This window comes from Buteo buteo, chromosome 30, assembly GCF_964188355.1.
Source record: "Buteo buteo chromosome 30, bButBut1.hap1.1, whole genome shotgun sequence".
Taxonomy (NCBI): domain Eukaryota; kingdom Metazoa; phylum Chordata; class Aves; order Accipitriformes; family Accipitridae; genus Buteo; species Buteo buteo.
This window is the reverse complement of record NC_134200.1, coordinates 3,196,933-3,268,468: the sequence shown is the minus strand read 5'-3', so window position 1 is coordinate 3,268,468 and position 71,536 is coordinate 3,196,933. Positions and strand designations below refer to the sequence as shown.

The window sequence follows — 71,536 nt, the reverse complement described above, 5'->3', positions numbered from 1 at the left end:
GTGGGAAGTGGACTTCAGTGGAGGTAACATGGACTCAATATACACCTGAGGCATGTATTTTGTTTTTTGTTGAACTATTCCCATTTGGTTTTGCTTGTTGGCAATTAAGAAGCATCCTCCTGTGTCTGGGTGCAGCTCCTTCTCCAAGAAAAGCAGGTGGGAATTGGTGCCAAGGGGTTAAGACATGCAGCTGTGGATGTGAGTGGAGAAAGCTCTGATTTCATAGAATCCTTGAATGGTTTGGGTCGGAAGGGACCTTTCAAGGTCATCGAGTCCAACCCCCCTGCAATGAGCAGGGACACCTTCAACTACATCAGGTTGCTCAGAGCCCCATCCAACCTGACCTTGAATGTTTCCAAGCATGGGGCATCGACCACCTCTCTGGGCAACCTGTTTTGGTGTTTCATCACCCTCGTCATAAAAAATTTCTTATATATCCACTCTAAATCTACCCTCTGTTGTGTCCCAAAGTTGGAGCGACTCAGGTTTGTGGATTTCCTTTGTCAGAATTAAGGCGAAACGACACCAGGGGAGTTCAAACAACAATCAACGTTTATTCAGCCTAGCTAACTTTGTCCAAGTACACGTGAACTTGTTAATATGAACCTTGCAACACGTCATTAAGCCGCTGTTTGAGAAGAGGAGGGAAGTATAGAAAAATGAAATGGAAAAAGGAACATGAAAGTGTGTCAGAAGGAGAGCCCTCCCGTTGAGTCACGAGGTTCAGAGCAGACCCCCTTGCTTTCTGGACTCCTTCTCAAAGAGGAGCTCAGGGGCGGCTGGATCCACTCCTGGTCTCAGACTTGGTCAACGGTTTATGTTTCAAAGGATGAGGTGTAGGGACTGTGGAAAAGAGAGAAGGAAAAGAGGGAGAGAGAGAATGAGAGAAAGAAAGAAAGAGAGAAGAGAAGAGAAGGGTTTTACCAGTCCTGGGTCCAGCGTTGGTCCAGCCAGCGTAGAGATCCAGTTCCAGAGGGCACGCACTGAGGACTTGTTCTCTCTTCTTTCATAGTGTGTTGGTTGATGATCTCAACATGCGCAGTTCCCACACCTGGGGTTCACTGGAATCGGTCAGTGAGTTTTTTTTTATTTGGGGGGGGGGGGGTGTGTCATTGTGGAGTTGCCTCTCTTTTCCTGCTGGCGTGACCACTTAACATAGAAGCACAGTCCCAACTTCCGTGGGGCCTTCTTCCTCCAGGAAGGCATAAATTGTGTTCCTTCTCCTGGTCACTTAAGATAAGGAGTTGGGGCTTTGGAGAAGTGCGTTCCTACCCTCCGTGGGGCCCTCTCCTCCGGCCACATTGTCCTGTTTGCAAAACTCCAGCATTTTTACAGAGGCCGTTTTCTCCAGCAAAGCTCTTTAGCAGATGTTTGAGACATTGAATTTGTCAGACCGTCACACCACCCCGTGGCTCAAACAGTCGCTGGACTTTGATTCTCGTTCATATCATCTTTGTCTGTGGTGATTTTGATATAGCGGACAGTAGGAGAAGAGGGAGAGACATCTGAGGATAGTAAGTGGCTAATCATACATCTTACTATGGCAAGGCCTTTTATTAAACATATAAATCCAATTAATATCGTAGGTCCAATATTTACAAGCCATTTTCCCCATCCTGTCAGTCCCAAGGACCCTAAAATGGAATGTAGCCATGAGTTTGGATTCCAGCCATCAAACCAGTCAGCTGGTTGCATTGCGTGGAAGAGTTATCTCTTCTGGTCGGCAATCTCCTCCTTCTTTGCCCGGGCTTCTTCAATGGAGGTCGTGGCATTATGAATGGTAATACAACATTCAGATTCAGTCAAGTTCGACATACCACACACACCTTGTTCTTTTAACAATAACATTTCTAAGGCTAAACGATTCTGTAATGTCATTTTTGATACCTGTTGCACTTGGAGATTTCGTTCCCCAAAGGCATATCAAGTCCAATTACTTAACACATGTACTTGCCAAGTTAGGTTTTCTAGCACCCATTGGTGCTGAACAAAATACCCAGATGGTGCAAAGAATGCTTCTAGCTCTAACGATACCTTCTGTCCCCAAGTATAATAATTGGGTTTTAAAATGCCTTGAATCCACTTCTGGGTGCTACTTGGGTCATCAAGTTCTCATTTTTTCCTGTGAATAGGTGGTGTGGTATATTCAAAGATTTGCCTGGGACACATAGTAGGAATTCCCAAACCACACCGCAATCCAGCCTGTTTGATAACATTCAAGTGCGAGTACATTTTCCCATCTGAGCACCCCCAGGTGGTCCCCTCAGGGGCAGCATACAAAGCCTTTTGACAAGTAGCTGCGTCTCCCCGGGGTATTTGATATCCTCCCCCACCTTCTGTCTTGGTTAATGGGAATTCCACATTTTAGCCAGATATTAACATTATTGGTGATCTGATTACATTGGTTATCCTGGTTTCGGTATCCAAAATTAGGATATCCCCAACAGGTGCACATATCTCGAATTAAGGTTCTAACTTCCAAACTGATCCACGTTTCGCTGGGATTGCCAGCACCTCTGGTACAATCTATAATGTGGGTACAGTTTAACAAATGGGCATCATTGGGGTTGGGTGTGCCCACAAATTCTTTCTTTAGTAAGTGAAGAGGTTGGTTTTTTAACATGTGTTTCACTGACCATCCCCAAGCAGTGTGGGCGCTATTCGTTGAAGGATATTGTCCCTTCCTGTCAGGTATGTGAACACACCAAGCTGAATCCTATCTCACATTATATTGTAATTCAAAAGGGGTAGTTTCCGGGGAAGCAGGCCAAGAGGGCACTAGATTACCAGATATATTGTGATAGGAAGGGCAGCCTGTTATTCTCCACCAGGATGGAGAAGGTGGGAATCGTCTGGAATAGGCTTCCTCGAATCCTGGAGGACATGGCGGGCTATGACTAATACCAATTTCGCGACTGACCTCCAAGCTCCATCGCTTACAAGTTCTGTTTATTAAGTCAGGCCACCCCGTGTCCCAAGGGATCTCATAGAAGGCTGCTTCATCTCACCACCATCTGCCAGAGGAGGTATAATCACTTTGATATTGATACTCAAAAGGAGCATCTACTAACCCTATAATGCCATTGCTCATATTATGTTTTCCAATATTGAGCTTCATGGGTATCAAACTGAATCTAATCCCCTGCTCAGCAGAAGTAGGAATCTGAATACAGATCCCCTGATCCGTTCTATTCCAGACACATATGAATCCTTTTATCACTTCCCAAGCTAAATTGGAGGTGCTTTCTCCTTGTCCAGATGCACCAAAGCTAAGAAAGGCAAGGAGGAAGGAGTTCCAAACCATCTTTCCCTGTTATACCATATGAATATCACAACCAAAATCAAACAAACAATACAGGGAATGGCCCACTCATCAAGTGAAAACATAAGTCCTAGCCATGGGCTTCTGATAACCTGCAAAATATATAAAAAAATAAACAATCATTAGAGAGATAGGATTGGAGGAGATGTCAAGCAGTGCTGCTAGTGGTTGGGATCCATCTGAGAGGCTGAGGTGCACTCTCCAAGGCGCTCATGCAGCTTCTGTAAAGCAACCTCATACAGGCCATGTGTAGGATGTGTTACTTATTATAGATGCATATAAACTAGCCTTAAACTTCAAGCTCTCTTGACTGGAATTGCTCTGATTAAAGCATCCGTAGATCAGCAGAATGTGCTCATTGTGTGTAAAAAGGCTAATAAGTTCATAGTGACCTCTTGCTCTTACGTGGCGTAGGGGCCGCTGAAAGAACTCCAATGCGATCTGTTGTCAAGCTCTCTGTGTCCTCCCCCCAACTCAGGAATTCTGAGAAGTCAACACAGCATCACTAGTCAGAGTAACAAAAACATAAGCAAGCAATCAAGCAGCTATGGTTTTAGTACTATAACAGAGGGTTACGTTTATATTGTGCATCTTAACTGATACGCTTATTAGAATCCAGTTAGTGGGATACAGGAAAAACATATTCTTATCAGCCATTTAACATCGGAGCAACTTTAATTCAGAACATGAAGGTCCACTTAGAAGGATGGGACGATCCATCGGGTATTGATACGATGCTCTTTCCCATGAGCATCTGTTGCCACCCAGTAATAGAGGTTAAGAGGTGTCTTTAGGGTTAAGGGCACTTGCCCCACAGTGGGTAGTTCCACTAATACTGGTTGTCCAGCATAGTGGAGCAAGTGTGCAGGGTCTTTGCCACCTTTTGCCCCTGGAACAATAGAAGGAGGCGTGGGACAGAACGCTAGGAGTTGGGGGCAGCCATTTGCCCCCCACCAGCTATTAATTCGGTATACTGCTTCTGGTACTCACGAGGCCCACCCTGGGTCGTGGGGCCTCAGAGCTCGTTTTAGAAGTCCGTTCGTTCTCTCCACCATACCATTAGCTTGAGGGTAGTAAGGGGTGTGAAAAACCCACTGGATTTCCTCACCCTTAGCCCATTCTTGCACCACTCCAGCAGTGAAATGGCTCCCATTATCAGATTGAATTGATTGAGGCTTAGGTAAAGCAGCTAAACCATACTTTAAGACTTTTCACTGTATTTTCTCCTGTTGCTCTGGATACAGCTTCAGCTTGTGTTAGTCCTGACACCACCTCTACTCCTACTAACACATATCGTTTTCCTTCTGATACCTGAAAGGGGCCAATATAGTCAATTTGCCATGTTTGCCATAAACCTTTGTTTGTCCTTAAATGTAGGGGTTGCTCTTTTAAAGGGTTATATTTTTCCAAATGAACTCGACATTGACCGCATGCAGAAATAACAAACAGAGTTACATAATTCTCGTGTAATGGCCCATCCTCTGCTAGCAGCCTCTTTGTACTGGTCTTTACTCCCTGAATGGCCACGCTTCACGTGCAGCCACTCCAGAAGGTGTTCCCATTTCTCTGCTTCACTATCGATGGCAAGACTGGCCAGACGTGTTAAGGAATCTACTTGGTTATTTAGGAGGTGAGCCGGGTTATCTCCTGTCTGGTGTGCAGCAACCCAGCCTACCAAGAAAGATCTCTGCTTGGTGATATTCAGTATTTCTTCCCATTTGTCGTGTTGCCACACTGGCACTTGGTTTACTTTCCACTGGTTTTGTTCCCCAAATGGTAACCATTCAGTGCATCCTTTAAACACTGCATAGGAGTCAGTATAAATGTGTACTGGTTCTGTTGTCTCAGCTTCCTTAACGACTACGCTCCACACAGCAACTAACTCCCCTACTTGGGCGCTACCCTCTCCCTCAGTTATCATACGCTCCCCTAAATCAATATGTAATGCTACTGCTCGATACTTCCACATCTTTCCTTCCCTTTTTGCGGAAGCATCAGTGAACCATACGTTTTTTAAATGGGGTTTGAAATCAGGAGCCACTTTGATGTACGATGGAGGGGGTTCTGTATCTGGGTGATCAGAAGGGGGATCCTGTATTTGGAGCGTTTTGGGTGTTCCCTCCTCTATCTGTCTAGTGTGACAGTAGTGGTCTAACTGGGCATACCACTTCCTTACTGTTTCTCGTTGAGCTACTCCTGCGGGGGGAGGAGTTCCAGCCAATATTGGTTTCAGGATCTTAAAAGGTCCTCACAAGATAATGGGCTGCTGCCATATAATTCTCTCAGCTTCCTGTAAGGCTAGGTTAACCACAAAGAGACTCCTTTCTCCCAAACTGAATACCATTTTTCAGCATCCTTAAAGCTACGCGAGAAAAATCCTATAGGACGAGTACGACCTTCAGGTCCATGCTGCCATGTACGTATAGATAACCCATGAATTGCAAAACCCCATTCTATGTGGAGTGGGTCTGTTGGATGTATCGGCCCTAAGGCCTGGTAAATCTCTGCTTCAAGAATTAATAATTTCAGAGCCTCTTCATGGACAGGTGTCCAACTGTCCCAAGCAGTTCTTTTACGGGTTAAATCATATAAAGGGCGAGCTATGATAGAAAAATTGGCAATGTGTTTTCTCCAAAACACTAGCAAGCCTAGGGCATGCTGTAATTCTTTCTTATTTTCAGGCATTTGCACTTGTTTGAGGGTGGACAAGGTTTCGGGAGGTATACACACAGTCCCTCCTTTCCACCAGATACCTAAAAATTTTACTTCAGGTGATGGGAGTTGCACTGTTTCAGCAGGCATTTGGAGCCCTAAATTCTCTAAGTGGCTAGCGATTTCTCTCTGGGTTTGCCCCACCGCAGTGGTGTCTGGTCCTCCAATTAGCACATCATCAATATATTGATATACTTTTACTCCATCTTTAGGAGTGATCTGATTGAGTTCCTGGGCCAATACATAGTGAGCAATGGTTGGCGAGTGGCAATAGCCTTGGGGAAGCCGTGTAAATGTATATTGTACACCTTCCCAGGTAAAGGCAAAGCGGTCCCTATCTGCTTCTTGCAAGGGAACCATAAAGAACATGTCTTTCACATCAATGGTTGCTAAAATCTGGTGACCCTGTTCTTATATGGTTGCAATTAATTCTGCTATATTGGGAACTGCAGCTGTTAATGGGCCAGTATTGGTGTTCAGGTGTCGATAGTCAACTGTCAATCGCCACTTCCCATTTGCCTTGCGGACTGGCCATACTGGGGAATTATAGGGTGAGTGCATAGGAATAACTATCCCCTGTTCCCATAACTCAGTTATCACTGAAGTGATCCCTTCCCTTGCTCCCAAAGGCAAAGCATAAGGTTTGACATTGACTATCTTTGAAGGGGGAAGAGTTGGTGCAGACTGCAAAAGCCTCACAGAGATTGCGGGACACCCAAATTCCATTCTCCTCCCTTAGAGTCTACCCATGACGGGTACTTTAAGAGGTCGAGTCCTAGAATATTGGTGGGTAGAGGACCTAGTATCATAGTAACCTTGACAGGGGACAAATGCCCTGGCAGCCAGCATTTAACTTTAGCTGTCGGCTGTGGTTGGGAGCTTCCGAAAACGTCTGTGACCCATATCTGCTTCTTATCTGCAATTATTCCATTGCGGTTAGCAACATCCACCCGGAGTGCTGACATCTGAGCACCCGTATCAACTAAAAAAGTTACTGGGGTCTTAAAGGGACCAAGGGGAAAAGTAATCAACAGGTCTCCTGTCTTATTTTCAGTGAGCCTCCTTAAATAAAACCACTGGCCGTCCCCCGGCTCACTTACTGGGGACGGTGTGTCTAGTTTCCCATCCTGCGGACAGTCATACCTTCCTCTGGGGCAGTAGGTGTTTGGGGAGTGGGAGCTGCCAGCAGCTGCGGATTCACCCCCTTATAGTCTCGAATGTTTAACTCAGTATGTGGAGGCTCCTTGTTCTTGTCTTTCTACCCTAGGACCAACTTTTCCAGGAGAGAGGTGGGCAAGCCGTTTGTACATTCTAATCCATCACATCCCAGGGAATTCCCTTTTCTATCCCTTCTGCCCACAACAAGTTCCACTGACCCCCATACAGCTTTTTGGTGTTTACGGTCTTAGATGGGGGAGGTCGGCCAGGTCCTTCTATTCGGCGGAGAGCAGGCTGAGCCCTGCTTTCTTCCCTTGTGAGACCCATTCTCCGGCCGTAGTTAATCAATTCCTGTGCCACTTCTCCCCAGGTCAGAGCCCCTCCTGCATTCTGCCTGCCTCCTCTAGGTGCTATCACATCACATAATCTATCCTGCAGCTGGACAGCATATAATTTCAAAGAATCTGGTAAACCTCGGATTAGAAGAGTCATTCTATCGGGATTGGCATTTAACAACATCGGAGAAGGCTGTTGTGGCACTAATCGCCTATCATGCATTAATTGGAGACAAGCAGTTTTCTGTAAGCTCTCGGTTAACTGACTTATAGAAGGGGTGTCTATCCGTGTTGGTTCTCCCCGTTCCATTTGGTCTATTCCCCCTGCCCAGTAAGCTGCCCGCTGCATCAGAGACCATGGTTCCCTAGGATCATCGGTAGTTAGGAACACTCCAGGCCCCCAATATCCTTGGGCTTCATCTTCTGACAATAAAATCTGGTCGCCACCGGTTAATGACACCCTCCACACATATTCTGTTTCGGTCTCCTTTGCTAGTTGGCTATACTTTTCCTGAATTTCAGATAATTCAGTGGCGGAATATGGTATCATCTTAATGGTCACATGTGGTGCTCTGCCAATTTGGCCATTGTCTATGGTTTCTGTTTTAATTAATGGCCTCATTGCTATCCCTTCATCCTCAGGGTAAAAAACTTTTCTGGTACATTCTAACTCTTGATTTGGGTATAAAGATTTTTGCTGTTTCACCTGAACTACCTCTAGACCTTCCAGGTTTAAGTCCAGGTCGGATTGTTCGACCGCCTCGGTTTGCAATATTCTTTCCCGATCTAATGCATCAGACAAGGCGGCATGAAGCTGCTGCGTTGTATTAGGCTCAGCAGTTAACTGCTCTTGCAGGACTTTAACTAAATCCTGCAGGGACTGAATCTTCTCCTTATCTGCCTGCTCAGCTCTCATTGTTTCCTGTCTGTCTTCCTGAGCTGCTACGAGTGCGGCCCCTAACATGGCACACCCCACAGCCTTCCCTTTTCCCGGGTGAAAACTGCCTTCTTTTGCTAGCTTCTCAATTCTGCCTACAATGGCTTCTGGGTCATGCCAGTGGTCTCGTGCCCAGGCTGCTCCTTGTGGGGAAGGGTGAGCTTCATAGGCAATTAGCTTCTCTAAAACAGGGGAAAAGTCAGACACAGATATTTCCTGGGTCACCATGCCTGCCACTGCTCGGATTCCTCCTGACTTATTGTTGAGAGATCCTTCCCAGTTCCTCCCTGCCTGTTCTCCGGGTGGAGGTCTGGTATTCCATTAGAAACTCCCTGTCCTGGTTTCAGCTGGGATAGAGTTGACTGTCTTCCTAGTAGCTGGTACAGTGCTGTGTTTTGAGTTCAGTATGCGAAGAATGTTGATAACACTGATGGTTTCAGTTGTTGCTAAGTAGTGTTTAGTCTAAAGTCAAGGATTTTTCAGCTTCTCATCCCCAGCCAGTGAGAAAGCGGGAGGGGCACAAGAAGTTGGGAGGGGACGGAGCCAGGGCAGCTGACCCAAACTGGCCAACAGGGTATCCCATACCATGTGAAGTCACATCTAGTATAGGAACTGGGGGGAGCAGGGGCGGGGGATCGCCGCTCGGGGACTAGCTGGGTGTCGATCGATCGGCGGGGTGGTGGGCGATTGCACTGCGCATCATTTGTACATCCCAATCCTTTCATTATTGCTGTTGTCATTTTATTAGTGTTATCATTATCGTTATTAGTTCCTTCTTTTCTGTTCTATCAAACCACTCCTATCTCAACTCATGAGTTTTACTTCTTTTCCCGATTTTCTCCCCCATCCCACTGGGTGGAGGGGAGTGAGTGAGCGGCTGCGTGGTGCTTAAGTTGCTGGCTGGGGTTAAACCACGACACTCCCTTCGAACAAGGGAAATCCTGTCCGTGACGCCAATTAAGATGTCGCACCCCAAAGTTGGAGCGACTCAGGTTTGTGGATTTCCTTTGTCAGAATTAAGGCGAAACGACACCAGGGGAGTTCAAACAACAATCAACGTTTATTCAGCCTAGCTAACTTTGTCCAAGTACACGTGAACTTGTTAATATGAACCTTGCAACACGTCATTAAGCCGCTGTTTGAGAAGAGGAGGGAAGTATAGAAAAATGAAATGGAAAAAGGAACATGAAAGTGTGTCAGAAGGAGAGCCCTCCCGTTGAGTCACGAGGTTCAGAGCAGACCCCCTTGCTTTCTGGACTCCTTCTCAAAGAGGAGCTCAGGGGCGGCTGGATCCACTCCTGGTCTCAGACTTGGTCAACGGTTTATGTTTCAAAGGATGAGGTGTAGGGACTGTGGAAAAGAGAGAAGGAAAAGAGGGAGAGAGAGAATGAGAGAAAGAAAGAAAGAAAGAGAGAAGAGGAGAGAAGAGGAGAGGAGAGAAGAGGAGAGAAGAGGAGAGAAGAGGAGAGAAGAGAAGAGAAGAGAAGAGAAGAGAAGAGAAGAGAAGAGAAGAGAAGAGAAGAGAAGAGAAGAGAAGAGAAGAGAAGAGAAGAGAAGAGAAAAGAGAAGAGAAGGGTTTCACCAGTCCTGGGTCCAGCGTTGGTCCAGCCAGCGTAGAGATCCAGTTCCAGAGGGCACGCACTGAGGACTCGTTCTCTCTTCTTTCATAGTGTGTTGGTTGATGATCTCAACATGCGCAGTTCCCACACCTGGGGTTCACTGGAATCGGTCAGTGAGCTTTTTTTTATTTGGGGGGGGTGTGTGTCATTGTGGAGTTGCCTCTCTTTTCCTGCTGGCATGATCGCTTAAGATAGAAGCACAGTCCCACCTTCCATGGGAACTTCTTCCTCCAGGAAGGCATAAATTGTGTTCCTTCTCCTGGTCACTTAAGATAAGGAGTTGGGGCTTTGGAGAAGTGCGTTCCCACCCTCCGTGGGGCCCTCTCCTCCGGCCACATTGTCCTGTTTGCAAAACTCCAGCATTTTTACAGAGGCCGTTTTCTCCAGCAAAGCTCTTTAGCAGATGTTTGAGACATTGAATTTGTCAGACCGTCACACCCTCTTTTAGTTTAAAACCATTCCCCCTCGTCCTATCGCAAGAGGCCCTCCTAAAAATTCTGTCCCCATGCAAGGCTGCTGTAAATCCCAGGTGGCTGATGAGAGAAGTGGGGGGGTTGGGGGGGGGGGTAGGACAAAGCTTGCCCATAGAGTGGCCTCTGTAAAGGGTCTTGACTTCCCTCTATGTTCATACTCAACTAGGAGATGCTCAGGATCAATAGCAATCACAGATTGCTGGTATCACTGAATCTGGAAGCAGAAAAATACGGAAAAGTGGAAAAAGAAGAAATCCTTTCTTACTGTTACTTACTGTAGAAACCTTTTTGCTTTGACTACACTCCTGAAATCTCTCTGATGAACCACATAAGAATTGCGGAATGAAGGAAAATTACGCAGAGAGACGTGGCTCGTGAGGGAGTTTTGCATGTCAATGAGCCCTCTGGTGCCGAGTTCCCGAACTGCAGCTCTCGGCAGAAGATGGAACAAGGCTGCTGAAACCCAAAAGTCAGCAGCAAGCCTCCAAGTTTCCGAGGGTGTTTGCGAGCCCCATTGAGGACCACCAGTGGAGAGACCGTGGAGGGGATGAGCAGACGAGGTGACCATCCCTGTGGGCGGGTGAAGGAGAGCTCAGAAGCACTGGATCCAGGTAGAAAAATGAAGGTGGCAGTGGCTGTGAAAGCCCTTGGTGTGTTTTATCAAGCAGGACAGCCAAGGCCTGACCCCCATCCCCTAGGAATAGGGGCCTTTCATCATGGGTGTCTCAGGGCTCTTCCTGCGGGCAGTGAGATGTGAGGGTTTGCGATGCCGAGTGCGGGTCAGTGGTAGGACACCTCCCAGGCTCTACCAAGGGTGAGGAGGCAACAAAAGGCCGGGGCTTTAAGGAACTGGTGTCCCCTCATGGGCCTCAGTGGAAGAGACAGCTGCCGTTGCTCATGGGACATGGACCTCAGTTCTGCTGGGGGTCCCAGCCCCACCAAAGCCCTTGGCCATCCTGACCACAGGCTGTCCTACACTGTCCTATGCCTGTGCCTGTTTTCCCTGAAGATTTTAACCACCACCCCTCCTTCCGACCACACTCTGACCCCATGATGTCCCAGGCTTTACTGATGACTCTCTGTGCTCACGGAAGGAGGAAAAGAGAGCAAGATCAGCTCATGGGGCATGACTGAGCACAGCCACCCTCAGCAGCGGGCGTTCACCACCTACCGAGGCGTGCACACAACATGGAAATGTCTCTTTCGTCCCTGACTTGCACAAGAAGGGTCTTCCTTCCTGCCGTCTTCCCAGGACAAACCTCCTGCTTCTCCTCCTCAACCCATAGACAACCACTCCTTTCCATTTCTGGCCTCAGATATGGTTTAAGGATTTGCTAAAGCCATCCACCTTCCCTTTGTTTCTCACTGAAATCCCTTGACACTCTCTCCCAACCCTACACACGGCCAACCACACACATGGCCAACCACTGCTGCTCAGGGCAGAGCTTAGAACCACAGAAGCATAGAATCGTTTAGGTTGGAAAAGACCTTCAAGATCATTGAGTCCAACCATCATCCATGCCCACTAAACCATGTTCTGGAGTACCTTGTCTCCGCACTTTTTGAATACCTCCGGTGATGGCGACTCAACCACTTCCCAGGGCAGCCTATTCCAATGTCTGACAACCCTCTCAGTAAAGAAGTTTTTCCTAATAGCCAGCCTAAATCTCCCTTGCCACAGCTTGAGGCCATTTCCTCTCGTCCTATCCCCAGCCACCTGACAGAAGAGACCAGCACCCACCTCACTACAACCCCCCTCCAGGTAGCTGTAGAGAGCGATACGGTCTCCCCTCAGCCTCCTTTTCTCCAGACTAAACAGCCCCAGTTCCCTCAGCTGCTCCTCATAAGACTTGTGCTCCAGGCCCCTCACCAGCTCCGTTGCCCTTCTCTGGACACGCTCCAGCAACTCAGTGTCTTTCCTGTAGTGAGGGGCCCAAAACTGAACACGGGACTCGAGGTGCAGCCTCACCAGTGCCGAATACAGGGGAACCATCACCTCCCTGCTCCTGCTGGCCACACTATTGCTGATACAGGCCAGGATGCCGTTGGCCTTCTTGGCCACCTGGGCACACTGCTGGCTCATATTCAGCCGGCTGTCGACCAGCACGCCCAGGTCTTTCTCTGCCGCGCAGTTTTCCAGCCACTCTTCCCCAAGCCTGTAGCGCTGCATGGGATTGCTGTGAGCGAAGTGCAGGACCTGGCACTTGGCCTTGTTGAACTTCATACAATTGGGCTCAGCCCATCGATCCAGCCTGCCCACATCCCTCTGTAGAGCCTTCCTACCCTCGGGCAGATCGACCCTGCCTCCCAACTTGGTGTCATCTGCAAACTTGCTGAGGGTGCACTCGATCCCCTCGTCCAGATCATTGGTAAAGATATTAAACAGAACAGGGCCCAACACCGAGCCCTGGGGAACACCGCTTGTGACCCGCCGCCAACTGGATTTCACGCCGTTCACCACAGCCCTCTGGGCTCGTCCGTCCAGCCAGTTTTCCACCCAGCAAAGAGTACACTCGTCCAAGCCATGAGACGCCAGCTTCTCAAGGAGTATGCCATGAGAGACAGTGTCAAAGGCCTTGCTGAAGTCGAGGTAGATAACACCCACAGCCTTTCCCTCATGCACTAGGTGGGTCACCTGCTCATGGAAGGAGATCGGGTTGGTCAAGCAGGACCTGCCTTTCGTAAACCCATCAGGCTGGATCAGGCTGGGCCTGATCCCCTGCTTGTCCTGGACTTGCCATGTGAGTGCTCTCAAGACAAACCGTTCCATAATCTTCCCCGGTAGCAAGGTCAGGCTGACAGGCCTGTAGTTCCCCGGATCCTCCCTCCGACCCTTCTTGTAAATGGGCGTCAGACTGGCAAGCCTCCAGTCCTCTGGGCCCTCCCCTGTTGACCAGGATTGCTGAAGGATGATGGAGAGTGGCTTGGCAAGCACCTCCGCCAGTTCCCTCAGTACTCTTGGATGGAACTTCAGGTGGGCTTTGGCTTTCCAAGCCCATTCTCTGCGTTCTCGGAAAGTTATCAGTGATGCTCTCCAGAAACCGCCTGGATCGCATGTATCCTGCTGTGTTGTCCTTCCAGCAGATATCCGGGTGGTTCGTGTCCTCACGAGGACCAGGGCCTGTGAACACCAGGTTTCTGCCTGTTGCCTGAAGAAGGGCTCACCTGGTGCTTCCTGACCAGGTGCTCTGCAGCAGGCACCCTCTACAACATCAACAGTGCTGGCCTGCCTGCTAATCCTGACCCAGAAGCTCCTCGCTGGCTCATCACCCATCCCAAGGCAGAGCTCCATGCATTCCTGCTGACCTGCCCGATAAAGGACCACTGCCCCTCCTTGCCTTCCCAGCCGGTCCTTCTAAAGAGCTTTCATCCTGCCTGCGTCTGCTTGAGTCTTTCTCCCCTTGGCCACAGCAGCTGTCTGTGCCGCTGAGGTCTACGAGGAGACAGGTTGTTCTCATGGCACTGGGGCCTTATTGTCTCCTCGCAGCCCCTGGGAAGTCTGGGCACTGTCATAGCGTTGTCCTTCACTTGGCATTGCACATCCCACACCAAACTGCCTCCAGGAAGAGCCCTGAGCTCTGTGAGGGACAGGATCTCCCTTCCCAGAGGCTGCGGCTTTCCACTCATGACAAAATCTACATTCAGGGCTTGATTCCTTTGGCCACGTAGAGAGGCTGTTGCTGTCTGAGATGTCCTGGGGTAGCTTGGAAACATGACACGGGAACTTCAGGAGCCCTTCTGGAGCATTAGCTAGTCACCACCAGAAAAGTACCCCTGCATACCTCCTTTGAGGCAACTTCTCTCTCTCCGTTAGCTAGAGGGAAGACTAGACAACTCAGTCAGTCGTAGACATCTGCACTGAGCCTAATGTTGGGTGAGACCAGTCTCATCTATTGCTTCACCTAAACCAGTGTCACACGTCACATACTCTGGAGGGGATGAAAAGGGAACGTGGTTCGATGATCTCGGCACTCCTTTAGGAAGACACTGTAACAGATAGGTAAGATTTGGTCATCCAGACCCAAGGTGTTTCAATGACACTGGTCACTCTGCTGCCCTGTATCAGGGGAGAAAACTCGACAGCAGAAACCTCAGCGTGTGACTCTCTGTGTGCCAAGAGTGAGGAGGGGCATGGACAGTCCTGGGCAGGGAGGGTTCTGAGGGGGGCACTGGGCTTTTGGCAAGACAGAAGATGATCTTTTTTAAGGGATTGGCCTTTCTGCTTCATAAAACAAAGGGTTTTCTCAGCATCAGAGCCACCTGCACAGTGCCTTTGCCTACCTGTAATCACAGCTTCCCATTATCTGCTCTAACGAGTCCCTGGGGAGGCTGCATCAGGAATGGCCCTCAGTGGGACCCATTAATGCCTTGGGTGTTTCTTCTGACTTTGACTTCTTGAGAGATTTCTTCTATCTCCTCTCAGGATCTCAAGTTCATGGACTCAGAGGACCAAATACACGTCACGGCTCATTAAAATTAACAAAGCCCTCAGGAGTCATGTCTCTTCCGTCATCTTCATCAAGTCTTTGAGACTTGTACTGCTAATTAAAGAGGTTTCAGGAGCGGAGTGAAAGGGAAAGATTTCAGTGACCACTTTGAAGATGTGATAGCAGCCTTCCCCAGTTGATCCTCATCCAGGGTCTCCTAAGGAGGTCTCGACCAGTAAGGAAAGCAGTCCCTTGAGGTCCGACACTGTAGGGGCAACCGAGCTCCTCACCTCCCCAGCCTTGCCATTTCTCTCACTGGCCACCTGCGTCTTACCTCACTTTTCCTGACATCAGACTTCTCCACTGAAGTCTGCAACTGGAGGTGACAGCTCCTTTGTGCCAACTTCCCCCTGCTCTCCTTAGAGAACTGGCTGCACACAGTTTTCTGATAATTATAACAAACTCCAAAAACCCCCAAAGTAAAACAGGATATATGACAAAACACAACACACTTCTCAACTGTATGGTAAGTCCAAGCTGCCTCCAATGAGGTTCATCTTCCTTAGGGGATAACCGTACAAGAGTTATTTTAGATCAACAGACAGGACATGATAAATATAAACATAATTAAAGAGACAATTAGGCAGGCTACTGAAAGACGGGAAAGTTTTTTCCCTCTCCAAAGCTCAGAGCAGCAACTGGATGGGTGAGAGGCATACGAATGGTCACAAAGTAAGAGGAAGGGAAACCTCAAGAATAATGGAAAGGGCCTATGTCCAGTTAGTCTGCTGGAAAGGTGACTTCGGACATGGTCAATTTAGACAGGACAGGTGGAAATACCAGACAGATTACTGAGATTAAATGTACAGTGTAATACACAGAGTACTGCCAAGGCAAGTACAGGAGACAATCAATGTATCTTCCCCCATGGTTAATGCACATCCTGTAAATTCACATTTTTGGCATGATGGAAATCCCACTGACACTTTATGGAAACTTCTGAACATTTCAGCTGATGAAAAGGTGCTCCTTTTTTAAAAATTAAAAAGGTTTCCTAGGTTTTCAGGCAGAGTTCCTCTGTCTGACCATAAGCCCCCAGTGCCGCCTCTAGAGCTTTACCTGAGGTACGTGCCTGGGACTGCCAGCTGTCAGAGAGGACCTGCAGGAGACCAGAGCCCTTCAGGTGCTGCAGATGGAGCCTGAGCAGAGGGTCCCAGGGCATCTAAACTGCCATCTGGTGTCTGTGTCCCTATGACGGCATCCCACCCCAGCACATGAAATCCCCCCAAAGTCGAGTATATTAGTACAAACCAAAACACAACCAGGAGGACAAGAACGTCTGTGACATCCCTGCCCTGAATGGGAATTGCTTCTCCGCAGGTGGTGTGTGGTCCCTGCCAGCCCTGGCATCTCGTGTAGCTCTGTGGGCCTGGATGTGAACATTCCATAGAGTACCTGCCCTGGATTCTGTAAGGCAACGTGCGGCTGAACATGAGACAGCTGCCAATGTAATCAGTGGAGAGGTAGGAAATACAGCTGATGGAGAAGAGAGAGACTGAGCTCTCCCTATGGCCCAGGGGACAGTTGTTCAGCTGAATCACTCTGTGAGCTGCCCTGAACACCATGAGTTCAGCTGCCCTTAATTTGGGCATCAGCTGTCACTTCAGATGGCCAAAGGAACTTCCCAACAGCCTCCACGAGGATGCCCCCAGATGTTGCCCTGTCTCTATGAACTGCTCCACTGGCATTTGCAGTTAGGACCACCTCTGGCACCTCAGATGTCACCAGGTATTTGCGTCTCCCTCCCAGCCTCCCTCTCCATTGATTAGCATGGGAGCAGAGACAAGGAGCTCACATGCCGCTGCCTATTTTGTGCACACCTGAAGTGAGGCAAGAGGAGAGGAATCCCAGCTCCTGTGGGTTTGTGGCAGTCGTCACAGGAGGGAGCGGAGTCCCCTTCCAGCACCAGGACTGCACACCCTGAAGGAGATGCCTCGATTGACTCAGCTGTATCTGTTCCCGCAGAGGGGTAAAGGGGATCCCTCCCTGTCCCTGTCCAGGTGTCCTGCCTCATGGTGGAACAAAGGAAGGTGATTCTCATGGCCAACTCTTTTTCTGATAGAAGAAAGGACAGTGCTGGCAATAAGTGTCTCTCCCCAGCTGAGGGAGAGAACAGCAGTGATTTGTTCCGTCTCTTTCACAGCAGCTTCCCCTGGAGCCCCAGGGACCCCAGGAGGGAGCCCAGAGGGGGCAGAGAAAGTGCTGCCTTGGGCTGGTCCTGTGCTGCTGAGCTGTGCCGGGCTCCTGGGGCGGAGGGAGCTCATGGTAAGTGGGCAGTGGTGCAGAGAGACAGCTCTGCCCAGGAGCGGCTCCTCTGCAAAGCGCAGCAGGGCTGAGGGCACTGCCTGCAAGGTGCCAAGAGGAGAGGAGTGAGGCAGAGAGAGGTTAAGGAGTCCGGGGTGGGAGGATGCTAGGAGCTCACTGACGGCAAAATCTTCACAGCCCTCTACATGGTAAGTCTCTGAGCTGCAGCACAATGATAGTGAGTATCCTGGAGGGAGCTCCGAAGGCTGGTTCATCCCACTGCCTGCAGAATCTTTCAGGAGGACTCTGCAGTTTCCCTAGTAGAAAGGAGAAGGATGTGCTCCAGAGCAGGGCTTCCCTGCTGCACTCTCAGTAGGACAGGGCATGGCAGCTGCCTCCTCCTGGGGATGATTGCAGGGGTGAGAAGCCAGGTGTGCAGTGAGGGGTGCCCAGGGCTGTCCTTCCGAGCAGGGTCCCTGCGCTCCTGGGGGCTGTGTGCCGGGACAGGGACTCTGCTGCCTGCCAGGGTCAGCACTCAGCCTGCCCGGGGAGCTCCTCACAGCGCTGCAAAGAGAATCTGTGGGTGGAAGCAGCAACCCCAGGCAGGGCAGGGTCCTCCTGCTGTCAGGAGGGTGCTGCGTGGGTCAGGACTGCTCAGAGCTCCAGGTCGCTCCCAGGATATCTCTAGAGCTGATTTTTAAGAGGAGGGTCAAGACAGGGGCTAGCTGAAAAGGAAGGCACTTTCCAGTCTCTGCTGTTTCCTGCCCTGGTGGGTTGGGGACACAGTGGGTTGGTAATCGAGTTTGTACAGTGTTTGACGGAGACTCCTAGAGCATTAACCTGAAAGAGATCAGACAGTTTGCGAGACACCTCACAAATTCCCTTCCCACCTTTCTGCCTACAGACAGCACCAAAATCACCTTTGTGGTTTCTTCAGGGATGATTTGACCTGCTCGTCAGGACCTGCTAATAGATAACTTCCCTTGGCCAGTGGCCATCTGATCAGTCCCGGTTTCTGTTTACCTATTCCCCTATTACCCATTACTTTCTCCTCCTAAGCCGACAGCAGAGGCAACTGTTCCCAGTGGCACCCTCAGTGGTCACCAACCAGAGCTCAAGGGACATGCCAAAAGTCTTCCCGAAAAGGAGAGAGGTAGTTTGAGGGGTTTCTAAAAGAATGAAGTAGGTGTTGCTCACAGAAGGTGACTAAATTCCCACTTTTTTACCTCCTTGAACAGATCCCCGTGCCCAGAGGGAACAAATGTCCAACAGCAGCTCCATCACCCAGTTCCTCCTCCTGGCATTCGCAGACACATGGCAGCTGCAGCTCTTGCACTTTGGGCTCTTCCTGGGCATCTACCTGGCTGCCCTCATGGGCAACGGCCTCATCATCACCACCATAGCCTGCGACCACCACCTTCACACCCCCATGTACTTCTTCCTTCTCAACCTCTCCCTCCTCGACCTTGGCTGCATTTCCACCACTCTCCCCAAAGTCATGGCCAACTCTCTCTGGGACACCAGGGCCATCTCCTACTTGGGATGTGCTGCCCAGGCCTTTCTGCTTCTCTTTTTCATTTCAGCAGAGTATTTTCTTCTCACCATCATGGCCTATGACCGCTACATTGCCATCTGCAAACCCCTGCACTACGGGACTCTCCTGGGCAGCAGAGTTTGTGTCCACATGGCAGCAGCTGCCTGGGGCAGTGGTTGTTTCTATGCTTTGCTGCACACTGCCAATACATTTTCAGTCCCTCTCTGCCAGAGTCATGCTGTAGACCAGTTCTTCTGTGAAATCCCCCAGATCCTCAAGCTCGCCTGCTCAGATGCCTACCTCAGGGAATTTCAACTTCTCGCGTTTAGTGCTTTTGTCTTTTTGGGCTGTTTTGTCTTCATCGTGCTGTCCTATGTGCAGATCTTCAGGGCGGTGCTGATGATCCCCTCTGAGCAGGGACGGCACAAAGCCTTTTCCACCTGCCTCCCTCACCTGGCCGTGGTCTCCCTGTTCCTCAGCACTGCCATATTTGCCTGCCTGAAACCCCCCTCCCTCTCCTCCCCATCCCTGAATCTCTTGGTGGCAGTGCTGTACTCAGTCGTGCCGCCAGCGGTGAACCCCCTCATCTACAGCATGAGGAACCAGGACCTCAAGGATGCAGTGTGGAAGTGGATGATGGAATTTTTCCAGAAGCTGTAGTGTCCGTCTTCCTCAGCATATGACTCATAATGTAACTTATTACAGGCCCAGCCTTTCTTTATTAGTTTTAGTTGTTGTCATTGTTATTGGATGAGGTTTTTTCTTCTCTCGCTTTTCGTTCTTGGGATAATGTTGTCCACAAAGACATGTGGACACCACACTTTTACTTCATCATCTACCTCCCTTGTGTGACCCAGCGACTGTGAGAACAAGGAGCTATACTCCTTCTTTAATTAAACAAAATAAATGTACTTGCGGTGACTCTAGCGACTCTCTAGTTAGAGAAGAGGTTATAGCAGCATTCTCCAAGTGATAATGATCCCGAGTGTCTCCTCAGGAGGTCTGGACAGGTAGAAGAAGCAGTCCCTTGAGGTCTGACTGTGTATGGACAACCTTGCACCTCACCTCCCCAACGCCACCATTTTTCTCATCAGCCCTCTGGGACTTACCTCACTTTTCCTTGCGTCAGAACTCTCCACTGAAGTCTGCAGCTGGATGTTACAGGTGCTTTGCACCATCTTCCATCTGCTCTCCTTACAGAACTTGCTGCCCACAGGCACAGAAGGATTTTTTTTGCAGGGGTACTAGCTAATGCTCCAGAAGGGCTCCTGAAGTTCCCGTGTCATGTTTCCAAGCTACCCCAGGACATCTCAGACAGCAACAGCCTCTCTACGTGGCCAAAGGAATCAAGCCCTGAATGTAGATTTTGTCATGAGTGGAAAGCCGCAGCCTCTGGGAAGGGAGATCCTGTCCCTCACAGAGCTCAGGGCTCTTCCTGGAGGCAGTTTGGTGTGGGATGTGCAATGCCAAGTGAAGGACAACGCTATGACAGTGCCCAGACTTCCCAGGGGCTGCGAGGAGACAATAAGGCCCCAGTGCCATGAGAACAACCTGTCTCCTCGTAGACCTCAGCGGCACAGACAGCTGCTGCGGCCAAGGGGAGAAAGACTCAAGCAGACGCAGGCAGGATGAAAGCTCTTTAGAAGGACCGGCTGGGAAGGCAAGGAGGGGCAGTGGTCCTTTATCGGGCAGGTCAGCAGGAATGCATGGAGCTCTGCCTTGGGATGGGTGATGAGCCAGCGAGGAGCTTCTGGGTCAGGATTAGCAGGCAGGCCAGCACTGTTGATGTTGTAGAGGGTGCCTGCTGCAGAGCACCTGGTCAGGAAGCACCAGGTGAGCCCTTCTTCAGGCAACAGGCAGAAACCTGGTGTTCACAGGCCCTGGTCCTCGTGAGGACACGAACCACCCGGATATCTGCTGGAAGGACAACACAGCAGGATACATGCGATCCAGGCGGTTTCTGGAGAGCATCACTGATAACTTTCCGAGAACGCAGAGAATGGGCTTGGAAAGCCAAAGCCCACCTGAAGTTCCATCCAAGAGTACTGAGGGAACTGGCGGAGGTGCTTGCCAAGCCACTCTCCATCATCCTTCAGCAATCCTGGTCAACAGGGGAGGGCCCAGAGGACTGGAGGCTTGCCAGTCTGACGCCCATTTACAAGAAGGGTCGGAGGGAGGATCCGGGGAACTACAGGCCTGTCAGCCTGACCTTGCTACCGGGGAAGATTATGGAACGGTTTGTCTTGAGAGCACTCACATGGCAAGTCCAGGACAAGCAGGGGATCAGGCCCAGCCTGATCCAGCCTGATGGGTTTACGAAAGGCAGGTCCTGCTTGACCAACCCGATCTCCTTCCATGAGCAGGTGACCCACCTAGTGCATGAGGGAAAGGCTGTGGGTGTTATCTACCTCGACTTCAGCAAGGCCTTTGACACTGTCTCTCATGGCATACTCCTTGAGAAGCTGGCGTCTCATGGCTTGGACGAGTGTACTCTTTGCTGGGTGGAAAACTGGCTGGACGGACGAGCCCAGAGGGCTGTGGTGAACGGCGTGAAATCCAGTTGGCGGCGGGTCACAAGCGGTGTTCCCCAGGGCTCGGTGTTGGGCCCTGTTCTGTTTAATATCTTTACCAATGATCTGGACGAGGGGATCGAGTGCACCCTCAGCAAGTTTGCAGATGACACCAAGTTGGGAGGCAGGGTCGATCTGCCCGAGGGTAGGAAGGCTCTACAGAGGGATGTGGGCAGGCTGGATCGATGGGCTGAGCCCAATTGTATGAAGTTCAACAAGGCCAAGTGCCAGGTCCTGCACTTCGCTCACAGCAATCCCATGCAGCGCTACAGGCTTGGGGAAGAGTGGCTGGAAAACTGCGCGGCAGAGAAAGACCTGGGCGTGCTGGTCGACAGCCGGCTGAATATGAGCCAGCAGTGTGCCCAGGTGGCCAAGAAGGCCAACGGCATCCTGGCCTGTATCAGCAATAGTGTGGCCAGCAGGAGCAGGGAGGTGATGGTTCCCCTGTATTCGGCACTGGTGAGGCTGCACCTCGAGTCCCGTGTTCAGTTTTGGGCCCCTCACTACAGGAAAGACACTGAGGTGCTGGAGCGTGTCCAGAGAAGGGCAACGGAGCTGGTGAGGGGCCTGGAGCACAAGTCTTATGAGGAGCAGCTGAGGGAACTGGGGCTGTTTAGTCTGGAGAAAAGGAGGCTGAGGGGAGACCGTATCGCTCTCTACAGCTACCTGGAGGGGGGTTGTAGTGAGGTGGGTGCTGGTCTCTTCTGTCAGGTGGCTGGGGATAGGACGAGAGGAAATGGCCTCAAGCTGTGGCAAGGGAGATTTAGGTTGGCTATTAGGAAAAACTTCTTTACTGAGAGGGTTGTCAGACATTGGAATAGGCTGCCCTGGGAAGTGGTTGAGTCGCCATCACCGGAGGTATTCAAAAAGTGCGGAGACAAGGTACTCCAGAACATGGTTTAGTGGGCATGGATGATGGTTGGACTCAATGATCTTGAAGGTCTTTTCCAACCTAAACGATTCTATGCTTCTATGGTTCTAAGCTCTGCCCTGAGCAGCAGTGGTTGGCCATGTGTGTGGTTGGCCGTGTGTAGGGTTGGGAGAGAGTGTCAAGGGATTTCAGTGAGAAACAAAGGGAAGGTGGATGGCTTTAGCAAATCCTTAAACCATATCTGAGGCCAGAAATGGAAAGGAGTGGTTGTCTATGGGTTGAGGAGGAGAAGCAGGAGGTTTGTCCTGGGAAGACGGCAGGAAGGAAGACCCTTCTTGTGCAAGTCAGGGACGAAAGAGACATTTCCATGTTGTGTGCACGCCTCGGTAGGTGGTGAACGCCCGCTGCTGAGGGTGGCTGTGCTCAGTCATGCCCCATGAGCTGATCTTGCTCTCTTTTCCTCCTTCCGTGAGCACAGAGAGTCATCAGTAAAGCCTGGGACATCATGGGGTCAGAGTGTGGTCGGAAGGAGGGGTGGTGGTTAAAATCTTCAGGGAAAACAGGCACAGGCATAGGACAGTGTAGGACAGCCTGTGGTCAGGATGGCCAAGGGCTTTGGTGGGGCTGGGACCCCCAGCAGAACTGAGGTCCATGTCCTCTGAGCAACGGCAGCTGTCTCTTCCACTGAGGCCCATGAGGGGACACCAGTTCCTTAAAGCCCCGGCCTTTTGTTGCCTCCTCACCCTTGGTAGAGCCTGGGAGGTGTCCTACCACTGACCCGCACTCGGCATCGCAAACCCTCACATCTCACTGCCCGCAGGAAGAGCCCTGAGACACCCATGATGAAAGGCCCCTATTCCTAGGGGATGGGGGTCAGGCCTTGGCTGTCCTGCTTGATAAAACACACCAAGGGCTTTCACAGCCACTGCCACCTTCATTTTTCTACCTGGATCCAGTGCTTCTGAGCTCTCCTTCACCCGCCCACAGGGATGGTCACCTCGTCTGCTCATCCCCTCCACGGTCTCTCCACTGGTGGTCCTCAATGGGGCTCGCAAACACCCTCGGAAACTTGGAGGCTTGCTGCTGACTTTTGGGTTTCAGCAGCCTTGTTCCATCTTCTGCCGAGAGCTGCAGTTCGGGAACTCGGCACCAGAGGGCTCATTGACATGCAAAACTCCCTCACGAGCCACGTCTCTCTGCGTAATTTTCCTTCATTCCGCAATTCTTATGTGGTTCATCAGAGAGATTTCAGGAGTGTAGTCAAAGCAAAAAGGTTTCTACAGTAAGTAACAGTAAGAAAGGATTTCTTCTTTTTCCACTTTTCCGTATTTTTCTGCTTCCAGATTCAGTGATACCAGCAATCTGTGATTGCTATTGATCCTGAGCATCTCCTAGTTGAGTATGAACATAGAGGGAAGTCAAGACCCTTTACAGAGGCCACTCTATGGGCAAGCTTTGTCCTACCCCCCCCCCCAACCCCACCACTTCTCTCATCAGCCACCTGGGATTTACAGCAGCCTTGCATGGGGACAGAATTTTTAGGAGGGCCTCTTGCGATAGGACGAGGGGGAATGGTTTTAAACTAAAAGAGGGTGTGACGGTCTGACAAATTCAATGTCTCAAACATCTGCTAAAGAGCTTTGCTGGAGAAAACGGCCTCTGTAAAAATGCTGGAGTTTTGCAAACAGGACAATGTGGCCGGAGGAGAGGGCCCCACGGAGGGTGGGAACGCACTTCTCCAAAGCCCCAACTCCTTATCTTAAGTGACCAGGAGAAGGAACACAATTTATGCCTTCCTGGAGGAAGAAGTTCCCATGGAAGGTGGGACTGTGCTTCTATCTTAAGCGATCATGCCAGCAGGAAAAGAGAGGCAACTCCACAATGACACACACCCCCCCCAAAAAAAAACCTCACTGACCGATTCCAGTGAACCCCAGGTGTGGGAACTGCGCATGTTGAGATCATCAACCAACACACTATGAAAGAAGAGAGAACGAGTCCTCAGTGCGTGCCCTCTGGAACTGGATCTCTACGCTGGCTGGACCAACGCTGGACCCAGGACTGGTGAAACCCTTCTCTTCTCTTTTCTCTTCTCTTCTCTTCTCTTTTCTCTTCTCTTCTCTTCTCTTCTCTTCTCTTCTCTTCTCTTCTCTTCTCTTCTCTCCTCTTCTCTCCTCTTCTCTCCTCTTCTCTCCTCTTCTCTCCTCTCCTCTTCTCTCCTCTTCTCTCTTTCTTTCTTTCTTTCTCTCATTCTCTCTCTCCCTCTTTTCCTTCTCTCTTTTCCACAGTCCCTACACCTCATCCTTTGAAACATAAACCGTTGACCAAGTCTGAGACCAGGAGTGGATCCAGCCGCCCCTGAGCTCCTCTTTGAGAAGGAGTCCAGAAAGCAAGGGGGTCTGCTCTGAACCTCGTGACTCAACGGGAGGGCTCTCCTTCTGACACACTTTCATGTTCCTTTTTCCATTTCATTTTTCTATACTTCCCTCCTCTTCTCAAACAGCGGCTTAATGACGTGTTGCAAGGTTCATATTAACAAGTTCACGTGTACTTGGACAAAGTTAGCTAGGCTGAATAAATGTTGATTGTTGTTTGAACTCCCCTGGTGTCGTTTTGCCTTAATTCTGACAAAGGAAATCCACAAACCTGAGTCGCTCCAACTTTGGGGTGCGACATCTTAATTGGCGTCACGGACAGGATTTCCCTTGTTCGAAGGGAGTGTCGTGGTTTAACCCCAGCCAGCAACTTAAGCACCATGCAGCCGCTCACTCACTCCCCTCCACCCAGTGGGATGGGGGAGAAAATCGGGAAAAGAAGTAAAACTCATGAGTTGAGATAGGAGTGGTTTGATAGAACAGAAAAGAAGGAACTAATAACGATAATGATAACACTAATAAAATGACAACAGCAATAATGAAAGGATTGGGATGTACAAATGATGCGCAGTGCAATCGCCCACCACCCCGCCGATCGATCGACACCCAGCTAGTCCCCGAGCGGCGATCCCCCGCCCCTGCTCCCCCCAGTTCCTATACTAGATGTGACTTCACATGGTATGGGATACCCTGTTGGCCAGTTTGGGTCAGCTGCCCTGGCTCCGTCCCCTCCCAACTTCTTGTGCCCCTCCCGCTTTCTCACTGGCTGGGGATGAGAAGCTGAAAAATCCTTGACTTTAGACTAAACACTACTTAGCAACAACTGAAACCATCAGTGTTATCAACATTCTTCGCATACTGAACTCAAAACACAGCACTGTACCAGCTACTAGGAAGACAGTCAACTCTATCCCAGCTGAAACCAGGACAGGGAGTTTCTAATGGAATACCAGACCTCCACCCGGAGAACAGGCAGGGAGGAACTGGGAAGGATCTCTCAACAATAAGTCAGGAGGAATCCGAGCAGTGGCAGGCATGGTGACCCAGGAAATATCTGTGTCTGACTTTTCCCCTGTTTTAGAGAAGCTAATTGCCTATGAAGCTCACCCTTCCCCACAAGGAGCAGCCTGGGCACGAGACCACTGGCATGACCCAGAAGCCATTGTAGGCAGAATTGAGAAGCTAGCAAAAGAAGGCAGGTTTCACCCGGGAAAAGGGAAGGCTGTGGGGTGTGCCATGTTAGGGGCCGCACTCGTAGCAGCTCAGGAAGACAGACAGGAAACAATGAGAGCTGAGCAGGCAGATAAGGAGAAGATTCAGTCCCTGCAGGATTTAGTTAAAGTCCTGCAAGAGCAGTTAACTGCTGAGCCTAATACAACGCAGCAGCTTCATGCCGCCTTGTCTGATGCATTAGATCGGGAAAGAATATTGCAAACCGAGGCGGTCGAACAATCCGACCTGGACTTAAACCTGGAAGGTCTAGAGGGAGTTCAGGTGAAACAGCAAAAATCTTTATACCCAAATCAAGAGTTAGAATGTACCAGAAAAGTTTTTTACCCTGAGGATGAAGGGATAGCAATGAGGCCATTAATTAAAACAGAAACCATAGACAATGGCCAAATTGGCAGAGCACCACATGTGACCATTAAGATGATACCATATTCCGCCACTGAATTATCTGAAATTCAGGAAAAGTATAGCCAACTAGCAAAGGAGACCGAAACAGAATATGTGTGGAGGGTGTCATTAACCGGTGGTGACCAGATTTTATTGTCAGAAGATGAAGCCCAAGGATATTGGGGGCCTGGAGTGTTCCTAACTACCGATGATCCTAGGGAACCATGGTCTCTGATGCAGCGGGCAGCTTACTGGGCAGGGGGAATAGACCAAATGGAACGGGGAGAACCAACACGGATAGACACCCCTTCTATAAGTCAGTTAACCGAGAGCTTACAGAAAACTGCTTGTCTCCAATTAATGCATGATAGGCGATTAGTGCCACAACAGCCTTCTCCGATGTTGTTAAATGCCAATCCCGATAGAATGACTCTTCTAATCCGAGGTTTACCAGATTCTTTGAAATTATATGCTGTCCAGCTGCAGGACAGATTATGTGATGTGATAGCACCTAGAGGAGGCAGGCAGAATGCAGGAGGGGCTCTGACCTGGGGAGAAGTGGCACAGGAATTGATTAACTACGGCCGGAGAATGGGTCTCACAAGGGAAGAAAGCAGGGCTCAGCCTGCTCTCCGCCGAATAGAAGGACCTGGCCGACCTCCCCCATCTAAGACCGTAAACACCAAAAAGCTGTATGGGGGTCAGTGGAACTTGTTGTGGGCAGAAGGGATAGAAAAGGGAATTCCCTGGGATGTGATGGATTAGAATGTACAAACGGCTTGCCCACCTCTCTCCTGGAAAAGTTGGTCCTAGGGTAGAAAGACAAGAACAAGGAGCCTCCACATACTGAGTTAAACATTCGAGACTATAAGGGGGTGAATCCGCAGCTGCTGGCAGCTCCCACTCCCCAAACACCTACTGCCCCAGAGGAAGGTATGACTGTCCGCAGGATGGGAAACTAGACACACCGTCCCCAGTAAGTGAGCCGGGGGACGGCCAGTGGTTTTATTTAAGGAGGCTCACTGAAAATAAGACAGGAGACCTGTTGATTACTTTTCCCCTTGGTCCCTTTAAGACCCCAGTAACTTTTTTAGTTGATACGGGTGCTCAGATGTCAGCACTCCGGGTGGATGTTGCTAACCGCAATGGAATAATTGCAGATAAGAAGCAGATATGGGTCACAGACGTTTTCGGAAGCTCCCAACCACAGCCGACAGCTAAAGTTAAATGCTGGCTGCCAGGGCATTTGTCCCCTGTCAAGGTTACTATGATACTAGGTCCTCTACCCACCAATATTCTAGGACTCGACCTCTTAAAGTACCCGTCATGGGTAGACTCTAAGGGAGGAGAATGGAATTTGGGTGTCCCGCAATCTCTGTGAGGCTTTTGCAGTCTGCACCAACTCTTCCCCCTTCAAAGATAGTCAATGTCAAACCTTATGCTTTGCCTTTGGGAGCAAGGGAAGGGATCACTTCAGTGATAACTGAGTTATGGGAACAGGGGATAGTTATTCCTATGCACTCACCCTATAATTCCCCAGTATGGCCAGTCCGCAAGGCAAATGGGAAGTGGCGATTGACAGTTGACTATCGACACCTGAACACCAATACTGGCCCTTTAACAGCTGCAGTTCCCAATATAGCAGAATTAATTGCAACCATATAAGAACAGGGTCACCAGATTTTAGCAACCATTGACGTGAAAGACATGTTCTTTATGGTTCCCTTGCAAGAAGCAGATAGGGACCGCTTTGCCTTTACCTGGGAAGGTGTACAATATACATTTACATGGCTTCCCCAAGGCTATTGCCACTCGCCAACCATTGCTCACTATGTATTGGCCCAGGAACTCAATCAGATCACTCCTAAAGATGGAGTAAAAGTATATCAATATATTGATGATGTGCTAATTGGAGGACCAGACACCACTGCGGTGGGGCAAACCCAGAGAGAAATCGCTAGCCACTTAGAGAATTTAGGGCTCCAAATGCCTGCTGAAACAGTGCAACTCCCATCACCTGAAGTAAAATTTTTAGGTATCTGGTGGAAAGGAGGGACTGTGTGTATACCTCCCGAAACCTTGTCCACCCTCAAACAAGTGCAAATGCCTGAAAATAAGAAAGAATTACAGCATGCCCTAGGCTTGCTAGTGTTTTGGAGAAAACACATTGCCAATTTTTCTATCATAGCTCGCCCTTTATATGATTTAACCCGTAAAAGAACTGCTTGGGACAGTTGGACACCTGTCCATGAAGAGGCTCTGAAATTATTAATTCTTGAAGCAGAGATTTACCAGGCCTTAGGGCCGATACATCCAACAGACCCACTCCACATAGAATGGGGTTTTGCAATTCATGGGTTATCTATACGTACATGGCAGCATGGACCTGAAGGTCGTACTCGTCCTATAGGATTTTTCTCGCGTAGCTTTAAGGATGCTGAAAAATGGTATTCAGTTTGGGAGAAAGGAGTCTCTTTGTGGTTAACCTAGCCTTACAGGAAGCTGAGAGAATTATATGGCAGCAGCCCATTATCTTGTGAGGACCTTTTAAGATCCTGAAACCAATATTGGCTGGAACTCCTCCCCCCGCAGGAGTAGCTCAACGAGAAACAGTAAGGAAGTGGTATGCCCAGTTAGACCACTACTGTCACACTAGACAGATAGAGGAGGGAACACCCAAAACGCTCCAAATACAGGATCCCCCTTCTGATCACCCAGATACAGAACCCCCTCCATCGTACATCAAAGTGGCTCCTGATTTCAAACCCCATTTAAAAAACGTATGGTTCACTGATGCTTCCGCAAAAAGGGAAGGAAAGATGTGGAAGTATCGAGCAGTAGCATTACATATTGATTTAGGGGAGCGTATGATAACTGAGGGAGAGGGTAGCGCCCAAGTAGGGGAGTTAGTTGCTGTGTGGAGCGTAGTCGTTAAGGAAGCTGAGACAACAGAACCAGTACACATTTATACTGACTCCTATGCAGTGTTTAAAGGATGCACTGAATGGTTACCATTTGGGGAACAAAACCAGTGGAAAGTAAACCAAGTGCCAGTGTGGCAACACGACAAATGGGAAGAAATACTGAATATCACCAAGCAGAGATCTTTCTTGGTAGGCTGGGTTGCTGCACACCAGACAGGAGATAACCCGGCTCACCTCCTAAATAACCAAGTAGATTCCTTAACACGTCTGGCCAGTCTTGCCATCGATAGTGAAGCAGAGAAATGGGAACACCTTCTGGAGTGGCTGCACGTGAAGCGTGGCCATTCAGGGAGTAAAGACCAGTACAAAGAGGCTGTTAGCAGAGGATGGGCCATTACACGAGAATTATGTAACTCTGTTTGTTATTTCTGCATGCGGTCAATGTCGAGTTCATTTGGAAAAATATAACCCTTTAAAAGAGCAACCCCTACATTTAAGGACAAACAAAGGTTTATGGCAAACATGGCAAATTGACTATATTGGCCCCTTTCAGGTATCAGAAGGAAAACGATATGTGTTAGTAGGAGTAGAGGTGGTGTCAGGACTAACACAAGCTGAAGCTGTATCCAGAGCAACAGGAGAAAATACAGTGAAAAGTCTTAAAGTATGGTTTAGCTGCTTACCTAAGCCTCAATCAATTCAATCTGATAATGGGAGCCATTTCACTGCTGGAGTGGTGCAAGAATGGGCTAAGGGTGAGGAAATCCAGTGGGTTTTTCACACCCCTTACTACCCTCAAGCTAATGGTATGGTGGAGAGAACGAACGGACTTCTAAAACGAGCTCTGAGGCCCCACGACCCAGGGTGGGCCTCGTGAGTACCAGAAGCAGTATACCGAATTAATAGCTGGTGGGGGGCAAATGGCTGCCCCCAACTCCTAGCGTTCTGTCCCACGCCTCCTTCTATTGTTCCAGGGGCAAAAGGTGGCAAAGACCCTGCACACTTGCTCCACTATGCTGGACAACCAGTATTAGTGGAACTACCCACTGTGGGGCAAGTGCCCTTAACCCTAAAGACACCTCTTAACCTCTATTACTGGGTGGCAACAGATGCTCATGGGAAAGAGCATCGTATCAATACCCGATGGATCGTCCCATCCTTCTAAGTGGACCTTCATGTTCTGAATTAAAGTTGCTCCGATGTTAAATGGCTGATAAGAATATGTTTTTCCTGTATCCCACTAACTGGATTCTAATAAGCGTATCAGTTAAGATGCACAATATAAACGTAACCCTCTGTTATAGTACTAAAACCATAGCTGCTTGATTGCTTGCTTATGTTTTTGTTACTCTGACTAGTGATGCTGTGTTGACTTCTCAGAATTCCTGAGTTGGGGGGAGGACACAGAGAGCTTGACAACAGATCGCATTGGAGTTCTTTCAGCGGCCCCTACGCCACGTAAGAGCAAGAGCTCACTATGAACTTATTAGCCTTTTTACACACAATGAGCACATTCTGCTGATCTACGGATGCTTTAATCAGAGCAATTCCAGTCAAGAGAGCTTGAAGTTTAAGGCTAGTTTATATGCATCTATAATAAGTAACACATCCTACACATGGCCTGTATGAGGTTGCTTTACAGAAGCTGCATGAGCGCCTTGGAGAGTGCACCTCAGCCTCTCAGATGGATCCCAACCACTAGCAGCACTGCTTGACATCTCCTCCAATCCTATCTCTCTAATGATTGTTTATTTTTTTATATATTTTGCAGGTTATCAGAAGCCCATGGCAGGACTTATGTTTTCACTTGATGAGTGGGCCATTCCCTGTATTGTTTGTTTGATTTTGGTTGTGATATTCATATGGTATAACAGGGAAAGATGGTTTGGAACTCCTTCCTCCTTGCCTTTCTTAGCTTTGGTGCATCTGGACAAGGAGAAAGCACCTCCAATTTAGCTTGGGAAGTGATACAAGGATTCATATGTGTCTGGAATAGAACGGATCAGGGGATCTGTATTCAGATTCCTACTTCTGCTGAGCAGGGGATTAGATTCAGTTTGATACCCATGAAGCTCAATATTGGAAAACATAATATGAGCAATGGCATTATAGGGTTAGTAGATGCTCCTTTTGAGTATCAATATCAAAGTGATTATACCTCCTCTGGCAGATGGTGGTGAGATGAAGCAGCCTTCTATGAGATCCCTTGGGACACGGGGTGGCCTGACTTAATAAACAGAACTTGTAAGCGATGGAGCTTGGAGGTCAGTCGCGAAATTGGTATTAGTCATAGCCCGCCATGTCCTCCAGGATTCGAGGAAGCCTATTCCAGACGATTCCCACCTTCTCCATCCTGGTGGAGAATAACAGGCTGCCCTTCCTATCACAATATATCTGGTAATCTAGTGCCCTCTTGGCCTGCTTCCCCGGAAACTACCCCTTTTGAATTACAATATAATGTGAGATGGGATTCAGCTTGGTGTGTTCACATACCTGACAGGAAGGGACAATATCCTTCAACGAATAGCGCCCACACTGCTTGGGGATGGTCAGTGAAACACATGTTAAAAAACCAACCTCTTCACTTACTAAAGAAAGAATTTGTGGGCACACCCAACCCCAATGATGCCCATTTGTTAAACTGTACCCACATTATAGATTGTACCAGAGGTGCTGGCAATCCCAGCGAAACGTGGATCAGTTTGGAAGTTAGAACCTTAATTCGAGATATGTGCACCTGTTGGGGATATCCTAATTTTGGATACCGAAACCAGGATAACCAATGTAATCAGATCACCAATAATGTTAATATCTGGCTAAAATGTGGAATTCCCATTAACCAAGACAGAAGGTGGGGGAGGATATCAAATACCCCGGGGAGACGCAGCTACTTGTCAAAAGGCTTTGTATGCTGCCCCTGAGGGGACCACCTGGGGGTGCTCAGATGGGAAAATGTACTCGCACTTGAATGTTATCAAACAGGCTGGATTGCGGTGTGGTTTGGGAATTCCTACTATGTGTCCCAGGCAAATCTTTGAATATACCACACCACCTATTCACAGGAAAAAATGAGAACTTGATGACCCAAGTAGCACCCAGAAGTGGATTCAAGGCATTTTAAAACCCAATTATTATACTTGGGGACAGAAGGTATCGTTAGAGCTAGAAGCATTCTTTGCACCATCTGGGTATTTTGTTCAGCACCAATGGGTGCTAGAAAACCTAACTTGGCAAGTACATGTGTTAAGTAATTGGACTTGATATGCCTTTGGGGAACGAAATCTCCAAGTGCAACAGGTATCAAAAATGACATTACAGAATCGTTTAGCCTTAGAAATGTTATTGTTAAAAGAACAAGGTGTGTGTGGTATGTCGAACTTGACTGAATCTGAATGTTGTATTACCATTCATAATGCCACTACCTCCATTGAAGAAGCCCAGGCAAAGAAGAAGGAGATTGCCGACCAGAAGAGATAACTCTTCCACGCAATGCAACCAGCTGACTGGTTTGATGGCTGGAATCCAAACTCATGGCTACATTCCATTTTAGGGTCCTTGGGACTGACAGGATGGGGAAAATGGCTTGTAAATATTGGACCTACGATATTAATTGGATTTATATGTTTAATAAAAGGCCTTGCCATAGTAAGATGTATGATTAGCCACTTACTATCCTCAGATGTCTCTCCCTCTTCTCCTACTGTCCGCTATATCAAAATCACCACAGACAAAGATGATATGAACGAGAATCAAAGTCCAGCGACTGTTTGAGCCACAGGGTGGTGTGACGGTCTGACAAATTCAATGTCTCAAACATCTGCTAAAGAGCTTTGCTGGAGAAAACGGCCTCTGTAAAAATGCTGGAGTTTTGCAAACAGGACAATGTGGCCGGAGGAGAGGGCCCCACGGAGGGTAGGAACGCACTTCTCCAAAGCCCCAACTCCTTATCTTAAGTGACCAGGAGAAGGAACACAATTTATGCCTTCCTGGAGGAAGAAGGCCCCACGGAAGTTGGGACTGTGCTTCTATGTTAAGTGGTCACGCCAGCAGGAAAAGAGAGGCAACTCCACAATGACACCCCCCCCCCCCCCCAAATAAAAAAAAGCTCACTGACCGATTCCAGTGAACCCCAGGTGTGGGAACTGCGCATGTTGAGATCATCAACCAACACACTATGAAAGAAGAGAGAACAAGTCCTCAGTGCGCGCCCTCTGGAACTGGATCTCTACGCTGGCTGGACCAACGCTGGACCCAGGACTGGTAAAACCCTTCTCTTCTCTCTTTCTTTCTTTCTTTCTCTCATTCTCTCTCTCCCTCTTTTCCTTCTCTCTTTTCCACAGTCCCTACACCTCATCCTTTGAAACATAAACCGTTGACCAAGTCTGAGACCAGGAGTGGATCCAGCCGCCCCTGAGCTCCTCTTTGAGAAGGAGTCCAGAAAGCAAGGGGGTCTGCTCTGAACCTCGTGACTCAACGGGAGGGCTCTCCTTCTGACACACTTTCATGTTCCTTTTTCCATTTCATTTTTCTATACTTCCCTCCTCTTCTCAAACAGCGGCTTAATGACGTGTTGCAAGGTTCATATTAACAAGTTCACGTGTACTTGGACAAAGTTAGCTAGGCTGAATAAATGTTGATTGTTGTTTGAACTCCCCTGGTGTCGTTTTGCCTTAATTCTGACAAAGGAAATCCACAAACCTGAGTCGCTCCAACTTTGGGACACAACAGAGGGTAGATTTAGAGTGGATATATAAGAAATTTTTTATGACGAGGGTGATGAAACACCAAAACAGGTTGCCCAGAGAGGTGGTCGATGCCCCATGCTTGGAAACATTCAAGGTCAGGTTGGATGGGGCTCTGAGCAACCTGATGTAGTTGAAGGTGTCCCTGCTCATTGCAGGGGGGTTGGACTCGATGACCTTGAAAGGTCCCTTCCGACCCAAACCATTCAAGGATTCTATGAAATCAGAGCTTTCTCCACTCACATCCACAGCTGCATGTCTTAACCCCTTGGCACCAATTCCCACCTGCTTTTCTTGGAGAAGGAGCTGCACCCAGACACAGGAGGATGCTTCTTAATTGCCAACAAGCAAAACCAAATGGGAATAGTTCAACAAAAAACAAAATACATGCCTCAGGTGTATATTGAGTCCATGTTACCTCCACTGAAGTCCACTTCCCACAGTGGATGACCATGCACCAGTGGAATACACGTTACTGGGTCAAGCACAGATGCCAAGACCCACCCAGACACCTCCTTGCTTGGACTCTCTTTGTCCACATTCACTCTTTATACGCACAAAAAGTCACACGCTGAAGCAGCGAACTCCCTCGGTTCACAGAGAGAAGCAAAAGTGAATGAAATGCTCTCTTTTGGATAGCCCAAACTGCACTAAATCCCAGCCAACAGTGATTACAGGAGCACCTTCAAGCAGACTCTGCATCACCTAGACCCACTGTGGTGGGTTGACCCTGGCAGGTGCCCACCAAAGCCGCTCTATCACTCCACAACTCAGCTGGACAGGGGAGGGAAAATACAATGAAAGGCTCGTGGGTCGAGATAAGGACAGGGAGAGATCACTCACATAGTTACCATCACGGGCAAAACAGACTCGACTTGGGGAAATTTGATTTCTTACCAATCAAATCAGAGTAGGATAATGAGAAATAAGAACAAATCTTGAATCACCTTCGCCCCACCCTCCCTTCTTCCCGGGCACAGCTTCACTCCCAAATTCTCTAACTACACCCCTACAGCAGCGCAGGGGGATGGGGAATGGGGGTTGGTGTCAGTTCACCACACGTTGTCTCTGCCGTTCCGTCCTCCTCAGGGGCAGGACTTCTCACACTCTTCCCCTGCTCCAGCGCGGGGTCTCTCCCACAGGAGACAGTTCTCCATGAACTTCCTTGTCCTGGTTTCAGCTGGGATAGCGTTGTATTGGGTTTGTGTGGCAAGGTTTTGGTAGCAGGAGGGTTACAGGGGTGGCTTCTGGAGAAGCTGCTGGAAGCTTCCCCTGTGTCCGACACAGCCAATACCAGCCGGCTCTAAGAGGGACCCGCCGTTGGCCAAGGCCGAACCCATCAGCGATAGTGGTAGCACCTCGAGGATAACATATTTAAGAAGGAAAAAGAGTTGCAGGGCAGACAGAAATGGCAGCTGGAGAGCAGAGTGAGACCATGTAAGAGAAACAACCCTGCAGACCCCCAAGGTCAGTGCAGAAGGAGGGGGAGGAGATGCTCCAGGTGCCGGAGCAGAGATTCCCCTGCAGCCCGCGGGGAAGACCATGGTGAGGCAGGCTGTCCCCCTGCAGCCCATGGAGGTCTACGGTGGAGCGGATCTCCACCTGCGGCCCATGGAGGACCCCATGCCGGAACAGGTGGATGCCCGAAGGAGGCTGTGACCCCGTGGGAAGCCCGCACTGGAGCAGGTTCCTGGCAGGACCTGTGGATCCGTGGAGACCGGAGCCCACGGAGCAGGTTTTCTGGCAGGACTTGTGACCCCGCGGGGGACCCACGCTGGAGCACTGCGCTCCTGAAGGACTGCACGCTGTGGAAGGGACCCATGCTGGAGGAGTTCGTGGAGGACTGCAGCCTGTGGGAAGGACCTGTTTTGGAGAAGTTAATGGAGAACTGTCTCCTGTGGGAGGGACACCACGCTGGAGCAGAAGAGTGTGATGAGTGCTGCCCCTGAAGAGGATGAAGCGGCAGAGATAACGTGTGATCAACTGACCGTAAACCCCATTCCCCATCCCCCTGCACCGCTGGGTGAGGTAGGTAGAGAATCTGGGAGTGAAGTTGTGCCCGGGAAGAAGGGAGGTGTGGAGGGAAGGTGTTTTGACATTTGGTTTTATTTCTCATTACCCTACTCTGGTTGATTGGTAATAAATTGAGTTAATTTTCCCCAAGTTGAGTCTGTTTTGCCCGTGACGGTGATTAGTGAACGATCTCTCCTGTCCTTATCTCAACCCAGGAGCCCTTTGTTATAATTTTCTCTCCCCTGTCCAGCTGAGGAGGGGGAGTGATAGAACGGCTTTGGTGGGCACCTGGCATCCAGCCAGGGTCAACCCACCAAAAGAGTTAATTGTCTTCCTAGTAGCTGGTACAGTGCTATGTTTTTGAGCTAGGTGTGAGAAGAATGTTGATAACACTGATGTTTTCAGTTGTTGCTAAGTAATATTTAGTCTCAAGTCAAGGATTTTTCAGCTTCTGATGCCCAGCCAGCGAGAAGGCTGGAGGGGCACAAGAAGTTGAGAGGGGACACAGCCAGGGCAGCTGACCCAAAGTGGTCAATGGGGTATTCCATAGCAGGTGACGTCACATCTAGTATAGAAGCTGGGGCAGTGGGGCTGGGGGGAATCACCGCTCGGGGACTAACTCGGCCTCGATCGGCAGGGAGTGAGCAATTGCACTGTGCATCATTTGTATATTCCAATCCTTTTATTATTACTGTTGTCATTTCATTAGTGTTATGATTATTTGTTCCTTCTTTTCTGTTCCATTAAAGCATTCTTATCTTATCTCAACCCACGAGTTTTACTTCTTTTCCCGATTTTCTCCCCCATCCCACTAGGTGGGGGGGGAAGTGAGGGAGCGGCTGCGTGGTGCTTAGTTGCTGGCTGGGGTTAAACCACAACAGTAGGATATTAAAGGGAAAAAACACCTGTAGGGCTGTACGTATATACACACACACTTATATATCTCTATATCTGTCTGTGCATGTGTAGATATATATGCACACCCCTACAGACAATTTTTTCACTAATACCCTACTACCTTTTAATGAAAAACCCTGAAGTACAGAAACAACTCTTACTAACAAGAAGCATCTACAACACCATTCCTTTCTATTGATCACTTTGCTCTATTTTTAGAAAAAAAGAACTCCTCTGTCAGTTAATATTGCAAACCTGAAGACACCAAGGGAGCTGCCCCTGTGGTAGCAGCTGCTAGAGACACGCTGCTAACGCTGAGGCCAGGGCTGATTGCAGTGCTCATACTACTTGCCATGCTGACAAGCAAAGAGGTGGTGCGGGGGCTGAGGTTGACGTAACTGAAAACGTTCTTGAGGGCTGGAGCAAAGTTGTGTTCTCAACGCTGGTGTGCTAGAAAGGAGACTAAAAGAATGGGGATCACAGAGCAAAGAAATCACCGTGGAAGATGCTGGGGGAAAGAAAAAAAACCCCAAACCAACAAATGTTTACTAGTGCCCCTCGAAGAAGAATGGAAAAATAAAACTAAATATTTAGCTGAACGGAACCACAGAATAAATTATACTTAGCAGGGCAATTACAGTTTCTCCCAGACTATATGTATTACTATGAACAACCTATATTTGTGTGGTCAACAACCCTGCCTCATAAACATCCCTGTAACTAATTTGAAAGAACAAAACCCAGGGCTAAATAAATGTAGTGTTATTTTTGCTCCCTTGAACAGAGTGTTTGGCTCCTTAGCTATATACAGAGAGTTGACTCACCACACCTGATGAAGCAGGAATCTCCAGCTAGGGATGAAGATACTGGCTGTCTTCCAACCCAGAGCTTTCTAATGCAGTGTGCACAGCAGTGCTTTATGAACACAAGTTTGGGATCTTCATAAATTCCTCTTCGGGCTCAGTAAGACGGAGGGGAGCCAGAATTCTCTGTGGCTCCCTTTACAAGAGGGTCTCCATCTTTGCTCACAATACGCTCAAGCAGCAGAGACTGATCAACAGCTTTATTCCAGAAATCGAGGAAGATTCGCACTCCTAAAGCTGGAGAGAAGGGGTATGACACCTTCCCTCAACTGAGTGTTTCGTCCACTTGTATTTGAGGGGCTTTAAGCAACTCATTAAGCAATAGCTCATTCTTAGGCCCTGGAAGCACGCTCATTGTGCTTGTTCACTGCACTGAACAAGCTCTGATTACAAGAATACCGTTATGAAATTTGGGGACATGCAATAATACATTCATAGCAACACAGTTAAGAGTCAAAAACCCAACCACACACCTCTCTTACAGGCAAAGCTTCCACTTGGTTTATTTTATTTTTTAGTACATTATAAATGTATTGAACAAAATCTACGCTGGGTTGCTTTACAGACTGTACCAACAGCTGTTATCCTACAGAGCGGAAAAGGTACAGTCGTGGTAAAGACCTGCAAAAACACTCAAAATGAGTGGGGAAAATTAACCTATGCTATACCATCTAGACAAAACCAGAAGTGAATGTAATGACCACTTACAACTCTTGCCAGAAATACTCAGACTTTTGGTTTCGTATCTACTAACCCGAAGCAGGACCAACTTTCCGTTTCCTGACAGTCTAATGCGTGCCTCATTTGGGAGAGCAGAAAATACGTAACTTAAAATAGCTGTTACTTCTTTAGCTTAGTAATCAGAAATCTCTGTTGCATTGCTCACAATGACAGGTTTACGCCCTTCTGCTCAAGTAGTAGCAAAGGCTGTGCATAATAAGATGCACATTCAATATCAAAGCAAGACAGGAAAGACAGCCTGACAAAAATCGGAACAAAGACACTAAAGCAGTGCTGAAAGCATACAGCCAAGCACTGCTACGTCAAGTGATTCACAAAACCTCAGCTTTTCTTCCTTGTGTGCATGCACTTGGCTACGGCGTTTATGACCACGTTCTGTTCTTGCCAAGGGAGCGCACAGGAAAAATGGAGCAGCACTACAACTGCCGGGACAAAATAAATTACAGCATTTTCTAGCTTTAGTTAATGCTGTAGCAAGTAGGTACTTTGTAGGTTATGGCTAGTCAACACGTCCTATTTTAAGGCCACATGTTCAGTTACTCCAAGTTTGCCAGAAACTTTTCTTTGGTGTAAGATTACATATAGTGGGCCTCCAGCTGATTTTCAGGAAAAACACAACAGAAACGACTCAGTCCTTGGTGAGCATGATCATGAGGAACACAGGCTGCTTCAATTAGATTCAAAGAATCTTCAAAACTTTCGTTTAGAAAGTCTTAACTTCTCCATATTTCAGAAACAGGGACATTAAATTTAGCACAGAGGCTATGCTGGTGTCACTCTTGGACTTCCTGCTCGTCCTTTGGAAACATGCACGTATCTGGGCACGTCTTGAACCTTGGAAAAGACTGAACTTACCCATGCTTGCCAGACTTGCTTAGTAGCCAAATTTTGCAGCTTTCTCTCCATTGCACGTACTGCAGAGAGTGAGCTGGATGGTCCCCGCAGCAGGTGGCTGATTGCCAGGCTGCCACACACTAAAACCAAAGCAGGGTAGGTTAGCTCTCCTCTGGTTTCAGGATTCCTGGGATTTTCACTCCATCAGCACAGAATAAAGTAGCACCCGGTTCAAATGCAGAGGAAGCAAAGACGGACTGGGGTGAGAAAGGAAGACGGGCAAGAGTCTGAGGTCAGCCGAACCGAGGAGAGATGAGGTGTGAGTAAGAAACAAGGTTGGGTGAAGACAGCAGGTCATTCAGACAGGGTCTTCCCAGCAAAGAGGAACTGCCCAAGGACAAGCAGTCCCAGTCTGATTTTCTTGATTTCTAGCCCTTTCCTGAAGGTCAGACAGCCGAGAGCTCAACAGGCTGCATCTTCTGCAACAAGGTAAGCATCAGCCCCCAGGCTACCGTTTTGCCAAGAGCCCCCCCAGAAACTACACAAGGTCCAGCAGCCTGGAGCCCCGAGCCCGCGGGCCACGCTCGGAGCTGGGCACCCCAGGGGTAGATGGTGGCTGAAGAAACCCTCAGGCGCAGGGAAGGGGAGGGAGTCCATGCTGACCAGCATGCTAGGAGGCAGCAGGCAGTGCTCAACAGCCCACCCCTCGCCTCCTTCTCGGAAAACACCCCACTGGACTCTGCTTAGTCCAACCTGGCCCCGCAGCACTCGACGAAAGGCAGAGCAACAGCAGAGCCGGCCAGGAAGCAGGGGGCTGTGGCTGGTCCCCCCAACCCCTCTATCACTTGCTCTCTCTAGTTTCTACAGGGACATCCATTGCAACAGCAGAAGTGGAGGCGCCTTCACACGAACCACTTCTTTGCTTAGACCTAACAAGTAAAACCACAGGAGATGAGAATTCCTGCAATGGAACGTCTTGCTCAAAGTTACTAACCGTACACCATTTCAATGCAGAGCTGCTCCTCTTTAAGGAGATTGATCATGCATCCCTCACCCCCTCCAGCTGGACCTCCAAGCCACACACACAGAGCACCCAGCTAAGAAAGCAGACAGAAAACAGCAAAGTTTGCAGGAAGTCTGGTATCAAGGAGCCTCCCTCACCTTCAAGTCCAAGATATTTTCTGGCTCTGGTCATCTTGTGTTCAGCACGATCACAATTAAATACATTCAGTATTGGGTTTAGGGTCTTAGGGGGATGTATTGTGGTAGAAGCAAGAGAAAACAATGCGTTTGTTACTGGGTTTTGTTTTAGCTTAGGCATTTACTTACTTGGGGTTTGTCGATAACCCTGAGGATCTTGCAAAGCTAGCACTGATTGCTTTGCTTTTCAGTAAAAACAAAAATGAGGAAGAAGGCCACATACAGCTTTTCTCTCCTTCAGGTATTCCAGAAAGAACTTGCCCTACTACCAGCTCCATCTGGCAAATGACTAAAAACCTCTGTCCCCAGATGATCAGTGATAAGACACTATGCCAGGAAGTGATGTGATGATGCAATTGGTAACAGCTAAGAAGTGCTTCTTCTAGCACTGACTCTTGCTGACCTACGCTGGACCAGATTCAGACAGGACTGCTAGAGTCAACAGCAGCTGCAAAGTTATAACCACCTATGTTTCCCAGAGCATATAAAAGCCTGCTGGAAGGATTCACCCTAAAGGACAGGAACCACGCTTGGCAATATTGTCTCTAGCTTGGGTTGTTTCCTTCTGTGCATTGTAGGGAGAGGAGTCTTTATGCACGAGGAACTTGCCTTTCAATCACTTTGACAGAAGACTTGCTCCATAAACAAAGGAAAACATTTCAGTTGAATTGGTGCAGTGTGAACTTTATTTAAAACAGCTGTAATCTAATCTGCATAGTGCTGGGGCAGCATCCAACCTCTGCACTAGCCAGGGAAACTCCAGAACAGCAACATCACTCTGCACGGGGCCAAGCGTTGAGTCAGGGTAGATTAAAGCGTGTCATCTGACCTATGCTGGATCAAGTCCAGGAAACTAGTAACCTGACTTCTTCCTAAACTTCTTCTTAACAGCCTAAGAGTGAGGGGGGATAAAAACAACAACAACAACAACAAAGCACAATTAGAAGATAATTCTGCAAAGCAAGAGTTAAAAAAAAAAATCCATGTAAAGGCATATACTTTGATATCAATTAGCTAGGTTAGTTTGAGACCAGTTGCAGAAATGCATGTGCTGACTAGAGGTTAAGGGCACAACGGCCTTTAACAGTCTTGGAATATTCAAGTGGAAGAATTTGTTTAAAAGCATGGTAATATTACAGGCTTGTAGACCATTACAAAACACTTTTCATAGTTGCTTTGCTGTTTATCTTATCACCTACTCCAGCTTTAATTCCCTCAAATTCAGGATGGAGTTTTATTTACACAGGTGCTGACGTTGTATACCTACTGTAACTAGTACACAGACTTGACAGTATTGAAAGACCATGGTTTTAACACAGGTCACAAAACCAAGGTAACCATTTTATAAACTCAAGGTGTAGCTCTGCTAAAAGCCACTTAAGTAGCATGGGTTCTCTTTCTTCATTTCAACCTGTGAGTAAACCTAAGCCTTGCACTCTTAAGTTTTGGTTTTTTTCGAGGGGAGAAGGAGGAATAAGACCTCTCAAACCCACTAAGGCACATTTTCTAAGAGATGAATTGCACTTGAAGCAAGCTGGAAACCAGAGGTAATAAGGAAAAAAGGTAAGTATACGGTCATGGTCATGCTTCCTCCACAAGTTTGGAACACCAGCAGTAGGGGGAATGCTGGAGAATGAAGACCGTGCAAGATAGCTACATGCCCCTTCGGTCTTGTCACTAGGGTTTGAGGTGGATGCTTAAGATGATCAGAGCTCAGAATTGCTCTTTAAGCCAAGCAACTAATTTTAAAAGAAGTCAGGGGTATCTGTTGTCCGCACAGCAAACTGGGACTTCAGCTGTCAACGCAGTTTGCAAGCTGCACTATTCAGAGGGTGTGAATTCAAAACCTGGAAATACTAGAAGCAGGAAAGCAGTGTTCCTAGTCTCCTCAAATTTACTCTACCATGACATCATCATTTTGTAGAACATACTTGTTGTGGCACTGCCCTGCCCGCCTTACATTTGGTTTACTTGTTTGGGGTTTTTAAGCAGATCCCACGTGCATTAAAAAAAAAAAAAAAGAAAAAAATTATTTTTGGAAGACAGTATTTTACAGTACATATGAAAATACTCTGGAAAAACATACAACTTCATTTACAAAAACACCAAGTTATAAAGAAATTACAATAAAGAGATAGCACAACATTTCTTTCATAGGATCAGAATTTCTCCCCACCCCTCAAAAAACCCTCCTGCACTTAACTGGGTAAGCAGTGTTACCGGTTTACAGAACTGGAACTTCAGACTACTACAAGTTGTCATGTAACCACGCAGAACAGCTTTCAGGGATTATCTGAAAACACTCTCTGCATGCCAATTCCTTTCAAGACTCTACCTTGCAGGTGGGTAGCAGTGTCACAACAGCCTTGGCTATTGCAATGTTTAAGTACATCTTCAGCTGTGTGTTCTGAGTTTAGCTTTCCTACCCAGCGACAACAAAAAAGCCCTCAAGTCTCATGCTGGAGCAGTCTCAAGACAAAAATCAGATACAACGGCATGGGACACGTCTATCATCTCCATACCTTGGTAGCATCCTCTGCTGCATTGTCTTCAATACTTCAATTATTTATGGGCCTCCACGGGAGGCAATACTTGTGTAGCACGTGGCCGTGTTAGGCAGGGGACAGCTGCTAGCTGAGGAAGCTGAGCCCCATTGTGATAGCTGCACAGGAGTGTATGTGCCAAACGGGAAAATAGCTTACGAGGAGAACAATAGATGCACATGCACTAGGAAAGCACAAATGAATACAAGCACGTTCATACACACTTGAAACCACAACGTGGCTGCAGTAACTACTTAACCTGTTGACATACATTCTGAATCCAAGTCACAGGGCAGCTTGGTTTTTGTGGCCTTTTCCAAAGCTGTTTCAGCTAGTGACGGTCAAGACTTTTGAAAAGACTAATAGGGATAACTCTGACAAGAATGTATTTGGGAAATGAAGACTGAAAAAAGTTAAGCTAAAAAGCATATTTTTGTTTACATCAATAAACGTGTAGAGTATTGATGTGAGGTAGTCTAGGCACTAGAAGAGTCCATTCAGCTTTTCAGTTAGCTACTGAGTAAAACCCCTTCCCAATTACATTGTCTGTAGATCTGCTGCTGACATCTTCTGGATTGCCACCGCCTTTGAATGCTGAATCCTGGCCAGTTAACTAGAAGAACAGAACACACAGACTCAAAATAATTGCTATACTGAAGTTACCTTCATATTTGAGTACAGCTTCCAGTCAACACATTAAACATATTAGCGGCCATTCTTAAAACAATATTTAGACAACACTACCCTTACCACACAGGAATCTCAAGCCTCGCAAGAAGTCGTACTACCCAAACCTTGAAATCTGTACCTGAAGTATTCATTAGTAGGTAACAGTTCTGCAAGCTGATTCTTTACAAGTGTCAAAATTGAGTTTTTTCTAGTTGTTCTGTGCCTCAAATCAGAGGTCAAGCACACAAACAGCTGTTTAAGGCGAGTTATGTAGAGCAGGAAAACAAATCAAGCATTAATCAAAAGCTTCCACAAAACCAAGATTTAACAAGCAACTCCACACGCTCATTTCAGCAGTGGACAACCTGTTGAGTAGGCTGCTGACTTCTAAAGCAGCAAAACTATCAAGAGGCATTCAAAAATCATCTGCCAGAACAAGATTAGCTCATACGTCTACATTTATAAGATTCATATCCTCTTCCTTTTGAGATTTGGGGTTTTTTTCTGAATTAAAAACTGCTTCCAGTTCATTGAGCAATCGGTCAGTGCAGTAATATACAAGTACAGTAGTATTTAGAGAGCCTGCCACCAGACCAAAACCAGTCACTAGTGCCAGATCTTGGGGAAAAAAAATTGTTTAATAGCTATACAGTACGTTCAAGACAATTTCTCACACCTACATCCTAGTAAAACTAGCATTATGCTTAAATTTAGATTCCTGAATCCACTGGGGATGCATATATGCATTTCTGCTCAGTTATGTCATTCATTGTACATCAAGAATTAATTCTACTTCAAACCCTCCCTGGCCTAGCCCCCCTTCCTTACCTTTTCTCCGTCTGCTAGTGTTTTGGGCCGTTCTTCTGATGGAGGTGAATGAGGTCCCTCAGTGGTCAGTGAATAAGGTCGTTTAGGTGCAGTGTTCTTAGGATCTGTAATTCGAGTCCCACTTAATTCATGCTGTCCTTGGACAAAACGTGCTCCTGGTTGAGAAACTGTGTTACGTCCTGGAATGGTGCCACCAACTGGAGGTCCCAATGTTCTCATTGCAACTGTAGCCTCCGCTTCTGTAAGAGACACCGCGCTTCTAGAGTTCAGCCATGAAATTCAAGACTGCATTCCACCCACTACGTCAATACATACTTGAATCAGTAACAGGAATGGAGAGTCCCTTAGGCACTGATGGCACAGCTACACGAGGTAGCTTCTCTCTCTTGTTAGCATCGTTAGGTTTCTGGTACACAGCATTTCTGTAAGAGTCAGATGCTAGAGTTATAAAATGCTCGTTTGTAAAATACTATACATTTCCTTTCCAGAAAGCCCATGCAAGACACATGTCTGTCTTCTTAGCTCATTGTCACAGCTCTACCAAACAACAAACTCACAGGCCATCTAGCACGAGATCTTCATTTTGCTGAACTTCAGACCGCAAATTTAAACTTCAGCGTTTTCTTTAGTCAGTCTCTATGTACTTGTACTGTCTTCCAGCTTAGTATATCCAGCACTCTGTACTGCTTTTCATGAATGTATCTGCTCTACCCATACAGGCATCCCATTTTATTTTATTTTTAATGCTACTCCTACAGTACCAAACGGTCTGAACACAGCAGGCATTACACATTTGGTACTCTTGGGCTATTACTCTCAAGATTACATATTCCTCCTGGGCTGAAGTAGCTCATGAACAAGCAGACCTCCCAGGAAGTGACACCCACTTTTACTGCCCGAGTTCTCATACTGCTGCACCAAGGCAGCAGCAGCTCTAGTGTTGCTGTGATCAAGATCAGCACTTCAGTAGAACATCATACTGCTTGGCATTAACCAGACTTTTTGTTAGAAAGAACAAAACTACCTACATAGAAAACACTCCGGCTTCAACTTACACACTAACCCAAGGGGATCTACATTCAAGACCAAATAATTCCTCCGGTATCCACTTCTCCTTTCCTCCTACATGTCTTCATGGATATTAAATTCATTTTTTCAAGGATTTCTTTAACCTGCCTCTCCCCATGTGCCCAAAGGAGATGACAGCTTTGTTCCTGAAGCCATTAGAGCCCTCCACATGCTTATGAACAACACAGATTCAAACAAGAAATCCTAGACCTCATTCACATCGCGAGTCAGTTAAAAAGCAGCTTCTTCACAGCTTTAAGGTTACGGTGCTAACCTTCCTCTCTCGGCTGTAGAGGTGTCCACTTTAGAAATCTTATGTAACAAAGAGGAATTATCTGGTGTTCTGGAGCCCGTGTCTCTGGAACTGTCCAAACAGCTTCCATCTGAAGAAGTCCTTTTGCGCTGAAGCCCACCAGCATTTTGACTAGTACCTGGCATGCTTTGCTGAAACAACACCATCAAAATAATGAAGTCTTCAAGTAATTATTAAAGCAAAAAAAAAAAAAATTGCCAGAAGAGCCCGATTTTTATTATACCTTCTTTCTTTTCTGTAAGGTTTCTGCAGGCAAAAAATGGTGGAGGTGCTTTCTCTTCACGTGAGCTGCCTCGATCTTCATACCTTCCTTTAGCACATTGAGGTAGTTAGCCTGGCTGTAAACTAACAGGAAATGTAGTGTTGTAGCTTAGTGGGAATGTTTGCATTGGGTATTTGTCAAAGTTACACATGGTTTCGTTAGAAACAGCAAGCCTTGAAGTCTGCCCAGCCCAAACAAAGAACAAGAAGTTGTCTCAAGATGAAAGTGACCCCAGATGCCCATTTCACATCCAGTACAGACCAGACACGTAACAGCTATTTTAAGTTCAAACATGCATTTATGTGCTCAGTTACAGCTGTGGTTTGCTAGTCATGCAGCTCACCTCTGAGCTGATTTTAACCTGAAGGAGATCATACTCCTTAACCCTTAGTTGTCTGGTTGAAGATAGATCTAGATGACTTTCTGAATCAACCCAATTGTGCTCAGCTGATGAGAGAACAGACACCTTACTCAAGATTCAGACTAATTTTTTTTATCTGATATTTACAGTGGCGATTGTGCGGTTTTTTCCTAACAGTTCTGTAACATCATACAACTTTTCAGTAATTTAGGTGTTAAAACTCTACCTGTCCAAGACAGACGGGATTTGAAGGACATCTGACTTATCAGAACCACTACAATTTAAACCAGTTCTTCTTACGTGCCAGCAAGCAACCTTTCATGCAACTAAAAAACGCTATACTAGCACAGCAGTTTTTACAGAATTAAGGCACATTTAGAGAAGTTTAACAAGCCTGTCGTGAGCATAGCTGGAAAGTCAGCTTACTAGCATACAGAGTGGGAATCAAAGGAAGGACATGCAACCAAAACAAAAAGGCTTACAACAAGTCTTTCTGCAGGAGATCTAGAAGTGAAATAAAAGCACAAATGTGAACATTCACACCAGCAGGAACAGTTGCTTCAGAGTAAATCCAATAATGTTGTTATGGAAAAGTGAGATAAAGTTCATTTAACAAAAGCCTTCCAAACTGTGAGCCTTATACTCTTGAGCCCATCAACTTTGCCCTCTCAAAATATTCTCTCAAAGTCAAGGCACATGATAAAAGCTTTCTTGCACGTAACTACTGGTCACTCCCACATTTGCCAAAGGATATCACACCTCTCAAGAAATACCTTTTCTGGTCAATCTCTCTGCGTTCAAACCCTGTATCTGAAACATACGATAGGCTGTGCTTCACTAAACTGAGAGCACACAGCTATGCTAATCAAGTCTGTGCACAGAAATACAGGATTCAACATTAGTTCTAGCCTCTCAGCAGTACACAAACCTTGTTGACATGATTTACATTTGCCACAACATTCAAACACAGTGCCACTGGATGTCACGTACAAGACAAGCATCAGTTCGGGTAACAGTGCAAGTCCGAGGAAGTCACCCCACCTGGCCTGAAACTCAGACAAGCGTTTTGATGCCTTTTTTCTGTGCTTTTCTCATATCCCAAAGCATGAGCTAAAAAGAAGGTCCGCTTTTGCTGCATTTACTCATGTTGTCTGAGCAACACAACACACAGCTCACGCTGGTACCATGGAGAAATGTTTGTTTGCACTGATGAAGAGTTTAAAGGAGTCCACTGTTTAGAACTTTTTGTCCAAACGCACCTGTCACTTCAGAAGAGTAACCCGATTTCCTTAGTTTGGCATTATGATAGCAAGGCATGAGCCTCACAGCACACGTGCGCTTCTGAAAGGCACAAGAGCAGTCAGCTTGGGAAGAAGTAAACAGACTGTGGAAAAGACCTATACTTTCAGACGACTGCTCACCCCCAAACCCCTTTATTCTAGCATTATCTAACAACGCTTGCGATATTACTTTATTTCTGCATCTATCAAAAGGAATAAAGTAAGATGAACATGGAGCTTGACGTGCAAGACTGCATGTCGTTACGATGTGACCACTCACTGCCTTTCAAAGTTCTGGGATGGTATCCTACACAAACTGTTATTTTGGAAACAATACTGTCAACAGGCATTCACAACTTAATTTTAGAGCCCGATACAGTTAATTCCCACTTCCAAAGTTCAGCAACTGACAACTGCTTTTGACAAGTGTAGCTACACCCAGTAAAGGGACATCTCTCTCCTGGCTTCACATCTGACTGTCCATTTCAGGAATCGCAGTTCCTTTCTGATCGTTTACTATGATCTGCAGAACTGTTATTTCACATAGGGGATATGGTATATAGGACTGTAGTACACACTTTTGTTTCAAGGTGGACTTACATTGCCAAAGTGTCAAAATAGTATGTTTCTAAGGCTAATCTTCTATGTGTCACGCTCTACAGAAATAGCTAATACCAGAAGGAAGCACAATTCACTTTGCGAAGCAACTTGCACTAGAATAAAAAAATGAAACCCTACGAGACTAGAGCAAAATAGAGGCTTACCTGTATCCTTGAATGACTGTGTAACGCACGTTAAATCAACGTTAACACTTGCTGCATTTTCCACTTTCCTAAACACGATTCCAAGAAACCACATTGACACATATCCACTCCTAAAAAGACACAGTCACAAATCTATCATTTATGCACAGATGCCAGTTATTTGGGTGCTAGTATCTACTCTCAAGAAGGGATTAAGCAAAACAGTTTAGTTGTACGCAGCAGCTAAAGATGGGAGTCAGCCCATTCTCAAGTTCTCCGAGAACTCCTCCCTCAAGTTCTCCCTTCTTTAAAAAGATCCTACATGCTCAGAACCTTGCCCGTCAGACCTCGTACCTACAAAACAGTAGGTACGTAACTGAGCATCTCTCACAGGTAAGCTGAGGTGAAGGAATATAAACAAGGTACAATACATCGGCCAAACTCCAGTTCAGAAAAGTAATGGAACTCACTGTTTACAAAGTTCTCGGCTGCCAGGGAAAGACTGTGGCTTTACATGTGCAATAGATATAAATTCATTCCTCTCCAAGTTTCCAACCAGCACACGAATTTTAGATTCCACAAGGCCAATCCTGACAAGAACAAGAGACATTTACTCATTTTTGACTGTATCCAGCACAGTAGTTATACGCTTTCTTATAATACAATGCTAATACAAAAATGCTAACCAGTCAGTAAGTAGTAAGATTCATTCAGCTGAGCAGATACTAGATATTTATATCACACACACTGGAGCTGGAGATGTTTCCAGGCACATTGGAGCTTCAAAGTTTCCAAAGACAGAGGCAGTAAGTAAGTTCAACTTGTACTCTTAACAGGTCAGACACAACACTTCAACATATAACCTATGATGAAAATATCAACAAGAAGCAGATTCCCAGCACCTCTGGCTGCATTTTGAAGTGCAGCAAAACTTCTTTTTTACCCCAAAGATCAAGGAGAACAACCCTTTAGAAAAGGCTCAAGCACAACTCTTCCATTACACCTGAGTAAAGATGCTATTCTTCCTGCAGATTGACCTGTGAAAAGAGTTTACCCTCTTCCAGCCAAACTGAAAAATATAGTTCCTTTACTAAACAAACGATCCAGTCAACACAGTCTCATCAGAGACTTACCCAAGAAATGTATCATGACCACAAAGGCTATTCTTTTAAATGAAGTACTGGCATTTTACCCTTCTACCTGAAACACTGCTACCCTTGAAAGCAGTCAGAACTCTCTACGTTCTTCACAAGTATCGTATGTTGATGAACAACAGAGATGTGCCATCTATTCCCAAATCCATTCAAGAGTTGGTGAACTAAACTTGTTCTTATAGCAAACGGAAGCAAGTTTGTCTTCTGCTTTTCATTTTCCCAGATGCAAAACTAAGCCCCGTTTGCTGCCATTTCTGTCACTGCAAAAACGTCAGCTTTTACTGCAGCCAGGACTTTCCTCATCTTTATTGTGAGATACAATAAGCCTTCTTCACTTAAAACATTTCACATTAAAAACTATTTGGCTCTAAGCCCTCTGCCCATAACTCCTTGTTGTATACCTAACTGCGACTGACATCAAGCTGTAGCTGACACGATTTTTAAGTGAACAAATTAACAAGTTCAGGTAAGAGGTATTACCTACTAGAGCTATCTTTAAACAGGAAATAAGATGTCTTTCAGAGGTAGCGCAAGAATTAAATCATTTGCCTTAAAGCGCAAGCCAAACCCTGAAGTATAACCAAGGTGTCCTCAGAACAGGGGTCTGGTACACACAGCGATTTTCCTTGCTTACTTGAGCAAGGCAGGCAAAGCACTCATTTCTTCAGAATAAGAACACCACACACATTACAGTACCTTAATTCCTCACCGTTTCCCCTTATTTCAAGACTCACAATTAGTCAGCCCATTCACACAGGTTCAACAAGTTATTATTGGCATGTCTCCCTTGAGACAGTGACAAATACCATGTCAGAAGCAGTCATGTTCTCTAACCACAGTTGAAGTGGTTCTCACATTACCTTTCACAAAGTAGATCAGCACTCCTGCAATTTACCTATCCACTACCAAGCATGCTGAGATGATCATTTCCAGCACTAAACACAAGATGCCTGAGCACACTACTAGATTAAAACTTAGTAAACACTATTTATCAGCATTCAGGTACTCTGTGCAGACGGTCAGGTTTCACCCCGATTAAACAGCCTTGTTTCACTTCACTGGAGAAAAGTAGGCTCTGGAACAGGCGGACTACATAACCAGAGCAACTTAGCATTGAGTGCAATCTAGTCCTAAATTAAATATTACATCCAGTAAAAAAGCTATGAAACCAAGTCTTCTAAGGCTCTACAACAGTTGTCCTCAAAGTGTCGGGGGGGGATGTACCCCAGGGGGTGCACAAGACAATCCACTGGGTCCAGGAAGAAAAGTTTAGAACTTCAGTAATGTGTACGTAACTTGTGAAGAAGTAGATCTAGACCGCAACTATGTGTTCAAAAATTACTATTTTTTTTTTGTTTTGCTCACAGGAGTGCACAAAAGTTTGGAGACCACTGGTCTATAAGTCAGTAAAAGATCAAGCTCTCCGGTGTCCACTACACATCTGATGACATCAAGTAATCCCCATTTACTTCAGTCTCTGCAACAAGGAACATCTTCCTAACTGAAGTAGCCTTGGGTAAGTAGTCTCCTTAGACTCCTGGCATCTGCTTCTCGAGATGACACAGAGCATACGCACACTAACCCTCTTTGCTCCTTCTCATCATGACTTAGGTCTTTAGGTTAACTTCTTAAACAGCAAGATAACTTATGCTAACTTCCCTTCACAAGAAAGCTTTTAGTTTTGCTGAGGAACTGTCTACTTAACTCCGTACTATATTCCATGCCTAGCTGCACAGTCGAGTACTTTATTTTTGTGAACTGTATTAACCAAATGAAGGGCAACACTGAACTGAGCGTCAATGATGTATTGAACCCACACTCAAAGCAAGACTTACCACTCTAAGTGATGCTCTTTAGTAGAGGCACTAGCAGTCAGCACAATATAATGTCTAGAAGAAAAGAAAAAGTAACATCCTAGCTCAGGACTTGATATTCCTTCAAATGAATCCAAAACTGCCTTAAATGTATAGAAAATGACTTCCAGACAAGACACATTATATCCTGCAGGCAGCACAGTATTAACTGAAGAAAAACTGATTACATCCTTCAGAATTGCGTTCTGCTGCCTTCTGAGTATCAGAGCTGATTTTTTTTTAATAAAAACAGTGTCAGTGGCAAAACACAAACAGTTTTTCTATCTTCCCTATACTTATCCTCACCAAAATTCCTATGACTACCTCCAGCTTCTGAAGAACAAACATATCAATGCCATCTCGTATTTCGACTGCAAGCTAAAACTCACTATGCTAACCAGTACGGCAATCATTTCAAGTTCAGGTAACAGACTTCATACATACTTGTATTTCTGAAAGAAGTCCAGTGGTTCAAAGAGCTTTGACCAGTCTGATTTTCCTTGGAGAATCTCATTCGTAACTGCAAGACCTACAATTAAGGTTGAAAACCTTACTACCATTTTGTTTTTAAGACTAGCAGAGCGTGACAGAAACTTTAGAAGAGAGAGGTTTTGAACAGTAATCGACAGATCAAAAAGCAGGAATTCCCTTGACACAATACACGCCTACTACAACAGTTCATTGTAAAACTGGTCCCTTGTTGCCTGCAACAGGTATACTTCCCAGAGAACTCTTCTGCCTAAAAGGGCACAACACCGCACGGAATATAACCAAGTCAGGTAATGTGGTTTCGTATTGCAAGAATTACACCTGTTAAGCAGTTAATAAGCATGGAAAGAGCTTTACCATGTCTGAACTCCTCCACCATTACCGCTCGCGTTGATGTAGATACGTTGTATGTAGAGTTCTGCTGCGGATAGGCTGGGGTGATGATAGGCATTACGTGGTATCGGTCTGATGGGTTCACCTGTGATGTTAAAACAATTGCGCTCGGCACCAGCAGCTTAGCTTAGAAGAAAGTTTAAAGGCTTCCAAATTCCATGTCTACATACCCTAGGGTCCCATACTGGTAAATTAAGACTGCTCTCTTCCTGTTGTTTCAGCAATACAGGTCCTGGCCACTCCCTAAACAAGAAAAGCCAGGAACTGACTGCCCATTTAAAACTCTGCCATGTAATTCAGGGTAGGACTGAACGGTGTTGGTCTAAATCTTATATAAAGAACCAGCTCAGAAAGTGTTACTGCTTTACGCAACTCAAAATAGTCATAAGTAGCTCTTACCATTCTGAAAAAACCAAGAAGAACTTGTTCACCAGAGTAGAAGCCAAAGCGTTTGGGTAGAGTTGACACGTTCTCGCTACTAGCACAGCACAGGAAACCCCACCAAGAAATCCCAGCACGTTGGAGTAAATGCCACGTCCTACAATGCAGACATTGTCGTTAGCCTGTAGTCTTCCCATGCCCAAGTATAGTCCTTCAAATTGACAGCACCACCTTCACAATCTATAGAATACCTAGCACCCTTCGGCCTCCAAGTCAGTTATTTTTGCAGTGCAACGAGGCCAAAACTGTTGGTCCTTACAGCGATGAGAAAAAGAATCGGTACCACACCACTTCCCAAAATACTGCTACTCTGAAATTTGCCTGCACTGCTACAGCTACTGCTTCACTCCAACTTCCCTTAAGAAGAAGGTTCTGCCATTCTTCTAGCACTTGCTCTAGTCACATGCGCAAACGGTATTTTCTTAGTCCTTATCTATCAAGCTTTTATACCCCACTGGGCTTTTTTATCCTTTCTAGTCAGGTTCCTGGTAAGCAATGCAGCACCTTGTCTTGTAGGCACTCCCCTCATCTCCCCACTCTACCCCCATTAAAAAAACCACAGAATCTACCTCACGGACAGTCCTTGAATCTAAACTAAAACACAGGTTTTGAACTAAAACCTGTTATTTAAACAGCTATCCAAAGATGAAGGACTTCTAACGCTATTGTTTTTTCAGCACGAGGTGCCTCTGAAAAGTTTAAAGATCACAAACAATCACATTACTCACGTTTTGCCCACAGTTTAATTGCGCGGAGCGTGAGCCGGAAGTTCTCTTTATTTGGCACTAGGTGCAGTATTTCATCAGTAACTCTGCAGCCTGTAAGAAAAAACAGTTGAAGTACAGCACTTCCTGGTAACAGGTACAAGTCAGTTCTGTGCTATACTGGATCAATAGCTTACAGTTTAGCCTGCAAGTCTATGAAAACAAGTTTGCGTTACTTGCTTTGTATTACCTTAAAAATCAGAGGTTACACATAACCTTACAGACACATAACATAACAAATTAGAGGTTACACATTCAGTAGCACCTCAGGTAACTGGTGCCCTCAACAGCTTTTTCATACTTTAGACTACAGCCAACATTTTTCAATAAGGCCCTTCTACAGGATTCCGAAAGCTAGGTTTCTTTCGACAGCCAGGAACAATTAAACCAGTCAGTGTTAAACAGTGAGCAACTTCGGCTTCAGGTATTTTAAATATCCTTTTTTTTTTTTTAATCAACTACCACACATTCTTCTCTATCAAGTGCTCTACCTATTCATCTGAAGCAGTTTCTGTGGCAAACTGGAACACCACACACACCCCAATCAAAGAAACATGCAACACAGGTCTATCTAAACACACAACTTGAAACAGCTAAATTTAAGCCCACTCGCCACCTCCTCAGACCTCAAGTATACAGGGGATCAGTTTCTGCACCCTGTACAGAAACTTGGGGTGTGTAACGTGCATTCCATACCAACTTTAGTAACATTTTCTTGTTAAAGATGTGCAAATATGCTTACCATTTAAGCTCCGTATACATCTTATATCCAGGCTTCTGAGACACGAGTTGTCTCTGAGATCAAGATTCTCAGCAACAGTTGGCACAGACAGTCTTGCAAACACGAGATCAATCTTAAGAGGAAAAAAGTGCCAACCGTTAGAATGCCCCGCAGTCTGCAAACAGCACACTGGTGGGGGACAGTTACTCAAGTCTAAAAAGAGTGGTTAACAGTTGTATTTAGAATTATGTGACTATAGATACATCTCCCAAGAGGTTTACTTCCCAGAAGACTCAACGCAATTTCTAGAAGTTCCCAATTTTATTTACAAAGCCTTCACTGCATCACCCCTTTCTTTTTAAGCTAGGGAAAGGAAGAGGGCATTTTAAGTTGGAAAAGATTACTCTAGACTTAGAGTTCCAATTAAAAGGGAACTTAAAATTATTCACAGAATTAAGACTTAAGTTCAGTCACCTCAACTATACTTCAGCAAAGGAGAGAGCATTTCCTTTATGCAGTAAGCCCTTTTGATTCTGAAGTATCTGGATTTTAGTACAGTCTGAGGCAAGAAGATTATCCTGTGAAAGTCTGTACCAGATAAAGGCCACAAAAAGGTCATTGAATAAATCTCTTTGTGATAGTGATACCAAGCAGTAACTCGCTTAGGTACTACAGCAGGCAGGTCTTGATTCATTGCCTAGGATGTATTCAAGATAGCTGGATTCCTGCAACTGACAAACCCAGGCGGGAGTCAAATGAGTACTTTCACTTTCCATTTTCCAGATTGTTTGTCCCACGACCACTTCATTTTGGATTTGCAGCAAAACATTTAGTCTGCTCACATGATTCGTACAGTGAACTACACTGTACACATCCCTCTGTAGATACCTAGCTTGGCAGAGCTAAGAAGACTTAGCAAGGACACCGCCTCTGCTCCCACTCTGCACGATCCTAGGGATAAATGCTATTCAAGCAGGCTACCCTGGTCTACAGCACAGGTCTAGAAAAAGATGTCCCTGATGCTCCCATGCCTGCTAGGCTCCCTAGGGGCTTCTTTTCCTATAAGCTCCCGTTCTACTGCAATGTCTTCTCCTGGGATACGTTGCGGTCCAAAATAGCACAGTCACAGCTCCCTGGAAAAGTTATCCTATTCCAAAGCAAGAAAAAATTTATTCACTTAAAAAAAAATAAACAAATGCTTACCTCAATGCCATCAAACTCAAACTTGACAACTGGTACATATGCATCTTCAACTGCCTGGAAAGGAGAGGATAACTGTGTAAGAAAACATGGTTTGCTACTTTAATGTTTCTCCTGAACTACGATCAAATGCAGAATTTACACTGCTAACTACTCAGTATAAAGACTGAGCTGCTTCCAAACCAAAAGAATTGTTCCTAAGCTGCAAGCAGTACAGCAAGCACTAAGATGGTATAATACTAGCTTTAACAAGTTATTTAGCCAAGAGATTCGGAGGCTGATCACATATTGTAATGAACAAACAGGGCACAATGAGCCATCAGTATCAGAGGTTGTAAGGTACTTAACCTTGGTGGTGAGGAAGAAAAGCAAGAGATTTCTGTAGCTATCTTACTACTGGTTAACATCCAGAGAAATCGAGGAAATTCTGTCCGCATTTGACAGCACGCACTAGCCTCCTGTATTTTTATTTTCTACCATGCCTGAGATGCTGTCAGCTACCTTATGGGACAGTTTTCAATTTTGTAGACCACTCGTCAGAACTGTGCCACAGCCCACTGAGTCTGTCTTCGGTCATCTAAACAAAGGCTCATTAGCTATGCATATGAAGTCTTTCAAAATGTCTGCACAAGGAAGACCAGGCTGAGAGAAACACTTCTCAGGAGTTCGGTTCTATACGCAAGGTACACAACATGTGCACCGGCGGGTCATTTTACAAGGCAGTTTTGTATAGTCACAGCACAGCTCCTATTGACTTTATGCAAAGCTGCCTGTGCGTCTCTTCTACAAAGTCTCAGGCTGAGTAGCCAGAGAAGAACAGGACCAGAGGAGAATGAATTAGAGGTCCTAAAGTACACCCAGAGGAACACCATGGCAAAGGTACTGACAGAAACCTTTCCACATCACATTCAACTTCCTCAGCTCTCAGGCTGCCCCTTCCTCTACCTGCACGCAGTTACCTTCTTGCCAAGCCCCTTGCTACAGCTAAGATGAAAGCAAGGCTCCTAGGGACAACCTTGCTTTTTGATACTATAGCCCACTCATTCCCAAACCATGGGTAGGGGAGAAGTGAACCACAGAGATTCTGATCGGACGTACAGTCATTGGGGAAGGGAACCAAAAGCTTGACTTCCAACACTTTCCTGCTGCGTAGACAGTATTTTACAAGGGACTCAGAAACAAGTCCCTTTTTAATTTTGGTTTGTAAGACAATCACTACCAATAGGAGTCTTTAACAGGAATATTCTTATTGTCGGAGTTGCACAATCTATCAAGGAGAGAGCTTGCTTACTCTCAGCTTTTTTATTTCCTCCTGACGTTGTAGTTTTTCAAAGAACGACTGAAAGAAATCCGATCTTTCTACATGTCTAGGAGCAACACAAGCCACATCTATGTCAGCACCTGCAAAGAGATGCCATTTCTTCTGTTACTCTTGGAAGACACTTTCAAACATTACAACTATGACCAGACAGCAAAAGAGCAAAAGTTTACCTTTAGTGTGTACTCCAAGCCTGTAAGAACCAAACGTAAATATTTTGCCACCAACATTTGCTACTACTGAAGGGGGAAGATTCTGTGGGTAGAAGAGAAAGAGTTTTCTGGAGAACAGAAAGATACACGTTGACCTACATGCAAGTTTAACTAGCATATAAGTTACTTAGAAAGACTACAACAGCCTCCATAAACAATGTCTTCTCCCTCCCATACTGAGCTGTTAGTCTAATAGACTGATACTGTTTTTCTGAAGGGAGTGCTTGCGACTCACAAACAGCAGCAACAAAAAAGGTGAGTAATGTAGCAGTCGCTTCATCAATTTAAACAAATTAAGACCTATTATCAGTCTTCCCTGCAGCAGAGCCGCATAAATTAACACCATCTAAGAGCCATACCAAAGGCAAGTCTAGAGTAGTAATTTCAAACTAGATTGAGTGCTGTAGGCTGTCTGGGGCAAGTTTACTGCCCAGTTACCGTCTATCTCCCCCCACAATGTCTTGTTTCAGCTTTGTTAACCGCTACAAGTCAACTGATCGAGCCACTTCACAAATTTATTCAGTGCCCCAAGGACTTGAAGGTCTTCATCTGAAGTATCTTTTATACATTATTTCAATGGCTCTTACTACAGATCTCCTTGATACTTAAGAAGGAAGTTAAATGTTGAACTTTAGCATAAATCCTAGTAGTATCGCCTTTGGAAGAAACAAAAAGGCTTCAGCTGTTTTGATAAGAAGGGACCTTACCTTGCTCTCACCGAGTTCTGAAATCCATTCTTTGACCAAGTTATTCAGTCTACCAAGAACGACCAGCCTGTAAAGAAAACTCATGTTAAGTTTGCCCTAAAAAAAACCCCAGGACATTAACAAATTTTACAGTCTTGTTATACCTGTGATTCAGTTCTTCCTCCTCTTCAAATACCCCCAATGCTTTCATCGCTTCAAGCAGCTTCTGAGTATGAATGGAATCTATATCCGTAGGAGGAGCCAAGCTAATTGCAGAAGTAATTCCATAGTGCCTCGGAGGCTGGTTCTGCAGCCTAGGAGTACTGGGGGAGAAAATAAAATACCAAAGACCCCACAAAAGAAAAAAACAAAAACCAACAAAACAACAACCACCACCTTACTGCAAAACACCCTTCCACTTACAGGTTTCCAAATCAGCTTCTGCCCTTTTGCCCAGCATTAACATAAATGAGGGAAAAAAGATCCTGCTTATGGCTTTTAGATAACTTGACCTAACTTAGAAGCCACAACTACTTCTTTAAAAAACACTTGTGGATATAAGAAAAGATCCAAGTTGCTACCATCTGAAGACAGCTTATTTGCATTGCGCTAGACAGTTAGAACTGATCGCCAGAAAATGAAAAGGTTTGAAATCCACGAAGGGTGACACTACGTACAGCACAAGTTTTGGACACATTTCAGTTTCACAGCACTTTCGAGTTAAGGTTATTCCCATCAGCTTCCTGATCACATTAAACAAGACAAGTTAACACTGGCTTCTTTTAGTTCAATGTATTTGCTGTGCTTCTACTGATTCTGAAAGGACATTATAGTTGATTGCAGAGCAAGGACAAAGTGGTCTGTTAAACAGAGTTGTTGCAGTAAATTCAGCATTACCTTGGTTTTGTCCATGGAAGAGGATGAAGGAAAACATCAACCAATCTGCAGCTAATGTTGCTAGCAGAGCCTTGTGCTCTTAACATAGCGTTCCATTTTTATAGCTCAGATGCTTAGCTCTACATACATCTGGTTTAATCTAAATCCAAGAGATGTACGTCAGCATGCAGAGCAGCACAAGTTAAGCTCTGTTTGTAGAAGGTGCTCAAATCTGCTTTAGCTAGCTCACTGCCCAGTTAGGCTGAGCATTACCAGCTGAAACCAGGAGAGAGAAAGGAGTGGCACAGGAGGTAAGAACTGTACTTAATGGATCAAGGGTCTCTACAGAAACACTAGTAGCAAAAGGGGGACACGCATTGAAAAGGTCTACAACTCATCATGCTTGTCAAAGAGTCCATATCCAGACCCTAAGGCTACAGGGATTACTGATGGCATTATTCAAACCGGCTATTTTCCTACTTCACAAATGGACAGCTCCAAATATTAGCTGGGTTAGTCAAGAGACGCTTAGAACTATTGAAGGCATCTGACCCACTTTGGCTAGAATGGGATGAGGCTCAAAGGACAGCCTCAACACTTGATTTTAAAAAGATAGCTTATTACAACTCCTTATTTCTAGTTGTTGCCTTTACTCTGCCACTGAGGGAAGATGGATTTCTCTCTCGCAGAGTAGCTTTGTCCAACTACAGACATAGCTTTTAGTCACCTAGTGGGCTCCCCCACCCCCCTTCTCTATGAGCTCATTTTTCAAACTTTTTTCTAGGCGTTTTCCAAAAAGCTCGAGGGGGTGGGGGGTGGTATTAGGACTGTAGCCCTATTAACTAGTCTCCCCAGTCAGAACGGCTGTTTACTTTCAAGTGTAACTAGGCCCTGACCTAATTTGCCTTGCCTTGTTTATAGGCATTGTCAACTTCCACTTCATAAGTAAAAATACTCCTAATGCGTATTTTCCTCCTTATGATACCATTTTCATAACAAATACAGAAGGAAAGCTCTATGTTTAATTGCTGTGCATTACATCTAAATTAAAACGCCTACAGCAGCAACTTCCTACATGCTTTACGTATTACTTGCAGTGTACAACTTGCACTTCAGAAAGCTTGCACAACACAAGAATGGCTTTTAGACTTTGCTAGCATCCAAGATCTTTCCAGTGTACAGAAGGCCACCATCTAGCTGCCTTTCATTGCTCCATTCTTCCTACAGAGGCTATAATTAGAGACTGACATAAAGGCCAATATCAATGAGATATATCTGATATTATGAAGAGCAAATTCTTTTAGTCAATAGTAGATATTTTACAGTTGCTTGCATGTATTACTGAAAATTTGATCTCACACCTTAAAAGTTGAGGAAAATGGCACTTGGAAAGTTTTACTGAGAGAGTGACTTATGCCCAATAGAATTCGTTCCCCTTTTAGAATTAAATAAATAAATAATTAAATGCATAAAATCTTCCTTCTCTCTCTCTCAACTGTACCAGGCTGCCAGGCATATACAAAGAAGAGGTCTTATGAGACAAAGTAGCATACGTGGCATACTACCTATTCCTCCACCAGCCTTCTGTTTAAATGAGAAGTCTGTGGCAGTTTAATATTTTGCCAACTCTTGCTATGATTTGTCCACCATAGGGAACACCTCCAACGTACTTCTGTTGCGAGAGATCCCAATTTTATACAAGAAGTTCAACTGATTTGTTCCAAGTGGTGTCGCTCCTTTATAGCTTCACAAAGCCGCGAGCCATTTCTCCTGCATGCTCCGAGAGACAACGGATAAGTTTATACTATTACAGTTCAGGGAGTTGCCTTCAGCCTTCAGGGCGGTGTATGAGCCTTCACTGTGAACGCGTCTCTCCCACTCATGAGGTTGGCTTGCCTCCAGCCAGGTAGAAATGTATCACGCCAGCCTTTTCCACCCTCACCACTTGGGAGGACGAATGACTGGAAATCAGCTCCTGAACCCCCAAAATCGATAGCACAAACCAAACCAAAACAAAACAAAAAAACCCAAACAACAAACCAACCAAACCCAACCAACCAAGAAAACCCCCAAACCCCATGACCTTCACTGAAGTAAAACCACCTACACCTTCCATTCCTACCACACAAACTCATGCTAAAAATAGCCTGCAGACACCTGCTGGCAAGCTAAAGCACCTTGCTCCTGACGACAGCATTCAGAGAAAGCCACTTTTTTTCCTGCCTTGAAGCTGGGTCGGTAGCCCGAGAGCAGCACCCAGCCGCAGGCCGTTACAAGCTTATGGTGACAACGCAATGCCGAGACACGCACAGAGAACCTTACGCACAACTACGTTAAAACCAGGGGCTCTGACAAATTTTTCTAACCTAAATGATTCTATGACTGTAGGGTTCAATTATATGGAACTTAGTTACTGGGCCTGAAAGTAGCTCATGGTCGCAAGAGCATTCCAGACACCTTTAGAAGGCCTTGAACAGAATAAACCAGAAGACAGAAGAAGAAAGATCCCAATTAGAAAAACACAGGTGCACATTCCACGATAAAGGGAACTTGGCACAAACAACCTCAATTCAGGGGCTTATCTTGGCCAATTGGACTGAGACAAGTTTCGCATGCTCTAGTTAATATAGCCAATTATGTCCTGTGTTTATGCGTGTGTAGAGAGCGAGTATAACTAACTGTATCTGACGTTTATACGCGTGGACAGTATCGATATAACCAATCACATTTTATGTTTGCGCACGTGGACACCAAATGCTTGCATGCAGCAGCCAATCAAAGCTTCTAAACAACTTAGAGAATTGTATAAGAATGATCAGCTAGGCTCAATAAACTGGCGACTTTAATCATCGTATTGGTGTTCTATCGTCCGGGCCCCGCATGGAATAACCCTAAACCCTACATATGACTCTATAAAGGAGGTGCTTGTCTCGTGGGGTTGGTATTTGAATGAGCCGTTGGTACTGCTGTTGGTACCCAAGCTGATGACAGGTTTGCAGGAGATGGGGGATATCCTGGAGGGGGAACAGTGTACCCAGCAGACGGAGGCTGACCAGGTGGAAACTAAGGAGGAAACGGTCTTGGTGGTAGCCCCGGTGGAAGAGGAAGCGCATGGGGTGCTGGAGGATACACGGAAGGTGGAGGCACAGGCACAAAGACTGGTGTTGATGCTGGCAGTGTTGGGGCCCGAGTCCTTTGGGTACGTTCACTGTTCGGGCGGCCTCAATTTGAGCTTCTAAAGAAACCCCCACACATGTGTCACGGCTTGTTACTCTCTCTCCCCTCATTTTAAAGAGGAAAGCCAATGAAGCGGGAGCGTGGTGGCAAGCACTTCTTGTTCTCAACCGAAGCCTTTTTCTCCCTGCTCGCTGTTCATTTGAGACTACACTCATTTCTTGACCCTCCTACTAGCCTTCCACATCCTCACCCCCAACACTTCCCTCAGTCTGCTCTCCTCAGACTCAGCTTTGCGACTGTGGATGGAGGCTGCCCAGGCTTAAAAGAGACTCCCGTCTCGCACGTGCCAATACTTCACACTTCTGATCTGCAAAGTACTGCACGGATAGTAACTCATCTTCTCCCAAACTTCTTTTATCTTCTTCCACGTACGCTTCCTACGCTGTTGCCTCACCATGCTGTATTTGGCCTGCTCTTGTCCCCGACTTGTTATTCTCCTGCTTACTCAATTGGAGATTTTAGACAATCTGTGGGATGGATCCTGGGGTTTGTTTTGATTTATCTTAAGATTTTATAAACGCAGGGCACCCTTACAATCTATCTATCTATAACACATATATGCCAAAAGGAAGGAGTGACCTGACCTGACCCTGCAATCACAGATAAAACAGACTCCTCTCTCGCCAACTGAGAGAAAGCAGCTTGGCTATTTGGGCTGACTACATTGAAGACATTCAAAATGGTCATAACAGAACAGTGTTGACTTTTCCAAGAATTTGCTCAATCAGCATCAACTAAGTTGTTAGAAAAAAAGAACGTTGGAGGCTGACTCCTACTGGGAAATCAATTTCTACAGCCCTGTTCAGCCAGTAACCACAAGGGTGGCTTTCCACCTGATCCTTTAATTGTATTTAATTTTGATAGGTAATTCTGGTTTCCTCAAAAAGACTTCCTTTGTCAGAGTCCTCTTCTCAATCAGGTACTGGAGGTTTATTTTAAATAATTTCACTGCAAGCACAGGTCCCCTTTGTTAAAGCCAGTTCAAATTAGGCCATTGAAAAATTAACGACCACTTGTATTCTCCACAACTATCTGTGCATACTTACTTCATTATGAATCAGCCGTTGCAGAAGTTAAGTGCTACGGCCTCGTTTAACAGCTTACAAGTAGTAATACGTTGAATTTCTGTAGCATACTTACAGTTCCCAGCCTGCTCTGCCACCCGCTGAGCCAATTGTACTGCCTCTCCCCGGATGACCTTTTGGAGTGGAGAGAGGAAAAAGCAAAAAATCCCATTCAGTTTATCTGAAGATAATTTTTTGAAAGGAATTCTGAAGTTACAGTTCCTTACCAGTGGTGGGTATTGACTGTCCTTGGGGGCCCAGACGACTTGCTAACACTGCTTGTCTTCGCACAGGAACCCGACAGCCCTTGTGAATAAACGCAGACAGTTGGAAAAGAAGCCCTACTACAATACAAGAATCACTGCATACGTTGAAATAAAGCTTACCTTCTCTTCCAACAAACTGCTGATTGACAGAGAGGAAGATGTAGATGGTTCAGCGGCACTCACCAGAACAGCGGGAGGTGTAACAGTCATGAGGGGTGGTGGAGGCGGTGGCGGCTGCTGCTGCTGCTGTTGCTGCTGCCAAATCTGCTGATGGAGCCTTTTTGTGTAGCCAGTTCCACTTTTGAAGTTGTTCACAGCCTAGAGGCAGAAAAGCATTTACAAGAAGGTACGATGAAACTTCAGCAGATATACAAACAAAAGCCTTCACAGGGGAAAATTACTCGTGTATTCCTGTAAATGCCATCAATCCTAAAAGAAACCAACATACAGATGTATGAACACGTCACATTGAACACTGATACTAATGACTGGTAGCTCAGAGGACCTGAATTTAAAGTACTTCAGCGTTAACGCCAAATGTGAAAGCGAGGCAATCGTGTTCAGTAAGAGCGGGACCTGAACTTGCCAGATCGTCTCTAAAGAGTCGTAAGCTTCTGTGACAGCAACAAATAGTGTATTTGAAAAGTCAATTTAGCCTTATTCAATTACGCCTTGCTTAAGGAGATGTAAATTAATATTTTCTTCCCGTTCCGCTTTTTACAAATAGCCTTTTCTGATAAGCACTTTATGTAAAACTCGTTACCTGGCGTAGGCACTTGTTGGGAATTAAAGCATCAGGCGAAATATCTGTCTCCTGACACGTTGGGCATATATGGTCCTCAGATTCCACTAATGCTGTTCTAATACCTGTGTAGAATTAGAATAATCAAAATAGTATTTAGCCAAACTAAGGAAGTTTTGGGGGTTCTCACCAATCATAAAGACATGTATATGATTAATGGGTGAATATGGTCTTGAACTGAGAGCATGAAGCTATAAATGTTCAATAGTGTAAAAAATTTCTAGTATGCAGCAAATAACTATACAGTTTTGTATTTCACCATTGGAACATCTGAAGATGTAGCGTAGGCTGTGTCTTGATGTTGCAGCTGGTCTTTTCCCCCACTATCTAGTACAGCGACAAGTCCCCAACCTCAAGGTTAATGAACAAAACGCATTTCAAAAAAAAACATCAGCAGGTTCAAAAAACCACTAGGAGGTTCGAGTTCTGAAGGTTTTAACCAACTCTCCCGTGGAGAAGAATGTGGATTAAATGCCCAACTATCCGTTTGTTGCAGACCACTGTAAGTCACCAGAGTTGGCTATATAATCTTGTATGAGACAAAGGGCTGTGGACAAACTAAAAGCATTCAGGATCTAATACTGTAATCCCCTGCACAATTAGCCACTCTCCTCATACTCGTCCTTCCGCTTGTAAAGAAGACTTAACTAGGTACCTAAAAAGGGGAAAAGGCTTCCTGGCTTTTTTCACCCTTGATACCAGAAGAGCCCTTTCCTGTTCAGGGTATACTTCAGCATAAAATAGAACTGGTAACCAAGTAATTTTGTTCCCTCCTCTTTCTGCTTTCAGAAAATCAGGTGTGATGTTTAGAATTAACAAACATGGGAGTAACACTTACATTTGTCACAATAACTGTTGCCACAGCAGGGAATAACAGCTGCATCAGTCATTATGTCCTTACAGATGAGACATGACAACTCGTCTGGAAGAGGAGCATCTGAGGTGGAGGAAGAGGAGGAGGAGGAGGAGGAGGAGGAAGAGGAGGAAGAAGAGGATGGCTCCTCTGGTAAGAAGGGAGGCTTCTCCATCCTTCCTCTAGCATAAGCTTCCCTGGAGGAGGGGTGGGGAAGGAAAAAGAAACGAGTTAAAGATGGGTAGAGGACAACTTTTCCAAGCTTTGCATTTTCTCAAAGCAAGAGAAGAGATGGAATTCTTCTCGCTCCACATTAGCCTCCTAAAAGGCAGGCGCTTAGTTTAAACTACTTTTCTATAGCCACAACACTAGAAGAGGGAGGGAGGAACAATCTTTCTTCTGCAGGACTCTCCCATTCATTGGATCAACTAAGAAAGAAGCTCAGACTAGAAAAATAATCTTTTCACAGCTAGAAAGCAGGTGAAATGAATCCCACCTCTCCTTTGCCAGAGGATGCATGTAAATTGCAGGCTCAGGATAACGTTAGTCTCCGAGCAATTACATTTTATAAAAGCAAGAAGTCTATGTTACAGCTTCTACAAAAGGAGATCCATGACGGAAAACCAGAAGTGCTACCATGGTCATTTTAAAACAGCCACTCCTGTCAGCACACGGCAGTATTTTCTCACTGTATAGCAACAGGAAAACTTCAGTCTGTTTCACACATGGGATTTCAGAAAAGTCAGAGGGGGAGGAAATCTCACTCCAACAGCCATCTGTTAAACTTGGCAAGGAGCCTTTGAAACAGAAAACAGAAGCAAAATGAGCTTTCAAAGAGAGCAAATCCACTGTAAACGCTACTGAAATGTTTTGCAGAAACACAGGTTCTTGGCATACCACAACTTGAACCAAATTCCAGGGACACGAACAGTAGGACCACCCTCTTCTAACATTAGAAAGCACCACAGATTTTCAGGTTAAGATACAATGACAGTGCTTCCTCCCCTGTAACAACAGATGCTGGCCAACTCGGTTGCATTGCCACTCAGATATTTATGTGTGGTTTCTCTCGTTCACCTTTTGGTCAGTCCACTTAATTCCACACTTATGCTTTCATAGTTGGTATTGCATAGTTTCCAGTCTTTGTCAGCATAGCACCCTTTGTATCGGGTACCTCCAGCACAGAACTCCTTGGAATTCCTGTGCTCTTTTTCATTCTGGCAACAGACTCAAAATTGGTGTCCTCTTCAGAAAAGAAATGCAGACGTACCTCAAGACCCACACTTAAAATGACTTTCTAGTGATTATTTTAAGCAGCAAAAGCCTTTAACCCTCTCCTTTTACCTAGCGTAAGGGATGCTCAACTGAAATACTTATTCTCCTAAACAAATATAGCCAGGATGTTCCAAAGGCTTGAGCAGGGTTTTTCAACTCAAGCGACATTCTTTGGCTTAACTTCAGGTTCCTTAAGGGTGACATATCCCTTAGCTCACCATCCACTCAGAGAAGAGACACAAACCAGCTGCTCCTCCTCCACAGCACGGTTCAGAGACACTAATTCGGTGCTCTGAATCACTCACTGCAGATACCTACGTTCACTGTCTATACACGTGAAGGTTGAACTCGGACCTCACGCATATACCTTCAGTGACTACGGTTAAATGGCATCAATACTCAACCAGGGACTTAGTGCAATTAAAACACGCAAATATTCAATAGATGGGGCAGAGAGAAATGTCTTGCGTTTGTACAAAATAATAAAAACTGTGAACTGCCATTAAAAAGAGTGGAAAACAGAAACATTCCCACTAATACTGAAAGATATAAAAACATGCATGAAAGTTCACCCAGAAAGACCTATGGATGTACTGAATGTCTACGACCTAGGAAAAAGAAAAGTTCACACTTATAATTCCAGCTTCCCCTGGAATTTTGAAGGCCTCCGCAACATTGCCATACAACCTCTGCATTTCACCCCAACAGAAACAATTCTTAATATGAGTATTCATGTATTTGTTACGTAACTGCCAAGGTAAAACAATTAAAAACTAAGTAACACCACAAGTCCCCCACAATCGTACCCCATTTGTCGGGCGGTTCTTTGTAAAGTGGCCACGTTTTCCGCAACGAAAGCAAGTAGATGATGGCGGAGGCGGACCCAAGGGTTTCTTCAGGTAACTAAATGGTCTGGGGGAAAAAACCAAAAAGGTAGGCATGTGTCTCTCTTGTTAAAACAAACATCTCTGCAATTTTTCCACAATCTGCAAAGATCAGATTGGACACAATCAACACTTACTTGACTGGATCGTATTCACAGCAGGACCCTATCTTCAAAGCTTCTATTTCACCTTCTTCGGAAGCACTGGCTTCAGCCACACTGCCAGTCTGTTTAACAGGCAATTATTTGACACGCACATTAGAAACACATTTAAGCCCACACAGCCAAAGACAACACCGCTCACCCGATCCTGCAAAGAGCAGCACAACGCTAGCTGAGGTCGCATGAAAACAGTGGCTTACATAAAATACAGCTGTCCTGAAGATGTTCTGGGGAGTCCTTACGTCACTACAGGGTGTATATGTGCCTGCTAACCTACTTGCAAAGAGCATTCTAGGGCACTCAAAACCTTAGGCTCTCTTTGGGCCTCACATAAAGACTTGTGTAACCAATCCAATTTTCTTCCAAGCAGGCTCAGGCCATGTCCACCAAAAATTACCCTGTCCAGTATTTTTAAGCTGCTTTTTAAGCTCCAGACTAGCTGAACGAGAAGGCATCCACTGTACATTTAATTGAGACAGATGTACGCAAGGATCATTATTTACATTTTGCAGCATTAAAAGGAGACACACTTAAAGAGTTGGGGAAGCTGCTTCTGCTTGCGGAAATTCAGCTTCTGACACAGAAGCATCATTCAACCTTCAGGCGCACAATCTCTCTTAAATCCTTCACAGAGCTGATGGGGATAGGCACACCTTGCATCCCTGAATACCTGGGTCTGGGAAAAGGCCTTGTCAGAGCATGCCTTCACAGCCTTAAAAAGGATGAGACATCCAGCAACCATCCTTACCACGTGTATTCTAAGATACAAAGAAATACTGGCAACACTCTTTATCATGGGGACGAGGAATACAGCTGGAAAACTACTGTAAAAAGAAGCATGGAACAGCAACACACGATTCTGGCTGCTATGTGTGTTACTTCATGAAAAATGACATGAAATAAAAACTGATGGCTGGTGGGAGTTGTGCATTGTAACATGTAGCTGGGGTAGGTTCAGAATACTTTAACCAGGGAATCCGAAAGCTATTTGAAACGTTGGCATAAATAATTCAGACCGTAATTCAAGAGCAGAGCACAAAAAAACATCTCCTAAGGGAAGACGCATAACGGCCTCTTCCATACGCACGGTATCTCTTTCTGTGGAGGTGAAGCAGGCTGAAAACCACAGAAGACGGCCAGGAAGAGCAGAAAATTTGCTGCAGTAAATACACCAATTGCAAAGCATGTTCTAGCTTGACCTCACACCTATTTTAAAACAAATACTTAAGTGTGTCCAGCGTGTACAGCGTCGGTTTCTCTTTATTGGCTCATATTCCACACTGGAGTAGCAGAGGAGAGAAAAACACCTGCTTGAATATACAAAAATAAATTTTTTGCACGACAGATCACAGCTATTGCCATCTTCCATACCTGCCTCAACTCTGACCTCTAAACCCCAGTGCCCTTCTTACACCAGGAACTCAGCCATCTTTTCCAGATGCAGGAGCACGTCCCCACAATCCCCAGGAGACCTGCATCTCTATCAAAAGGCACCTGGAGCTAAAAGATGAATTGGCTGGCACAGGTCTCACCCTGCCCAGCAGCCCAGCAGCTTGGAGATTTGGGTTCACAAATACAACACACTTTAAAGCCAAAACACTCTCTCTAGCTGCTACTTTGCTTATTCTTCTTTGAAAGACATACTTGGCAATTTGAACATCTTTTCCACATCAATTCAACCAGATTTGTTTACATTCAAACTTTAAATCAAAAATATATAAAAATCCAAACTAAAAAAATTGCACCGTGCTCATAGTTTTTACCTAACTTTTTAAGCATCTTTTGCTCAAAATACTTCTATTTTGATTACAATCCAGTATTATTTCTCGGGAGTTACAGAGCACTTTTTTCACTTGAGTGCACTTTAGTTAGCTTATCTCCTAAAAGTACTTCATTCCTGATGACTAACAAAACTCACAGTGCAAAATGAGATGCAGCATCTCCCTGTGCAATGCTAGGCGCCTTGGGCAGTGGTCCTCAGAAACAGGACAAACAGAGAGTGCCTAAGCTTATCAGGGATGAAGCAAAGAGGAAAAGGCATCTAATTAGACCTACTCGAACATCCAAGCACGATCTTCAGACACAAACTTTCTTCCGCAACCAAATGTCTAAGACTGACTTTCCTTTCTGTTAAAATCAATCAATCAATCAATGAGACAGAGACTGTACTTGGCTTCAATAAGGGCTAACAGCAGAGTTGCCAGAGACCTGATGACGAACACAGGAGACTGGGGTGTGATTCATCTGACTAAACGTGGATGTCTCTAATGTAGACGCTCATGGCCGAGCCAAACTTGGTCCCATTTTTAGGCAACACAGAGTTAAGTCCGTATAACCAGTGAGTTCAAGGGACCGTTTATCTTATCCTAAATAAAGACGTATATATTTGGTCAGAAAGACCGCCCATTAGATTCACTGATTTTATTCACTATATCTCCTTTAAAATAAAACAGGACCTCATGCCAGTTGTGCAGGCAGAGACAACTACAACTGCATTACAGATACACAGTTGAGGTCAGACAAATCACAGTCCACCTCTGCTCCATCCAGGTTGGCTCAAGACTGGGAATTTACATCGCCCTCACCTCCAAAACAGCTCCCGTAACCCCCAGAAGAAGGGAAATGGCAAATTCGCCTGGTAAAGCTCTTCCTATGAGCAACGACACCAGTCACTGGACCAGAGACAGAGAGCCAGTCCCCACCCAGAGCCCACAGCTCCTGAAGGTCACCTAAGGAGATCTGCAGGTTCCAACTTTACCTCTTCTCAAGCCCAAATGCCGAGGGATTTATGCCAGAGAGAGCAGCTCCAACGGAATCTTCTGGCTGCGCTGGGTCCGTTGACCCAACTGGAAGGGACCATTCAAAAACTGCCACAGGGACCCCAACATTCCAAAGCATGCGGGGGGGGGCGGGGCTATGCAAATGACGGAGCCCCCAACAGCTGCTTCCACCCCACTGCCACCCACCAGACCTCACAGCACCGACTGCTACAACACACCAAACCTTCGCGGGGTGATGCCCCTCCACGCTCAACTCGAGGACGCAAGCTTTGAGGGTGGCATGGGCTTGAACCCGGACATGGCATCCTTGCTCCTGGAGGGCAAGATGGGCATGTTCACCTCCCTCCGAAAGAGGGAAAAATAACATCAGAAACTCTCAACCGGACACAACAAGAGCTTGAACTCATTGAAACCCGACACAGAAGATGTCTCTATGAACTACTTTTTAAACCTACTTTTTAACAACCAAAACACTTTAGTACGCTTTAGTGGTACGCTTCAGTGGTACGCTTCAGACAACCATGATTAATTGCAAGAAATCACACGAGATCATCTGAACGCCACTTTGAAGGCTGTTTAATGTTTAAGCAAGCTGGGAAGAGATTTTGTCAGCCAGGAGTCCATCAGTTAGCACTTGCATCTTCAAGGGAACCAAGTTTTGTAACACAAGACGGGTATTTTTATCCCTAAACCCATTTACTCTCAGCAGGGGAAGGTAATTCACTGTATACTAGCACTCAGCCGTTCACACACACTTCCCCACTTTTACAAAAAAAAAACCCCAACATGTTGCACTAAGCAGTATTTCAGATGGAAGGCAAATGTAGGTAATCCCTCCCGAAATAGAGGCAGCTCAAAGCAATTGCCCTCCTGTCCCACAGGGAGCATCCCAACAGAAGACTGAGCTCCCCAACAGGTCTTGCGTGACTGCAATCCCTCCCCAGGAAGCCCAAAGAGAAATAGGATGCTCTTGAAAGATCCCAGCCCTCAGCACTTGAATGGTTTCAGAGCAAAAATCTGGACGAGAACAGCAGCCCCATTTGAGGCTCAGCAAAGCACAGCCTGGGAAAACCAAAGCCAGGAGATGAACTCGCAGCTTTTACAGAAGGCCTCTGCACAGCAGAAGCATCCTCACTTCCAACACCCTGGATTTTTCCCCTCCATCTCCAGCACTGCCTCCCATCTCCCCGTGCTCTCCTCTCGCCCAGGCACCTTTCCCACCCATTCCGTGACCTCCCAACGCCTCTGTCTTTCTCTGTGTTTGTGTGGCAGATGGTACCTCGGAAACATCGTCCCAGACGCGTCACCTGCATCTCCTGCTCTTCTTCCTCTGCTGTCACATGACTGCTCCAGCTGCCTGAGGCACTTTTGGACCTCCAAAGCCCTTTCAGCCTGCCTCCCTTCTGCTGTTAAATCCTGCTCCTGCAAGAGAAGTGACAGCCACTTGCTCTCCCCTCTCTGGCATCTTACCTGCATCTTCCTGAGCTGGTGGGAACTGTCGCCATCAGCCCCGGCTGCACTCCACTCCAAGTCTTCTCCTGGCACGGGCGCAGCTCTGGGTGTGCTTGGTGC

General features: G+C 46.2%; 2 protein-coding genes across 2 annotated transcripts; one reads left to right on the top strand and one right to left on the bottom strand.

Moving 5' to 3' along the window:
• Positions 1-17,055: 17,055 nt before the first annotated feature.
• Positions 17,056-19,481, top strand: LOC142025866 (olfactory receptor 14C36-like). Its single transcript, XM_075018552.1, has 2 exons — positions 17,056-17,308; positions 18,526-19,481. Exons 1-2 carry the CDS (start codon positions 17,056-17,058, stop codon positions 19,479-19,481), a joined length of 1,209 nt encoding a protein of 402 aa, XP_074874653.1.
• Positions 19,482-41,147: 21,666 nt separating this feature from the next.
• LOC142025822 (poly(A) polymerase gamma-like) lies at positions 41,148-58,700 on the bottom strand. The gene is made up of 21 exons (XM_075018501.1): positions 58,664-58,700; positions 57,931-58,162; positions 57,788-57,854; positions 57,042-57,123; positions 56,842-56,951; positions 55,554-55,607; positions 54,372-54,483; positions 53,594-53,683; positions 52,824-52,962; positions 52,595-52,667; positions 52,389-52,509; positions 51,987-52,071; positions 51,525-51,578; positions 49,006-49,125; positions 48,557-48,666; positions 46,113-46,234; positions 45,851-46,020; positions 44,824-44,930; positions 44,509-44,747; positions 43,553-43,624; positions 41,148-41,360 (listed from the first exon to the last, which is right to left on the bottom strand). Exons 1-21 carry the CDS (start codon positions 58,698-58,700, stop codon positions 41,322-41,324), a joined length of 2,235 nt encoding a protein of 744 aa, XP_074874602.1. The 3' UTR covers positions 41,148-41,321.
• Positions 58,701-71,536: the final 12,836 nt, after the last annotated feature.

What these genes read in the sequence shown, in the direction of transcription:
- LOC142025866 (XM_075018552.1), top strand. Translation starts at nt 17,056, where the DNA reads ATGGTGGAACAAAGGAAGGTGATTCTCATGGCCAACTCTTTTTCTGAT. An exon ending in TGGGGCGGAGGGAGCTCATG is followed by an intron (nt 17,309 to 18,525) that starts GTAAGTGGGCAG and finishes CTCCTTGAACAG; the next exon opens with ATCCCCGTGCCCAGAGGGAA.
- LOC142025822 (XM_075018501.1), bottom strand. Translation starts at nt 58,700, where the DNA reads ATGTTTTCCTTCATCCTCTTCCATGGACAAAACCAAG. An exon ending in CAGAACTCGGTGAGAGCAAG is followed by an intron (nt 57,124 to 57,787) that starts GTAAGGTCCCTT and finishes TTCTACCCACAG; the next exon opens with AATCTTCCCCCTTCAGTAGT. An exon ending in ACAGTCATTCAAGGATACAG is followed by an intron (nt 46,235 to 48,556) that starts GTAAGCCTCTAT and finishes ATTTCCTGTTAG; the next exon opens with TTTACAGCCAGGCTAACTAC.